The sequence below is a fragment of the Rhinatrema bivittatum genome, chromosome 3 (assembly GCF_901001135.1).
Source record: "Rhinatrema bivittatum chromosome 3, aRhiBiv1.1, whole genome shotgun sequence".
Classification (NCBI taxonomy): domain Eukaryota; kingdom Metazoa; phylum Chordata; class Amphibia; order Gymnophiona; family Rhinatrematidae; genus Rhinatrema; species Rhinatrema bivittatum.
In genome coordinates, this window is record NC_042617.1 from 280,057,138 (window position 1) to 280,118,085 (window position 60,948).

A 60,948-nucleotide genomic window follows, 5' to 3' on the forward strand; every position below is an offset into this window, starting at 1 on the left:
CACTGGGGGCTTCAGTCAAGAACTGGGCTGGATCTTGAAGCGAGGGAAATGTTCTTACTGAGCTCACAGCAAGTTCAAAGGCAACGAATTGCAGCAGTGGCACCACGAGTCAAGGCGAGGGTACCAGAGTTCAAAGGCAGAAATGAACAAGGCCTGGAGTGGGAGCTGGACAGGAACAGAAGCTGAATCCAGAGCCAAGGTTTTAAACAAAAGGATTCTCCAAGCGTGAGGGGCCTACGATGCGGCTTCTCAGGAAGAAAGCAGTGTGTGCACTAAGCAAAATTGGAAAAGGACAAGCTAGTGTTGTTGAAATGGAGGGGAGAGAAAGAGAAGGACAGAACCAGAGGGAAGGACTTGAGGAGCAGACAAAGAAGAAGTGAAGGTATGTCATATTCCCTGGAGGTGTTTTAGGAAAAAAAAAAAAAGAAAAGTTGTGGCTGCCAGAGTTATTAAGGAGCTGTGAGGAGCAGTGCACAGTGAGCAGCACTTCTGGAAGAGGGATGAGCAGGCTGGGGACTAGCAGGGTTTTCATTTTATCACCGGAATATAGGTTAACAAGCAAAAAAAAAAAATATATATATATAAGGTGATGTCTTTTTATCGGACTAACTTAATACATTTCTTGCCTACCTTTCAGGAGTTTACACTCCCTTCCTCAGGTCCAAACAGAATGAGCAAAAAAACAGAATGAGCAAAAAAACCCCAAAAAGGTCCATATTCAGACACAGTCCAGAAAGCAAAGTGAGCTGGATAAAGTTATCTGGGTAGCTTTGGAAGTATAGGCAATAGTGCAGCTATCTTAAAGTTAGTCGGTAACTAAAGCCAGCTCTTTGGCCAGGGCAGACTTAACTGGCTAAGATAGTTGGCTAACTCTGAATATCAGAGTTAGCCACATAACTTAGGCCTATATTTTCTAAAACACCGCAGCGGCGTGAATCGCGTGGTGCGGGGGGGCGAAGCAGGGGGGGTGGGACTGCAAAAGCCAGCAGCGATCGCACCCAATAGCGTTGTCATAAAAGGTGGTGCTACTGGGCACGAAATGGCTCCTTACCTTTTTGCTGTCTTCGCAGCGTTGTCCCCTGACTCCTCCTCTTCCGGGGCAGACGCCGCCCCAACTCTGCCCCTTTTTAGCATGCGCTAGCTTTAAAAAAAATGACCCCCTTAGCTGGCTGATTCAACTCTTCCCAGTTATGCCTCCGGAATGCCCCTAAATTAGCCAGCTAAATTCTAGCTCATTAATTTATTAGCCGGCTATAATTTAGCCAGCTAAGTGCCCAAATATTTAATTTAGCCTGCTAACTTCTGAGTTATCCAGCTAAATGCTTCTGAATACGAACCTCCTAATTGCAGGAAAACATAAGTGAACCATAAGACACATTATAGTGGTAGGGCGAAGGGAAATGGGGAAGGGGGTGGAGGGGAGGGAGTTGATGTGTTTGAGTGCTCAGAAGGTGACAGAGAGGCAGTAGAATTATTTCTGCTCGTGAGTTAAAGGCCCAAGTCTCTGTTAAGTCCTTTTTAAATCATCTCTGAAGTGTTTTGATCATTTTAACTTCAAAAGTCTTATGTTCCTGGGTTGCTCTGAATGTCCCTTTTTAGTATCATCCTGAACCTAAGATCACCGATGCAGTGGCCTGGTTGCAAGATGTTCCCTCACAGAGTTGTTCCTCATTCTCTGTGATGTATAATTTTGGGCCTGTGTAGATTTATTTTTGTCTCTAACTTCTGGCCTGTTTTGCTAATGTAGCCTCTCTCTTCACATTTTCTGTACTGAATAATATATAATACTACATTAGAAAAGAAGCGTCCCCTTGAGGAGCTGTTTTCATGACAATATGTAAGTGGGTTGGCCAGATCAGCAGGGAAATCATTGTACATTGTTGGCCCTCCCCGTTTTTCAGTGATGGCTCCACTGAATGCCATTTTTGTGAGGTTTACATAAAAAGATTCCCCCCCCAACCAGTATTTTCGTAAAGGAGATTGGAGATATGGGTTACGGATCTTATAGTTCAGTGGATGGTGTGATTAACAACTGGAATCAGAATCTCTTTTAGGGATATGAGAAGTTAAACCCTAGGTAAAGGCAAGATTCAGGTCAGATTAATTTCTCCTGATGGTTGAATCCTGAACTGTGAGAGTTGAAGGGTACTAGTAGATGTATTGCAAGATGGTGTCAGAAATCTAAGTTGGAGGCAGGCAAAACTTAGATAGCTGAAATTTACTAAAGCTTATGGAGCTGCCATGTTGGCATCATAATGCTCCTTCTTCCAATTTTAAAACTGACAACACAGAAAATGAAGCTCATCAGCTCTTTTTTTTTTTTTGCAACAAAGGATTTGGTTTCTCCATTTAATGTTGAAACTTTATCAAGCCAAGCCAGATCTACCTTTGCAGACTGCGTCATTGTGGAATCTCCAAACCCTTTAGGGTGCTGTCTAGAATTTAGGCCACTTAAGTGCCTATGAAGCCTTGGCATTATTAGGCAAAACATGGGCCTGTACATGCACACTGGATCCATGCTCATCATCTCTAATTAGAGCATCTGGGGATATTTTGGGTGCTTTTCTTTCTACCATAATTAATGTATCCTTAAATGAGGCCTTTCTTCCTGACTCTACCAAACATGCTTTAATTAAGCCTCTGTTGGAAAAAAGAACCCAACAACCTTGTTTAGATACTGTTGTAATAACTATAGGCTGGGTTTGTTGAATGGTTTATTTCTTTTAAGTTAATTGAAAGGTCTGTTCTGATACAACTAGAAGATTTTCTGAGTAAAAGTTATTGTATTGATTTGTGTCAATTTAGTTTCCATGCAGGCTATATAGAATGGATTTTGCCTGGGTTTCTATGGTAGATGAACTGAGGATATGCATAATCTCACGGAGACAGTCCCTAAAGGCTGTAAGATACGTGGATCTTTGTTGCTGTGGAAAGGTCAACCTATAGGGGATGCCCCTTAAGTCCTTACCAACAGCTGGCGGAACTACGCAGGGAAGAGATGAGTCTGGAGCTTCACCTATACCTACTCCTTTCCCCTTGGGTTGAACCCTTGGGTTCTGGGGGCCAGCAGGTTTTAGGTGAGAGTCTCTTAGAGAGCAGTGGGGAGTGTAGGTCCGGAGTTGGGCTAGGGTCAGAGGCAGACTGCAGGTAAAGAGGGTCAATGTCCAGGCTAAGGTCGAATCCAGAAGGCATTCCGAGGGCAGAAGTGAGGATCAAGGAGAATGACTTACATGGCAGGACAGAAAGGAAGGCCGGGGCTGGATATGACTCGACTGGAGAGATGAGGCAAGCTGAGCTGGAACACAGAAAATGCAGCAATTCACACTACAGGGAAGTATAGGTGACCCGTTGCTGAGGCATCTGTTCGTTGTGCAGCTGGGGTTTAAATACCCAGCTGCGTGATGTCATCTCTAGTGCCAGTAGGTTCCTGCCATGGGGTTTATAAGAGTAGTTGCACGCCATGTGTGCAAGCCTATGGGGAATCCTGGGGCATCGTGGCGGCGGTGGTCATGCTGCCATGAAGAGGAGTGCGATGTTGGCAGGTCCCGGGTGAGTGCACCGGCTTGGAAGGACAACATGCGAGCCGGCAAACTAAACAATGTCTGCCTTTGACACTGCTGGCCACAGAATCCTATTAGCTAGGCTTACATGGCTTTGGTGCCTGAAGTGATGTGATGCACTGGTTCGAGTCCTTCCTTATTGGCAGAGCACATTTAGTGTTCGGAAAAGGAAACCTTTCTTCTGCTGATAGGTTGGTATGCAGGGATCCTCAGGGGACACTTTTGTCACCTCCTTTGTTTAACATCTTCATGCACTTTCTGCTGGATGTTGATAGATCTTTTGGTCTTAACTTTCATTGCTTCTCAGACAATCTGCAAATCTGTTGGGCCCTTGATTCTGATCTGATGGACTCCGGCCAGAAAATTAATGCTTTGCTGCCATCTCCTGCTGGATGACATCTGACTGGTTAACTCTTAATGCCTCTAAAACAGAGATCCTTTGGATTAGTAAATCGGACTAAAATGCTGCAGATCTTCAGGTTAAGGTAGACGGAGTAATTGTCTGCTAAATCTCACCTTGTAAGCTTAAGTATGGTTTAGGACCCCCATTATGATTTGAAAAACCATATTCTATCGCAAGAAAGGTGTGGCTCAAACTCTGCTCCGTACACTTATTGAAACCTTCTCTAACAAGCTCACAACTTAAAACAGTGCTACATGCCTTAGTGCTATGATAGACTACTGTAGTTCTCCATTTGTCGGGCTGCCTCTGTCAACTACACATTCAGCTGCAATGATGGTCTTGGACAGCAGTAGGAGACATCATATCTAAGCTGTCTTTTCTAGTCTTCACTGGCTACTAGTTTAAAACTAATTGTGTGACCTTTAAGGCCTTACATGGTGTAGGCCCTCAGTATCAATCCAGCAAACTTGGAAGATATCCCAAGGCGCAATTTAAGGTCTGCTGCTGATTCTTTGCTCTGCAGCCCATCGATCAAGACTTGTAGGTTACTTTATACTAGAACACAAGCTTTCTCTTGCGTGACTATGGTCTCTGCAATTCCCTTCCAAAGGAATTCGCTGTGACAGGAAATACCTCAGATCCAGGTGCTTTTGAAAACTCATCAGTTTAAGGTGGCATTTAACTAAGGTCTTGCTGAAGGTAGTTTAGCTCCCTTGGTGTTCTCTGCTGGTTTTACACCTGCAATATTGTGCTTAGTGGACCATTTATTGGAATTTTGTATCGAAGGTATTTTGAGGCCAATATTCAGCTATCTGGCTGAGCAAGTAAGCTGGATAAACTTCTCTTGCTAACTTGGCTGAGATATCCAGCAGTCCAGCCCCATCCTGCCCCTCACTTACGGGCCGATAACAGTAAACATCGTGGGAGAGCGGGCAAGCGCCCGCTCTCCGAGTACACGCACAGGACACTCTCCTATGCACGCGATGCAGTAATTTAATTTATTTAAATTAGGGCCAGGGGTAAAAAGAGGCGCAAGGGACATTAGCGCGTCCCTAGCGCCTCTTTTCGGACAGGAGCGGTGGCTGTCAGCGGGTTTGACAGCCGACGCTCAATTTTGCCAGCGTCGGTTCTCGAGCCCGCTGACAGCCACGGGTTCGGAAACCGAACACCGGCAAAATTGAGCATCCGGTTTTCAACCCGTGAGCCGCAGGCCTATTTCAATTTTTTTTTCTTTAGTTTTTTTTAACTTTCAGGACCTCCGACTTAATATCGCCATGATAATAGCGCCATGATATTAAGTCGAGGGTGCACAGAAAAGCAGTTTTTACTGCTTTTCTGTGCATTTCACCAGCGCCGGCAGAAATTAATGCCTACCTTTGGGTAAGCGCTAATTTCTTAAAGTAAAATGTGCGGCTTGGCTGAGTTTGGTGGGGGTCCCCAACTTATTTCAGAAACTGTGAGCTCAAGGAATTTTAAATTGCTTGTTTTCTTTTATGACAGCCCCTTTTTATTAAGGTGAAGGGGTTTGATGGGAGCCATAAACCTGGAACTAAGCATAAACAACCTGTATCTGTTTGTAGCTGCTTCTCTATTATATTTTGAGTTCTTTGCATTGCACTGTTTTGATTTAATACGGTTTAAGAAGATTCAAAGGATTAAAGTGTCAGCTTGGGTATCATGCATTTCTGTTTGCATACTTTTGATAGCTGTGCACAGTAAATTCCTGTATTTTTATATTTATTTATTTATTTAAAAGACTGTTCAAGCCACACGTTTCAGCATCGTTCACGGCGGTTTACAGATTTGTTTTTTACATAACATACTTTAAAATAATAATAAGATGAAAAAATACAGAACATTTACAAGGACAAATTGCCTAGATGTTTACATTTGAAGCTGGATTTCCAGAATCTTTAAAGGCAAGTGTGTAGAGAGAATTTTTTTTGTGCCTTTTTAAAATATTTCATAGTAGGTGCAGATCTGAGGGTCTCGGGTACATTGCTCCACAGATGAGGACCAGCAACGAAGACCCTGTTTCTTGCAACATCAAGACTCACCAGTTTGGCCACTGGAAAGTCTAGTAGGTTTTTATTTGCTGACCTTAGTTGCCTTATTGGTTTGTATAAGCCATGTTGAAGACTGGTAGTTGAAAAGGTTGTCGATAAGGGATAGCACTTTGTACCAGACTCTCCAAGAAATTGGTAACCAATGTAAAAGGACTGGAGTAATGTGGTCACCACGTTTGGCTTCTCTTAAAATTCTTATAGCAGTGTTTTGGTTAACTTGGAGAGGACATAAAGTTACAGTTGGGATACTTAAATTCAATGAATCACGGTAATCAAGCTAGTTCAAAGTAAAGTATCGAAAAACTGTACAGAAGCCTTGAGAATGTAGCAAGGTGTTATGGTTTTGAGGTGTTGGAGTGGATTCTTGGGTACTGTGGCGATGGCCACTCCCATGGGGAGGAGCCCCGTGAGGAACCGCAGTACTAGGCTAGACTCTATACACGCAGACACAGAGGAATTGTATTTATTATACAGCTTGATGATACTGCCCAGGGGGTGGCAGCAGTGAGATAACCCAGTAGAAGTAGTCCAGGGGCCCTCAGCAGAGGAGACCAGTCCCACACTTGAATAGATGGTAGGCAGCGTGAGGTAGTAGAGGAAGTCCCAGATGCAGGCTCCCAGCGTTGAGCTGTAGGTGAGATAGACTGATAAGGTTAGATTACTCACTGAAGTAGTTAGCTGTATTGATGGAGATCCTGGCAGGCAGAAGTAGTTGAATTGTAGGCCCAAGGCAGGGAGCGCAGGCCCTCGACAAGCGAGTACCCGGTTTCCCAGATAGGTACCTGAAAGAAAGCATAGGGCCCCCAAGGAGCGGGTACCCAGGTTAGAGATAAATAGTCCCGGAGGGCAGAGAGAGAGCTTCCAGCGGCAATGAGAAGCGGCAGAGTAGAGATGTGCATTCGTAGTGGTTCGGGAGACCTAAACCACGAAACGGATTTTCCACGAACTTCGGGGAAAATTCGTTTTTCGGGTTAGTGTGGGGGGAGGGGCACATTTATTTAAAAAAAAAACAAAAAACCCCCCCACCCCAACCCTTCACATTTACTGTATTACAACCCCCCACCATCCTGATCCCTCCTCAAGACTTACTAAAAGCCCTGGTGGGCCCGACAGCCCTCCGTGCCGTCGGGCTGTCGGGCCTGCTATGAAACAAAATGGCGCCGATGGCCCTTTGCTCTTACGATGTCACAGGGGCTACCGGTGCCATTGGTCAGCCCCTGTCACATGGTAGGAGCAATGGACGGCCGGCGCCATCTTGTGCTCCTACCATGTGACAGGGGCCGACCATTGGCACCGGTAGCCCCTGTGACATAGTAAGAGCAAAGGGCCATCGGCGCCATTTTGAATACTGGCAGCGGATGGCCTGAGTGCAGGAGATCGCTCCCAGACCCCCGCTGGACCACCAGGTACTTTTGGCAAGTCTTGGGGGGGGGGGGACTCCTGACCTCCGGGTTCGGGTTCCAGCTTTGTTTTTTCCAGAAAACGATCCGTGGGAAAACGAGTTTTCCTACGAACCACCCGAACTGAAACCCGACCCGAGCCAGAAAAACAAAGCTCATCTCTACGGCAGAGCAGCTTAGACCGGAGGCATATCAATCTGTTCTCGATCCTTTCTAACTCAGTTTGTTAGCAAACGAAGAGCAGACAAAATATCCGGATGGCGTGACATCACTCGAGGGGTCGCCCCCGAGGTTCCCGCCATGACATGGATAAAGACGTGGGTGGCGTGCTCGTTTGCACCCTAGGAGGCCCTCAGGAGAAACATGGCGAACACTGTCGCCATTGCCGTTCCGGGGACGCCGGAGAGAGTGGCATGAAGACGCGGCAGCAGCCATCTTCCCAAGGCTTGAGGAGAGAAAAGGAAGAAAGGTGAGGCACAGAGGACGAAGCCATCTGAGACCGACGGATGCAACACAAGGGTCTGAAGTTTTTATGCTATTTGCATTTTATTGTACTGTCATTTTTCTACTTTCCTACTTCTTTTACTGATCGTATATATTGCTTGCACATCGCTTCAAACCCATCGGTTAGGCAATTAATTAAATATAGATAAATACATTTATACATACATTAGAAGTTAAAATGATCAAACACCTCGGAACTCACATGAAAGCTCTTAACAGAGACTTTAAAACAAAAAACATTTGCTACCAAAAATAATTGTGCTGCCTCTCTATCACCTTCTTATAACTCTACCAAATCACCTCCCCCCCACTTCCCTTTCCCTCTTCCCTCTACCATTGTAATGTATTGTATGGTTCACTTGTATTTTCTGGCACTGTCAGCTTTTGCTCATTTTGTCTGGATCTGAGGAAGAGAGGGTACACTCCCGAGAGCCAGTCGGTCGTCCAACAAAAAGGCATCAGCTGATATTACTTTTTCGTGTGTATTCCTGCACATTCAAGTGGACGAACAGGGCAACAGCACTGCTTCTTTGTCTTATCACAATCACTGGCTCACGTTTAGGAGGAACAGAGTGAGAGAAGAGGCAGAGTGGAGGGCACGGCTAGTGCCAAGGAGCGGGCAGGCAGGCCGGGCACCCAGGGTGCTAAGCTGGAAGGCTGCCAAGCTGCCACTTTTTTGAGTCAGCCTGTAAACATCCGAGCTCAAAAGGGGGTGCCAAACCCATTGCCCAGGGCACTGTTTGGTCCCAGATCATCTGCCCTGGGGGAGAGGAAAGCAGAGGTCCTGTTGTTCCTGCGCATGGGCTACTCACACTGCACCTCTCCCGCTGCAGGCTTTCTGGGCAGGATGGCGCAGGCTGGGAGGACACGGCAGGGCAGATGTATTCTATTAGAGACTTCCCTTCCCTGAAGCAGCAGGACCAGCTAGGGGCTTCCAAAGATTACCTTGGCTGCCCCTTGGCTCCGTTAGCATCCTCCTTCTTTATGTTTAAACAATTTTTATTGGATTTTCAACAGATACATTAACAAATACATTAACAAAGGGGAGGGTGAGGTCTGATCCCTCCCCCACAAAAGAGGAACCCAACACAATAACAACATTACCCCCAGTCACAAGAGCCCCTCCCCCCCCATATCCCTCCCCTCCCCCCTACCCTCATAGTCCTATACTGGTGGAACAGACGAATGGTGCCAGGCCTGGGAGACCCGGGCGCCGGGCAAGGTCATCAGAACACCGGCGGTCTCACTCACTCATTGAGCACGAGGCTACGCGCCCTGGGGGACAGCTGTTGAAGATACGGATTCCAGATATTGAAAAACCGCTGTCGTCGTCGCGGAGAACCTCGAGCCGCCATACCCTCCATAGTCAGCATCGCGTGCAGTTGATTCCTCCAGGCCCAGAAGGATGGGGGGTCCGTGGATCGCCAGACCTGCAAGATAGTTTTTTTTCCCACCAGGCTGGCTTTTTGTAACAACAGTCGCGCTCCAGGATCCCGAACTCTAATAGGGGAAATGCAACCAAATAAAAACCACATAGGTGAAACCGGCAACACAACAGCCAGCAGGTCGGCCAAGAAGTCCGCTATCTTGTGCCAAAAACGACGAACCACTGGGCACGTCCAAAAAACGTGGGACAGAGTGCCCACTGTCCCTGGACAGCGTGAGCACGACGGCGATGTGGCAATTTTCAAATTGTATGCCACCTGAGGGGAGACGTATGCCCTGCTTAAAAATTTAAATTGCATTTCCCTGAAATACATATGAGTAGAGATCCTGGAGATGCGGCGAAAACAGATACGCAAAATAAAACTTGTAACACAAAAGTCTCCGTCTCTGTTCCAACGCGCCACCAGGGAAGAACAGACGTCCACCATGGTCCGCCGCTGCAGAGACTTATAATAACCAGAGAGAGATGGGACTGTAGGTCTGTCAAAGTGAAATATACTGTCTAGAGTAGTAAACTGCTTAAGGTCCTTAGTTGTCGCCGGCAAAGCATTTACATAGTGGCGGGCTTGTAAATATGGGAAAGTATGGGAAGCCCCCAGGTTGTACATCTCCCGAAAGTCCGAGAACTGCATAAAGACCCCCTCCCGAGTCCACAAGTGTCCCAAATAGGTTACTCCCCTGGACTCCCATATCCGAAACATAGCCGACTGAGATCCCGAAGGAAACTCAGCGTTCCCCTTAAGCGGTAAGAAATAAGCATACATCGGAGGTATCAACAGGAGCCCTGTGAGACGCTTCCAAGTCAAACGAAGGGGCCGAGTAAGAGCTGTCTGGGACAAAAATACTGGAAGATTACTAGATCCGGCTTGCAACACGTAGGACGGGGCCAGGGGATGTAAAAGGGCCCGGTCCGTGGACCCTGGGGTGTAGTGAGAGGTCCCCATTAGCCAATTGCGCAATAGCCGCATATTACAGGCCATATTATAGCGTGCGAGGTCCGGTACGCCCAGCCCACCCATTCCCCAGGCGTTCTGCAGCCATTTTAAGGGAAGTCTAGATTTCCCGCCTCTCCACAGAAACTTACGCAGGGTGCTTTCCAGGACTACTAGGTCCCTTTTCCGCAGGAGCAAGGGCAAATTCTGGAAAAGATATAACCATTTCGGTAGCAAGGTCATCTTAAAAAAAGCCACCCGCCCCGTGATCGATAATGGCAGAGATCCCCACGTGGCCAAAGAGTCTTGGGTCTGTCAGAGCAACCGAGGTATATTGGCCTGGTAGACTCTCTCTGGATCCCTAGCATCCTCCTTCTTATGCTTCTTCCTAGTTTCCTTTCTTCCTTATACTTTCACACGTTGTTTTTGGAAGAAAAGATCAGAATCTTTTCTTGTGCTCACATATCCGGCTTTTTTCAGACTCCCTGTTCCCACCTCCTTCTTTCAGCTATCCATGCTGTATTTATTCATGCTTTACATGTATCGGTCATCAGGGATGACATCCCTCTTCAGCTGTCTGTGCTGTATTCATGCTCTGTGAGAGTGTGTGTGTGTCACTGCAATGGGATTCTGCGTAATAAAATCTATAAAACACTAAAGGTCTATAATCTCCGGAGAGGGTGCAGCATATCTCATTGTACGACTGCCTGCGTTGGAGCGTTCGAAGGCTGCTGCTTTGACCGGGGAGGCCATAAATAATTAATAAGAGGTGAGCCCAGGGGATCAGTCAGCGTAACAGGAAGCGGATAGAAATTTCACTTAGGTAGGTGCCTGGCACTTGTAAAATAATCCAGAAAGGTCCGGGCTGTTTTATCCTTTTGCTTTGCTTTAGAGCCCTGGTCACGGATGGAACCACTTGACTGGCTCAGAGTGACCTCACCCCCATCATCAGGAATATCCAGTCTTGGATGATGTCACACAGCTGAGAATCTTATTTGCATATGTAGGTAGCACTGGGTTCCAGATGTTCTGTGATGATGTCAGCAGTGACTGGAGGAAAACACACAGCCACATAGAAATACACAGACACAAATAAACACAATATATGCATGCACACTTACACTAAATATAGACAGCCATGCAGTACTCAGCACCTCCCTGTATCATGCCAGGAACAGCTATTAGCACCGCAAACCTTCCCCAAAGATTTTTTTTTAAATAAAAATTAGCTGAAATAAAACAACACAGTGTGAGGGAGAGCTCTTTTGATAGAGCAGCCCATAAATTTTAGTGACTGTAAGATGTGAAAAGTTATACAGTGAGCGGTTACTGCCATGCGGTATCATTTTAAGGGCATTTCAAGAGCTGGCTGGGTCTAAGAGGGAGGGGTAAGCACTAACCTCTGGCATGAGATACCCTCTTGTTTCCCAAGGCACGAGCTGCCAAGTGATTTGGCTCCTAGATCCGGGTTTCTGGTCAGTCCTGGTTTTTTTGTTTAACTTTCATGCACAAGGCCTTGTGGTTCTCCAAGTCTTGCTTCTTCCCTTTGTCAAAAACCCAGTCTCAGGGCTTTCCAAACCTATCCCAGTGATCCCACAGTTAGGTTTTCAGGAGATCCACAATGAAGGCAGGAGATAAATGTCCAGTGTATACAAATAACATCTCATGTCTATGCATTGTGAAGCTTCTGAACATCCAAACTGGCTGTGGGGGTCAGTGGGACGGGTTTAGGAAGTACTGCTCCAGAGGGTGCAGAATCAGACTCATTGACAGCTCAAGGCAACTACATTTAGGTACTGAAGGTAGTTCTCTGTCCCCAGAGGGTTTATAATCTAAGGGGCCGATGCAATTAAAATGCGCAGAAAGCAGGTGCTGATTATTCAGCGCCTGCTTTCCTAATGCGCCCCCAGGCACCTCTCCTGGGGGCGCCATGGAATATTCTAACTAGGGGTCGTGCTGAAAAGGAGGCGCTAGGGTCAATTGTGCGCCCCAGCGCCTCCTTGACAGCGTGCGCCCGGGAGAGGCCGGCTGTCCGCGGCCATCCGCCGGTTTAGAAGACGGACGCTGAATTTATCGGCGTCCTTTTTCTAAATCAGCGCACAGCCACGGGATTCGGAAAACGGACGCTTGTTAACTGAGCATCCATGTCCTGAACCTGACCACCAGCACTTTTTTTTTTTTTTTAATCTTTCGTTTCTCCTACTTAATATTGCAACAATATTAAGTCGGAGGATATACAGAAAAGCAGTATTTTCTGCTTTTCTGTACAACCTTTGGGAGTGCAAAAATGTGTGTTTTGGATGCACTTTTTTTTTTTCAAATTTCAGGTGAGTAACTAATAGCCTCATCAACATGCATTTGCATGTTGATGAGCGCTATTAGTTTCACCGCACGTTGGACACAGGTTGTGGAGGCCCTAATCCTCTATACGGGGATTAGGTTGCACCTACATAACCCGCGTCCAACCACGGGTTAAACGGTGCTGAGCGCACTGTATAGCATCGGCCCCTAAGTTTGTACCTGCGGACATGGAAGATGGAGTGACTTGCCCAAATCATTAAGAAGCATCAGCAGGATTGAATGTTGGCTTCTGTGGTTCGCAGCCTGCCGCTCCTCCACTCTGTTTCGTCAGGTTTTGTAATAAAGGGGGTTCTTATAATGAGGGCTTCCTGTACTATTATCACACAGGCAATTTCTTGGGGTGCTTTTAACGCGCAGACACCAGCGCGCAATTTCAAAAGTGTCTCCAGAGCGACATGCACAGGGATGGGGAAAATTCAGGGGGAAGTGGACCTGAAATGGAATCGCAAGATACGAGATGTCTTATCACCTGCTCATCAGAAATCAGAGAACGTCAATGTGGGGGCCTGCGGCCTTTCCCAAGCTCTCTCAGGAAGTGATTTGATCACGTATCAGGAAGATCTTGAAGAAGCAAAAATATTTTTGTTTTTTTACTACAGGAAAAGCCGCCAGAGTAATGAAGGGGGTGGGGGATGCAGGGCAAAGATAAACACTCTTTCTTCCATTCACTCAGGAACCTACCATGCAAATCCTTGCCCTGGCTTCTAACCGGTGTTCATTCTGACCTCACAGACTGCCCTCGCCCTCCGCAGTCCTCCAGCTGATGAGGCTATCTCTTACCTTCAGCAGGTGACACCTGGAATGCCGGATCCATCACATGCGGATTCAGTAATGAGATCAAATCTTATGCTCAGAAAAGCCCAGGGAGACTGCAAACAAGAAAATACAACTTTAAGAAGAAAGGTTGCACTAATATGTTCCACGGTTAAGAATTCTGAGGAGAAATAAGATGTTTAAAGACTTAGGAAGCTTTGTTCCAAAAAAAATTAAATCAGGGTGCTGCTGTGCTGCTGATCAGCATTCCTAATCTGAACCTCATAATGCTGCCAGCCTGCTTCATCAAAGCTTCTACAATGCTTGGTAAACTGTGAAAAAGGGAGCTTGGGGAAGACAAGTTTTGAAAAGCAGCTGGAGGGGAGAGGGGGAAGAGTAGCTAGAAAAACCAGCACAAAAATGTGCATGTGCAAAGGAAATAAAAGAATCTTTAAATGTAAAAGAAAGAAGACCTTTAAATGTAAAAGAAAGAAGACTGCAGGAAAACTACATCCGGGAAGAGGGCAGTTTGTCTTATTCCTAGGCCTCTTTTGTCATTTTATATTCAGAATTGGCCTGTACTGGGCTATGGCACCATAAAAGCCTTCATTCACAACCAGCCGGCATTCCCCCCCATTTCCTGACCCTCTCCTCTCTATCTAGCATAGCCACAGCACTGCACCTCTTTGACCAGGATCCTGCTCTTACAGAAATCTGGTGCATGTGCACAGAGTCAGATCCCTGGGTGTCACTCTTGTGGAATATGGTGACTGTCACTGCTTCTGCAGTTTCTCCAGCCCCAGCAGAGCAAAATCTAGGCCCAGGGATCAAACACAGGTGTCCCGCAGGGTCCTACTACTGAGTTGTCAAACCAGCCCAAATATTTTTTTGCCTTTTTTTTTTTTAATCTATCTCTCTCTCTCTCTCTCTTTTTTTTTTTTTTCTTAAATACAAGGTCTGCATTTGTTATTAGTGCGCTCTGTCCAGGAATCCCATGCTGTATTGGAGCAGGCAACGCAGCAGTATTCTGCTTTAATTCAAACACTGCAGGCGAACATTTTTCTCTGAGACAGGAATTTCTAGAAGGGGGTTCTAGTATGAGGCTCAGGAGAGACTCAGGAATAAGGTTAGAAAAGACGCCTTCACGGAGAGGGGGTGCTGATTACGCGGGGCAGCCTCGTTGGGGGGGGGGGGGGGGAGGGTTGGAGAGGCAGCGGAGGCAAAATGTTTAACAGCTTTGAAGAAAGCCTGAGGTAAGCACAGAACTACAACTCCCTGCATGCAGTGGGGACACAACCAGGCCTGGATCCGCCTGTGTGCAGTCGATCAGGGGTGAGGTGGCAACCCTAAGCCAGCAGCAGCTGTTGCCGTGGGCAACCCCCCCCCCCCCCCTCCTCTTCACTGTCACAGCAGGGACACTGGGGAGCTGCTTCCTCCTCTCAGCTTCTTTTTTTCTTAGAGAGGCTGGCAGACTAGTCTGATGAGTTCCTGGAAGTAAAAAAAAAAAAAAAAGTAAACAAATGAGACACAGATAAAATCTGAAGAGTGGCTGACCCAGAGGAGGGAAAATTCACAGGCTGGTGTTTCTATGACATCAGGGGAGTTTAAAAAGACAGCCTCCCTTCCCTTGTGCAGACACTTAGTCAGGAAAGCTGAAATCTCCCTGCAGTGACTCAGGGAGCTGAGCTGTGGAGAGGTGCAGGCAAGGGGCAGCCCCCAGAAAAAAGGATTTTACCCATGGCGGTGCCCTGCCCGCTAGGAGGAAGGATTCCATGGCACTTTCACTTTCTCATGGCCTGCCTACATTTTATTTTATTTGCAAGCATGTGACTTTCCACTTTATTGCCAGGGGGGATGGTCTCGAAGCCTACTGCACTCACTAATCAAAGGTTAACGAGTAACATGAATGAAAAGAACTAGTTAGCATTGCGTGTCATAATAATAATAATAACCTAGAGGTCCGTACTCAGAGGCATTTAGCACGATAATGCAGAAGTTATCCGGCTACTGGGGAACTTTTTTATCTGGCTAACATTTGGCCGGATTCGTTAGTGGCATTCCGGGGGCTTAAAGGGGAAGGAGCTGAGTTAGCCAGATAAGGCAACTCCGATGGTCAGCCCGTAGACCTATTCGAAAGTTAGCCGGGTAGATTTCTCCGGCTAACTGGCTGCGGATAAATCCCATAAGGTTTCCCCTTCCTACTAAGCTAAGTGAAAGGAGGCCTGGGTAGGGAGGAAAGAAGGACCTTGGGTGAGCTCTCAAGCCTAAACTGACTCTGCTGGAGTCTTTTTTTTTTTTTTAATTTAAGATTTATTGTAACCAAATCGTGTGTGTGTGTGTGTGTGTGTGTGTATATATACACACACACAAATATTGCTGTATTGGCCGCATTTGTAAATATTGCTGTATTGATATGGTTTAGTTCCGAATTCTTCTGCCGTCTCCTCTTATTCCCAGTTTGAGTACCCCTGTTTTATTGTAACTTTCGTTTATTCTTGGATATGTTAATGTTATTTCCCCATGTTCCATGTAAACCGATCTGATTTGATCCTTATCAAGAATGTCGGTAAAAAAAAAAAGCACTAAATAAATAAATAAATATATAGTACAAAACAATATCAAATATCATTTGATACAATATGTGTATGGGAGATACGCGCACAAGCTGGGCCGGTGAGTGCCAAGCAGGTTTTATAAGCTGCCCGTGGACGCGCATATCTCCTGCTGCGCGCCCAAGGAAAGGATCTGCAAAAAGGTGTGGTCTGGGCGGGGAGTGGGCGTGTCGGGGAAGGCCAAGAGACGTGCACCTAAATTTACTTCTGCTATGGACTTGTAAGTAGGAAAATAAAAAGATTTAGACCAGGTAGCGGGGTTTTAAGGGGTGGGGCTAACGGGGGGCGGGGAGGGTGACTATAAAATTAAGGGGGTTTGCAAGTCTTATACCTAAACTGAGAAAACTGGGAACAAACTGGGAAATTTACTTATGGCCTCGTAAAACTTCCCCGACTTGCGCACTAGGCACGGAATTTGCACGCACATGTGCACGTTCATTTAAAACCGTGTGCATACGTGTGCATGACCAGGCTGTTTTATAGGCGTGCGTACACGCGCGTATATTGTAACATGGACGCGTCTCTGCCCAGGAGCCGGCGTACACGTGTGCCCGCGCGGCTGTTTCAAAGTTATCCTGGCTTTCAGCTTTTTCTTCTGCCCCCATTATTTCCCCGTGCAGCTTTCCATTTCAGATAAGCATCCCACACACTGACTCAGATTTGCACATTGTGTTGTTTTACAGCCGTTAACGTGCTTAAACGGTATATTCGTTCCAAGCGCTGGGACTACAGCAGATAGCGGCAGGGCATTTGGTTGGGGTTTTTTTTTTCCAAAATGGTGCTATTTCACACCAAGCGGCTGGGATTATTTGTTGTACCAATTTCTGATTACGTTTAGCATAAACCCCATTTGGTGTATTCAACAAGCATGTTGGGGTAAGAATGTGCTTGACACCCCAGTAATATCTTTAATCAGAGAGGTGACTATCACTCCACATTCCCACCATATATGATAGAAAGTACCCACTCCCATGTATCCCCTCCAACAATTGTCATCTACCTGAGGATGGATCTTATGTAGCTTTTCTGGGGCGAGGTACCAGCGTAGCAATACTTTATTACCTATTTTCTGTAAGAGATGCAGAAATGGAGCATTTCCCTGAACACACAAACGATAGATCCCATTCCTTTTTCAGACAACTCATAAGCCAGATCCCTTTCCCAAGCCTGGGCATGTGAAGGAGGTTCTGCAAACTCCTGATGCAATGAAGCATAAATCTTGGAAATAGCACGCTTTAGCTCAGGGGTCGGGAACCTTTTTGGCTGACAGGTCGATACAGTAACATTGAGTTAAAGATTCCCGGTCTGTAACGTGCTGGGAGCGCACAATACAGACGAGTAAGGCCATTCAGCGATACAGTCTCCAGTTTCACGCGTCCTTAGCGCTTCCTAAACCCTTTCCTAAACCCTTTCCGCACCCAGCATGTAAATGAACGAAAAAGCTGTATAATGAAGGAATTAGCTATTCCCCTGCAATACTGTAACGGGCGCTGATATTATCTCCTCCGTAACCCGCTGTTCTGCCGCGGCCTTAACCTGCTAGTTTACCGCCTCCCCCTAGTAGGAGTTAGTGTAGTGTAGTGTAGTGTAAAAACATTGCTTACCCGCCCTGGTCCCGTCCGGTCTCCTGCAGCCCCGTCCGGTCCCCTCCTCCCGAAGCAAAAAAAAAACAAACGAAAAAGTAGCAAGGCTCGGGCCTGCTATGGTAAGTGTAAAAAGTGTAAAAAGTGTTAAAAACAAAAAACCTGTGTGTTATATAAAAAAATAAAACAATTTTAAATACCTGTCGGAGGGCCGTGGGTCCAGGCGGCCGGTGGGCGGCGGGCAGCCATCAGCGGCATCCGGTAGTCCCTTCTCCCTTCCTCCCTCCCTCCCCTGCCTGGATGAGCGCCAAAATCGCACGGGCGGGTCGGCAGCGGGGGGGGGGGCGGCAGCAGGATCCGGGAGCGGCGGGTAGGCAGCAGCGGGGTCCGGGGGGGCAGCGGCAGCAGGGTCCGGGGGGGCAGCGGCAGCAGGATCCAGGGGCGGCAGCGAGATCCGGGGAGCGAGTAGTGGCAGCGTGTTCGATCGGGCAGGCAGGTAGGTGGCAAAATAAAGATGGCCGCCTGCACGGGAAAATCGTGCAATTGGCCGCTGAAGACGTGACGTCACGACGTTTGGCGTCACGGGGTGTGACGTCACGTCTTCAGCGGCCAATTGCACGATTTTCCCGTGCAGGCGGCCATCTTTATTTTGCCACCTACCTGCCTGCCCGATCGAACACGCTGCCGCTACTCGCTCCCCGGATCTCGCTGCCACCCTTGGATCCTGCTGCCGCTGCCCCCCCCGGACCCCGCTGCGGCTGCCCCCCCGGACCCCGCTGCTGCCTACCCGCCGCTCCCGGATCCTGCTGCCGCCCCCCCGCTGCCGACCCGCCCGTGCGATTTTGGCGCTCATCCAGGCAGGGGAGGGAGGGAGGAAGGGAGAAGGGACTACCGGATGCGCTGATGGCTGCCCGCCGCCCACCGGCCGCCTGGACCCACGGCCCTCCGACAGGTATTTAAAATTGTTTTATTTTTTTATATAACACACAGGTTTTTTGTTTTTTACACTTTTTTACACTTCCTGGTGCCTGTCATTTCAAAAGTCATTTGAAATGACAGGTACCAGCGCACCCAGGTTACTGTATAGGCGCTGTTACAGCACCTATACAGTAAAATGGGTTGCGCGGGCATAACCCTTCCCTAACGCTTCACAGCCGCGGCATGCATTTGCATGCGATTAGAGGAGAGTATCGGGGAGTTAGTGAAGAGAACTGTGCGTGCGGGGAGGAAGGGTGCACCTGACACTGCCGCACTGTTTTTACCGCGGCCTTACTGTATCGAGCCGTGAGAGAGCTATGAACGCCACATATTTTAAAATGTAATTCCGTGAGAGCCATACTAACTACAACCCCCCACCCTCCTGACCCGCCCCCAAGACCTGCCAAATTAATTTACTACAACCCCCCCCCCCCCTGACCCCCCCCCCCCCCCAAGACCTGCCAAAAGTCCCTGGTGGTCCAGGGCTCGCAGACAAATCTTTAATAAAAAAAGTAAAAATCTAACAAACCCCCCCCCCCCACCCTCCTGATGCCCCCCAAGACCTCCAAAATAAATTTACTACAACCCCCCCCCCAAAGACCTGCCACAAGGCCCTGGTGGTCCAGCGGGGGTCCAGGAGCGATCTCCTGGACTTGGACTGTCGGCTGCCAGTAGTCAAAATGGCGCCGATGGCCCTTTGCCCTCACTATGACACTGGGGTCGATCAATGGCGGCGGTAGCCCCTGTGACATAGTAAGGGCAAAGGGCCGTTGGCGCCATTTTGACTACTGGCAGCCGACTGCCCAAGTCCAGGAGATCGCTCCTGGACCCCCGCTGGACCACCAGGGACTTGTGGCAGGTCTTGGGGGGGGTCAGGAGGGTGGGGGGTTGTAGTAAATTAATTTTGAAGGTCTTGGGGGGGCGTCAGGAGGGTGGGGGGTTTTGTTAGATTTTTACTTTTTTATTATTTTTTATTTGTCTGCGAGCCAGATGCAGCCATCAAAAGAGCCACATCTGGCTCGCGAGCCATAGGTTCCCGACCCCTGCTTTAGCTTATCAGTATTATGACATAAACATTCTAAATATGATTTCCCCGATGACAAGTGTTCATTAATCTTTACTAAAGCAAAATATTCTTCATTAGGTAGACTAAACTTTTTTTTTTTTACTAAGGAATCAAAACTTGTAAAATTTCTTGCATGCCCTATACGTTCCATTCGTAGCACTCCATGATCTTTCCAACATCGAAAAGAATTCACAGGTATATTCGGTGGGAATGCTTTTGGTATGAAATAAATCTGTATTATACAAAGATTCACTACCGCCCTCTAATTTGTTACGCCATGGAGCCCAAATGTGGAGAGTGTTTTCTGTACTTGGGGCAATATCTCTGATTGGTCTCCTGCTTTTCTGAGGTTGCCATGAAGGCGCTCTTAATGGCATATGTCCTACCCAATATTGTTCTGATTGCACCCATTGTTTCATCTCTCTGATTTTATGCCAGTCAACCACGGCGCACAGCTGGGACGCAACATAGTACCATGTAATATCTGGCACTCCCAGCCCTCCTCTAGTCTTTGTTTGATGCATCACTCCTCTTTTTACACTGGAGGGGGCCTACGTTTCCAGATATAATAAAAAAAAAAATTCCTTTGCCATAGTTTAAGCATATTATTCGGAACTCTAACCGGCGGATAGTTTGAAATGAATATTTTACCTAGATCGGGATATTTATTTTATCTGTAGCTGTCTTTCCCCAGCCATGAAAGTTGGTATCTCGCCCACGTTTCCATATCCCTAAAGATATTAGAAATCAGAGATGGATAATTAAGATTCAATGTCTTCCAGGTGTTTGCCTAGGTAGACCCCCAGATATTTTCTCTTATGCCAGCTAGGTTGGAACCAGAAATAAGGACCCCCTTTTTGTCAAAGGCACTACTAAGCATGAGGCAAATTGTTTTTTAAAATTTGGCTGTAAAGCCATCCATCCAATCCTGAAGAGTTCCCAGGTTTGAGATTTTTTTAATGGCATTAACAACTTCTATAGAAATGATTTCTCTATCCAGCAAAGAACTGGTTTCCCTGGCCAACATAGGCAGTACTGTATCATTCAGATATTTTCCAATATCATCACCCGCTATTGAACATTCTGTAGTATTCAGTTCCTCATAAAACTGTAGGATTCGTGTTCTTATATCGATATTAGATATCGATATCTCTCCTACTTTATTTTTTAAATTAATCACATTATTCTGGGTGTTAACCCTGTTTTAATTTCTATACAAGAATCCTGCCTGCCTTATTGCCTCCCTCAAAATATGTTTGGTGTGTCAATTCCATATGGTACGCTGTGTCTTCTATTTCTAACAAATTAAGGGCTTCTCTAGCTTTTATTAGCTCTTGCTAAATAGTTCTAGATATGCTTTTTTTTTTTTTTTTAATGTAATTGCTCTAGTTCCACTGTTATTTCCCTAAGCAATAATTTTGTTTTCCCTTTTTCTTTTTTTCAAGTAAGCTGCTCTAGAAATCAATTTACCACAAATGACCGCTTTCAAGCAGTCCCAAATCAGGGCCAGAGAAGTCTCCCCTTTGGTCATTTGCTGCAGTCCTTCTGACCGGACGGTGATGCGGGAGCAAAGGCAGGGACAACATGAGGTCTAATCCCTGCATGGCCACTGATTCTGACCGTAATTATTCTGAATTGATCTCCAGGCCTTCACTGTCTTGGCCCCTTCAGCTAGCTGGGCTTGAGTTGCAATTACCATCTCTGCCATGGGCTCTGAGCAACCTTCGTCCCCACCTTGAAGGCAGACCTGCTGGTTCTAATAACCGATCACAGGGAGTCTTGTCATCTCTTGTTATCACCGTAATCTGCAAAGAATCCAACTTTCCTCAGGATCTACGTGGATACAGGAATTTAAATAAAGACAATGGTTACTAAAACTGAGTGTCAGTGGTATTTGATTTTTGCTCTGTTCCGCTCAGGACCGCTTGCTATAACCACGTCGAGGGGCCCTCCCTGTTATTTCTTCCATATCGAGCGGCACCCTCCCTCGTCTCCCTGACCCTCCTTAGTCTGACTCTTGCAGCTTTCCTTTTCTGCGTTGGCTGACGTGAGGGGAGCCGCAGGCCGCTTCCTCTTTCTGCTGCATGCGGGCCAGCTTGAGAGCATCTTTACCTTCTGTCAGCCTAAGCACGCCTCTACCTTCTTCAGGCCCATAGGCCCCTTCTGGAGATTTTGATAATTAAACTCAGCAATTATTATGACCCCACTATTCACCCTTCCTAGAACTATCCTGCAAAATAAGCTTTGTTTGGCAGATATATATATATATGTATGTATGACTATAAGACAGTTATGTCTGAATGTGTCATTTGAGATTGGTTGGGGTAGATTGCAAAAAAAACAAATTATCAAGAAATCCCTAAATTTATAAATGAATAGAAATGAATTTAGAAATGAATAGACAATCTCTGAAATGGTTGGCTGGGCTGAATCTGGGTGTTTCCCCTGACTACTGACCACAGAAAAAAAACCTTCAAATTCTGTTGTCAGTGTAATAACAGTGATACAAACTCTCTGCATTATCAGGCCAAGCACTTTTTGAAGTAACACAAAACAGCAGAAATGTCACTCAGAATATAGCATACTTGCCATATCAAAACAGCACTAACAACTACCAGCACTCATATAGCAACAGCCCCCATATGAAAAAGCAACACTGCAAATATTCCACTGGGCCCTAAAACACCAATACACCTCCTATTAGGAAACCAGAACAAGCTGGACTGCTACAGATTCCTACACAGAAAAACTACACGCTGGGGGAGCGAGAGAGAGGCAAGAGGAACGCTAGACGCCTACCTGCTGTGCTGGCTTGGTGAGAGGGGAGAACAGCTGCGACGAGCGCCACCGAATCAGCTGACGTCATCTTTGCAGGACCGCGGGAACATTCAAAACCCACGGCTGAGCGTTGTGTTTTGGGGAGCGAGAGAGAGGCAAGAGGAACGCTAGACGCCTACCTGCTGTGCTGGCTTGGTGAGAGGGGAGAACAGCTGCGACGAGCGCCACCGAATCAGCTGACCTCATCTTTGCAGGACTGCAGGAACATTCAAAACCCGCGGCTGAGCGTTGTGTTTTGGGGAGCGGAGAGAGGCAAGAGGAACGCTAGACGCCTACCTGCTGTGCTGGCTTGGTGAGAGGGGAGAACAGCTGCGACGAGCGCCACCGAATCAGCTGACGTCATCTTTGCAGGACCGCGGGAACATTCAAAACCCGCGGCTGAGCGTTGTGTTTTGGGGAGCGAGAGAGAGGCAAGAGGAACGCTAGACGCCTACCTGCTGTGCTGGCTTGGTGAGAGGGGAGAACAGCTGCGACGAGCGCCACCGAATCAGCTGACGTCATCTTTGCAGGACCGCGGGAACATTCAAAACCCGCAGCTGAGCGGCGCGCAGCAGACGCCGGTGCGCAGCCTAAGCCACGCGCGCCGAAGGGGCGCGCACGGCTTTGACCGGCTTCGACCGCCTTCGACTGCCTCCGACTGCCCCGGATGGTCTTTGACTGTCGTGGATTGCCTCTCGATACACTCTCTTTGACTCTGCTGAAGCAGGTAATTCCTGGTTTGTTTTCTTTATGGGTAAAAAGCGCAAAGCAAGAGTCTACACCTCCTCTCCAGCCCCAAATACAGGGCCTATGGATGCCCATGTCAATAGGATAATGCCACAAATGGACTGCGAAAATGACACTCTTGAAGTGTCCTTGAGTCCAGGCAATGGACCTACTACACCTCCGCAACCTCAAGGAACTACAAAGGTGGAGGGGACTATTGAGGACAGTCAAATAAATGCAAGTAGGGAGGAAAGTAACATATTTCTTCCCGAAAGCCCTCTGGAAGGACCATCCCAGAGAGCTGGAGATAGACCTACACAGGTAGTTCCAAGTAAAGATCTGCTGAGCCCCAGGGAGCCAACAGATATTACTTTGAGAGACTTGTGGAGGATGTTAGTCAGACTAGACTCTAATGTCTCAAATGTGAAGGAATCTCTTACTTCTTTGGTTAATGTAAATAAATCCTCAATTGAGGAACAGGGAAAGAAATTGTCTGAACTAGAATCTACTATGAAATCTATAACTGGTAATGTGCAAAATATCCAAAATGCTGAAAGTATGCATATTGTAGACAGTTTGTCATTACATTCAGAAATTGAAAACATAGAAAATATGTTACGTATTAAAAACTTACGTCTAGTTAACTTCCCAATAACGAGGTTACTGTCACCTTTTGAAATGTTTAAGAAATTCATAATAGAAAATCTTGGTTATGACATAGATAAAATCCCAATTATATCTAAGATTTTTTATTTCCCTGTTTCATCTAGAACTCCGTTATTAGGAGAGCAAGAGAAAAGTCCAGGGATTTCTTCTTTTCTAGAAGAATCTCTGGATATTATTAATAAACGAGCGACTTTATTTGTTTCTTTCTCTCTAGAGAGAGAGAAAGATCAGGTGTTAGAAAGTTTTTCAGGAACAAGGACTGCTCCTTTTGTGGGCAAAGAGTATATATATTCCCGGATGTCTCGAGGCCTACTCAGGTGCGTCGAAGACAATTCCTTTCCCTGAAAAGTAAAGTCCTAGAAATAGGGGCAACTTTTTATTTAAAATTTCCTGCGAAATGTTATGTTACTTATCAGGGAAATAAATTTATGTTCTCGGACCCCACGCATTTGGAGACATTCCTCGTAGACAAATCTGAGACAAATAGAGAATAGTAATATCTAAAATAAGGTCTAAGTAAAACCATTGACATCCTCTTTCCCTTAATTATTGTGAAGATATGATTTATTGTTAGCTCCCCCATTTATAATTTCTTGTGCAACATTTGATTTTCAGAATTTATATTGGATATTATGTTTATGGATGCTGTATAACAAGATTTCCTCCTTTTATTTAAAAATGTATGGATGATATATAAAAAATTTCAATAAAGTATAAATTGAAAAAAAAAGAAAAAAAAAAGAAAAACTACACGCCAGCAGAATATCTCACCTCAGACACAATGCAGAACACAGACAGACTCTCACCAAATACAGACTAAGTGATTACAAGTTAGAAATAAAAAAATATGTAGACAAAACGGAATTCTTATTTGCTTTACTGTCCTATCCAGCCTCAGCCCCATCCCTCCTGCTCCCTGCAGACAGGGAGTAGGAGATTTAGAAAGAACAAAATGAGAGGAGGGGCTGGATTAGGGAGCAGAGCAGCTCTTCTTTGCTCTGCATTGTCCGGTCCATGCTCACCCTCTCCCTCCCTTCCTGTCCCTGAATGACTGGAGAGGAGGGGCTGGATTAGGGAGCAGAGCGACTCTTCTTTGTCGTGCTTTTGCTATGTTTGCTCCGGGCTTAAACTCTCCCCTTCTGATCCCCGCATTGTACCTGGAAGGTGAGGTGCTGGAGCACGAAGCAGAAGGCTTTTTCCTGCTGCCTGAGATTCTGGGCCCTGGCCAGTGGTGTCAGTGGGGTTCATTCAGTGGAGCCCCCTGCTATGCAGGGCTTGGGGCAGCAAACCATCCTCAGTACAGGACATTCTGCTCCCTTCCCCCCCCCCCCCTGTGATAAAATTAAATATTGACAGGAGGTAGTCACTGCGCTTAGGGCTCTTTTAAGGTTCACATGTTGGTTTGAGACTGGTTGTAAGACTGAAGTAATTATTTTTGGTTAAATCCAGCAGTCATCTCAGAACTAGGGCTTCCAGCTGCTTTCACGTCCTCAGAGATAGCCTGCCCTCATCTTGTTTTTGTCTCCCCATTGCCTTTTAGGGATTTTACAGATCCTTTTTTTTTTTTTTTTTAAGAAACAGTGGGACAATCATTCAATAGATGCACCAGAGCAAAACTCAGACAGGCTCAGCCGAGGGATGGGGGATAAGTGCTTATTTAATGCTCATCGCCACCACCACCGTCAATCCCTCACAGTCAAGGATAATCATCTCCCATGATGATCCCAGGTATTGGGCTGAAAATGGCTGATCTGGGACTGACAGACTCCATTGCGACTTGGGCACATGTTTTTGAGTGGGATGGGGGGTTGGATCCGGTCTGCAGCACCAGGGCCGACCTTAGGAGGGTGCAGGGCCAGGGGATGAATCCAATCACAGAGGGGACCTGGAACGTTGATATGCGACTGACAGGAAGCGTATAGCCCAAAGCCTCGGTTCGCCCTCCACCCCTAAGGACAGCCTTGTGCGGCACGCTGTTTCTGCTGCTGCTGCAGCCATCGTAGGGCTCTGTAGTGCTGGGGTCCTTGTAGCAGACTCTTCCTCCATCTGGGGTGGTCCTGGGCAATAGGCTCCCATGAGCTGGTGGTGTTGGGTGTTACACTTCTGCGCGTTCTCCTTGAACTGTTTTCTCTGCCCTCCTTTTGAGCCTTGACCGAGCCGGGAGAATACAACTAAAGCTTTCAGAAGTATGGGGGAGGGGGGAGGGGCGGCAGTGGCATCCCCTCCAGGATCAAGCCCACGGAGATACTTACTCTCCCCCTCCACAGCCCATGCAGCATGGCTCCCTGATGAGAACCAGGAGGGAAAGTGGGCGCTACAAATCATTTAAAGGTGGGTGGAAGCTGATTGTGATTACTGGGCTGTTTTATCAAAATCTTGGAGGACTTTTAAGTACACAGCAATGCCTCTGCCCGAGCATCCCTTTCCCCGGGAGCATACACGCCGCAGGAGTGTTCTCCCGATCATTTGTTTTCTATCATGGGACAGGAAGGCGATCGCGCTATAATTTCCTCCGTCAGATTTGCCTTTCTCGAACACCCTCACGATCACCGCCCGAGTCATGAAGAAGCAGCCTGAGAAACGTCAGCAATGCATGTCATATTTTCCAGCTGCCACTGGGGGGCGTCTAGGACTCTGAGGCTCACCGTCATAAGGAAGGCTCCGTAGGTTTTGATACTTGTGTCCGAACCTAGGTTACTATCAGGCCGATAAAGAACGGTGTGCTCACCGTTTAGCCCCCGTTTGGCCGCGCGTTTTTGACACTCTATTATTACCCCTTATACTGGGGTGGATTAGCACTTATTTAACCCACTGTCGGACACGGGTTAAATAAGTGCTAATCCACCCCCTAATGCAATAGGGGGATTAGAGCCTATTTAACGCACGTCTGACGCGGAATGAATGAGTTAGCGCTCATCACATGCAAATGCATGTGAATGAGGCTATTACGCATTCACTCCAAATGCAAAAAAATAAATGTGCATCTCAGGCACACATTTATCGCTCAGCTATTAACGCCTGCCTGGAGCAGGCGTTAATAGCTGAGTGCACTGAAAAAAAGTACATAAAAGCAGAAAAAACTGTTTTTCTGTACTTTAAAAAAAAAAAAAAGAAATGTCTGCCGGCCGCTTTGCGGACCGACGCCAATATGCTCAGTGTCGATTTTCATAACCGGCTGACTGCAATTATGAAAATCGACGCCAGGTTTATCGGCATCGGTGTTCATAACCGGCAGACCGCCGGTAACTGCGGGTTCGCATTAGCAAGGAGGCCCCCAAAAAGGAAATCTGCTTGCGGGTTGGAAAACGGACACTCAACTTTGCCGGCGTCTGTTTTCCGAACCCGTGGCGGTTAGTGGGTGTGGTATATAAAAATGCCCAAATGTCCAAAAATAACCAACGCCGATAAAATTAAGCGTCGGCTGTCAGACCTGCTGACAGCCGCCGCTTCTGCCAATAAGGAGGCGCTAGGGACGCGCTAATGTCCCTAGTGCCTCATTATTAGCGTGGGCCCGGATTTATTTATTTATTTAAACTCTTTTCTATACCGTTGTTTAGTAGTGCACCATCACAACGGTTTACAGGGCGGCACGCATATATATATATTTGATTAAATTCTTACTAACAAAGTGCCAAAACATTTAACGGTAACAATTTTCATAATCTAAGGTATATAATGTGAGATCTGGAACTTGTCTTTTATATGATTAATAGGAAATCATACACTAATTGAACTTTAAACTGCATGTTTCTTAAATTATTCTATAATGATGATGGATATACAATTATGCTACTAAGGTGACTTTAGCTTTGTGTAGCTGTTCATTCGCTTAGTCCTTTAAACTTCTTGTTCCCCATTCATATTGTAGAATGCTTTTTTGAAAAGCCATGTTTTTAAAACTTTTTTTTAAAGCTTTTTAAATCACTTTGTAATCTTGTTTCGAGTGGCAATGAGTTCCATACTGCTGGTCCGGCTAAGGAAAGGGCTCGTTCTCTAACTTGGGTAAGTTTGGCCGTCTTGACTGAGGGGATTTAAATAAAGAATCGCGCACCCAGGAGAGGTGCCTGGGCGTGCGTCGGGACAGTGGGCGCTTCCCTCGAAGCACCAGCTCTCCCGTGGACTTTATTGAATGGACCTAATAATTACGACAAAGACCAAAAACGATATTCCTGGTTTTTTTCTCCATGACCAATACAGCCACTAGAATTTGGAAGGCAGTCAAAAGAGCAGGCGAGACAAAATAGGACTGTGGGTCTTCATTAGAGGCAAGGCAGGGAAGGTTTAGCTACCTGCATTGCTGCTATGATGTATGAGATTTAAGTCTCCCTTTCTCACATCACTCAATTACATAGTACTTTAAAACACACATACACATATTGTACTATGTAATTAAGTGATATTTATATTTATATATCTCTATAAGTCTCTGTATATATGTATGTATATGCATATATATGTATGTGTGTGTGTATTTATGTATATATGTATATATATATATATATCATTCCTGCATGAGGAATTAAGATTCGGCAGCTTGGGTTGTGTTCTCCCTATTTGGGATAGCACTGGACAGTGACCAGACAATTTGATGATCTCATGAGTATATGGAGCCTAAGTCTGTGATTATTTTTAACGGAAAAAAAAGTTTTATTAATAGGAAAAAGTGATTAGTGGCCATGATACTGAACGAAACAACACAAACTGTAAAGATATTAGTGTAGTGATAAAAAATGATTCACAGTAAAAAAAAAAAAACGTCATCCAAAGAAAAAGAAAATATGCAAAACTCAGAAACTACCCCTACCCCCCCTAAAAAAAAATTAAGCTCTGATATCCAATATAAAATAGAAAACAAGAGTGATCAGAACTCGAATCTTCAAGTAAAAAAAAAAATCATTCAGAAGCCAAGTCATCAGCACACGAACAATCTACAGAGAACTGTGATTAAAATCAAGCAGATTCTTTTCAGGATTGTTTTTACAGAATCTAGACACTGACACATTTAAAGTTTCATACAGTCCGCCATACAAACTCCTGCCGTCTTCGGAGATGCTGCGGATCAATGGAAAAGAGCTGGGACGCCAAAGGGTTTTCCGATTTCCTCTTTATATTTCATCCCCAAGTTTTGCCTCTTCTATAGTTCCCAAATTCTTGTCTCCTTATAGCGCCTTCCCTTTCCCCCAGGATGCACTTAATACGGGGAGAGGAGGGAGGGGTCTGTGTAAGTGTTTTTCACTACACACCTTCACAATGTATATGTACATACGTTTGGTCCAAGAATCCAGTTAATGTATAAATGGTTATTTTGAAAACCAGATTCGGTTTGGAGCCCTATAAACCCCTCCCTCCCTGCTGCCCTGCTCCCTTTATTCCCGTCCCAGCTCACAGCTATGGGTGGGCTTCAGGACAGACATAGCCCAGAGCATAAACGAATACACTAGCTAAAACGCAGAAAAAATGCCAACAACGAAAGTTTAAAATATGGGAGAAACGACAGTTCTGTCGTTCAGAGAAGTTCGAAACTAAAGGAATGTGGAACATTTCTTTGCTGGGATCGTCGCGCAGAGTCATAAACAGCAGCCCCGAGGGTCCCAGGGGCTCGAGCTCTTCGTTCAACCCGACAGGCAGAAAGAGACACTTTCAAGGAGTGGGAGAGAAGAGAGAGGGGCCCCGTCTGGGTGTTCCTGAAAAGCCAGCAGCCAGCCAGCGGGCCCGCGCAGGCTGTTCCTTCAGGAAGTATTGCTCAATGTGGCATCCTTCCGTGGGAAGAGAGAGATGACACGAGACAGAGGTTTTTTGGAGACCGTCGACAGAAATGCAAAGCACTCAGCGGCCGGTGCCTACCTGGGATCCCAGGGGGAATGCCCAGCGACAGACTGAGTCATACCTGCTGACATAAATACAGCCCGCGTCCAGCTACGATCCAGTCCTCACACCGTCGCTCATCTCTCTAACGAAGTCCCAGGCAGCCAGAGGAGCAGGCATCGGCCGTTCCGCAGGAGCAGAGACGAAAGAAAGGAGGCCATGGAGGCAAGTGGCTGGCCTGGGAGAGTCGCCCTTCTGCTGATCGCCTTCTGTGCCCTGCGGGGGGCGGCCGGGGCCACTGTGCAGCAGCTCAGCTGGGAAGGCTGCAGAAACGAGTCCAAGCACCTGAACCAGCTTGCAAGAGACTTCCACAACCAGACTTATGTGAGTTTCTGCCTCCTATTCTCGGCATTTTGCTTTTACTCCTCCGTGGCGGGGTTTTGTCATATTACCAACAAACGGGAGAACATCTGGGAATGGGGAAAGGGACAACTAATATTTTCGTTTTCTGTCTCCGGCCATCAAGTTTAGAGATTCCCTGTAGTTTGTGTCATTAAACTGAATTCTTGGGGCTTGTAGTTTTAATGGGACTAAAAGTGAAGCCCCCAAATCAGTGAGACTTTGAGGTGGCAGGCAGTGAGGCAGCAGGGTCTCTGTAAACCTAGGGCCATGAGTTTGAATCCCTCTTAGAGAGGGAGGTTGAAAGTGGGTACTAGTCAAGCCCCAAATCAGTGTCTGGGTGAACGGGAGGTGATTCCTGACCTGGCAGCCTGCCACCGTTTAAGGACAAAGCCAAAATCCACTGAGAAAGTAAAGGATCCGGTCTAAACGATCTTCAAAAGATTGTTCCCGGCCGCCGGTCCTTCTGATTTAGAAAGATCGCAGAAGCATCAATTAGTGCAGGGTTTTGCCACCCAGAAGCCCGAAGCCGGTTTTGAAAGCGGGAGAGAGAAGCTGAGCTGGAGGCTGGCTGAGGATTCCGATTGGCTGGCGAGCGTTCCAATGAATTCGATTGGCTGTGAAAGTTTTGTAGGGGGTGGAGGCGCGCTAGAAATTCCTGTGATATTTTGCATCAGGTTGACCTCCTCTCTTCCTCTCCCAACCCCTTCCCCCATCCAAACCCCGCACAAAAACAAACAGGTTGTAGGCGGTGAGTGCATGATCTTTCGATGCTCAATTTTTTTTTCTCTAAAAGCATTGCACAGTATCCTCTTTGGATAATAATTCTTATCCAAAGAGGTCAGCCCGCAAAGAATGCAGCAGAGTAGAAAGTGACTCAGTGGAGCCCAGCGGCCAGCAGGTGGCAGGCCCGTCTCAAGCACTGGATTAGAACCTGAGCAGGCGAGAGAGTTTAAGAACCCATGCCCGATCAGACCAAGGCCCATCGAGCCCACTGTCTCCCGCAGTGGCTAGTGTGGGTCACAAGTATCCAGCAAATCCCCAATGGTTGATATATTTCGTTTAAGTGCCTGCTTTCCCAAGTTTATCTGGTTAACAACTGTTTATGGACTTTTCTTTCAGAAACTCTGTAAAACCCCATTCGGCCGCGTTAGTCCAACCCGCGATACACTATCCCCTTTAACCTACTCCTACCGCGTCCTAAAATCCCCAGGCAACCCCTTCTGCACGCGGCATGTATATTGCATGTAAACGATCGAATTAGCTATTCCCTACCATCCAGTAACGCGCGCCCCGACTATCGCTATTTTACCCTACCGTTTTGCCGCGCGTTTAACCTGCTAACTTACCGCCTACCCAGCAGCCCCCCTCCGGACATCGGAGAGGATGACCGCGGCTCCCCTCCCCTGCCTCCAGCTGCCCGCGATGATGGACACCAAAAAGAGAGAGAGGGGAGAGGACGGGCAATCCTACGCTCGGGACTGCCAGTCCCCTCTCCCCTCCTCCCGAGGCAGGCGCAAAAAGCAGCCTTGCTTTTCGGGAGGAGGGGAGAGGGGACTGGCAGTGTAAAGCGACAAAGCGACTTACTTTTTGCAGCCCCCCTCCGGACATCGGCGAGGACGACCCCCTCTCCTGCATCCAGCTGCCCGCGAAGATGGACGCCTGCACGGGCGAAAGCGGCCCCTGTTCGTGCAATTGGGCCGCTCAAGGCGTGACGTCACGACTTTTGGCGTCACGGCATGTGACGTCACGTCTTGAGCGGCCCAATTGCAGGAACAGGGACCGCTTTCGCCCGTGCAGGCGTCCATCTTCGTGGGCAGCTGGAGGCAGGAGAGGGGAGCCGCGGTCATCCTCGCCGATGTCCGGAGGATGGCTGCAAAAAGTAAGTCGCTTTGTCGCTTTACACTGCCAGTCCCCCCTCCCCTCCTCCCAGAGCAAGGCTGCTTTTCGTGCCCTGCTTCGGGAGGAGGGGAGGGGGGACTGGCAATCCCGAGCGTAGTATTGCCCGTCCTCTCTCCCCTCGCTCTTGCTACTTTTTTTTTCGCTTTACACTGCCAGTCCCGTCTCCCCTCCTCCCGGAGCAAGGCTGCTTTTCGCGCCTTGCTTCGGGAGGAGGGGAGAGGGCTGACAATCCCGAGCGTCGGAAAACTGGCCACTTCCTGGTACCTGTCATTTCAAATGACATTTGAAATGACAGGTACCAGCGTGTTCGTGAAGCGTTAGTTCAGCGCACCCAGGATACCGTATAGCGCTCTATACAGTAAAATGGGTTGCGCGGGCCTAACGCTTCACGAATGCTTCTTAGACGCAGCTTGCATTTGCAAGCTATTTACATACAGGATCGAGCGGTAGGTGAGCTGCACTGTGCGTGCGGCAACTACGGGTGCGCCGGGCACTAATGCAGCTCTTCCTACCGCTCGGTACTGGATTGACCTGTATGTGAGTTGCCTCCAGCAAGAGACTCCATAGCTTGTTTGCTGAGTGAAAAAATGCTTCTTACAATGTGTTTTAAATCTGCTTCTGGTTTAATGGAGTTGTTGTTTGAAAGGTCTAGAGAGGTTTGAGAGGTCTAGAACGGGTAGATGTGAATCGGTTTTTTACTCTTTCGGATAATAGAAAGACTAGGGGGCACTTCATGAAGTTAGCATGGGGCACATTTAAAACTAATCAGAGAAAGTTCTTTTTTACTCAACGCACATTTAAACTCTGGAATTTGTTGCCAGAGGATGTGGTTAGTGCAGTTAGTATAGCTGTGTTTAAAAAAGGATTGGATAAGTTCTTGGAGGAGAAGTCCATTACCTGCTATTAATTAAGTTGACTTAGAGGTAGATCTTAAATAAGTACGCCGGATTTTATAAGATACGCACGTATCTTATAAAATCTGGGGTCGGCACGCACAAGGCTGCACAAAATCGGCAGCCTGCGCGCGCCGAGCCGCGCAGCCTGCCTCCGAGGCCGCTCCGAAATTGGAGCGGCCTCGGAGGGAACTTTCCTTCCGCGTCCCCCCACCTTCCCCTCCCTTCCCTACCTAACCCACCCCCCAGCCCTACCTAAACCCCCCCCCCCTACCTTTGTTGTGCAAGTTACGCCTGCTTGAAGCAGGCGTAACTTGCGCGCGCCACCTCAGCATCCCCCGGCATAGGCCGCAGTGCCGGGGGACTCGGGACTGCCCTCCCGGCCCGCCCCCGGCCCACCCCCTGACCCCGGCCACGCCCCCTCCCGCCCCTTTTACGAAGCCCTGGGACTTATGTGCGTCCCGGGGCTTTGCGCGCGCCGGCGGCCTATGCAAAATAGGCGCGCCGGCGTGCGCAGGGCTTTTAAAATCTAGCCCTTAGATAATAACCACTGCTATTATTAGCAACGGTAACATGGAATAGACTTAGTTTTTGGGTACTTGCCAGGTTCTTATGGCCTGGATTGGCCACTGTTGGAAACAGGATGCTGGGCTTGATGGACCCTTGGTCTGACCCAGTATGGCATGTTCTTATGTTCTTAAAGGATAAATAATCTTTATTGCCCATTCCACCTACTCATGATTTTATACATTTCAGCCATACTCCCTCTCAGTCTTCTCTCTTCCAAGCTAAAGAGCCCTAATCGGTTTAACCTTTCTCCATAAGGGACCTCCTCCCTTCCTTTTATCTTTTTTGTTGCCCTTCTCTGTAGCCTTTATAAGTCTATGTTTTTTTGTTTTTTTTTTATGGGATGACCAGAACTGGAGACAGAGAAAAAAGTAAGATCTTTCAAAGTAGGCAAAATTGAAAAAGAGTGACATTTATGGACAGATTAGAGGGAGGTTGGGCCTTCTCTTTTACTCCTTTCTTCATGATTTTGGAATTCCGTTGTTTCCTAATCCTCTCAAGAAGTTGCATATTAGTGTAAATGCTTTGCTGCACAGGGGTCAATGGCTGGGGAAGTTCTCTGGACTGGGAAGCTGAGATACTGACGATGTGCTGTGGCAATCACACAGCCGCATGCAGAGAGCAGTCTGGCTGCCAGAGCCCAGCAGCATTAATCAAGCAGAGTAGGGCATGGTAATATTTTGGGGGGCTACTAAAGGGAAGTGTCTCTAGTCCTGTCGAAGAGAGTCACAAAGGAAGCCTGGATTAGAAACCAGGTCTCTAGAGCGCTTTGCTGGGAGACCCAAGGCGGCACCAAAGGAAGATGTCGTGCTAGAAGAATCAGTAGATTTGTTGATAAAGGGAAGGTCCCATAGCTGCGTTCTGACAGTAGGAAAACATTTTGTGAGCCTAAACGGGTGAGTTTCTCGGGGGAGGAGGAGGCCTCCTGTGGCTGCTCGTTGGAGGGTTCTGCAGCAGGGGCTGGAAAACTCCACAGCAAAGTTTTAGGGATTCTGCAGCATTTCTGCATTAAATTGACATAGATTTTACATTTTGCACTGTGCATTAAAGACCATCATTTAAAAATCCCTTCCTGTCCTTGGCAGTGTGCTGAATTCTCTCTTTTGTTCTTTTTCCAGTTTAGTATTTTTACCTTTTTGTTCCAGGTTCTTTCTCCCATTTCCTTTCTTGTTTTCCTTCCTTCTGACCTTACCCCACCTTTTCACAACAGCCTCTCTCTCTCTCCCAGGCTCCCCCACCCCTAGGCACTGCCTCCCCTGCCTTTCCTCCTCATTTTCTCTTCTTCCGTTTCTCATGCCTCCGTTTCCGTCTTCTCTCCTTCCCCTTCTGTCTCTTCTTCCTTGCTTCATTGCTCCCAGTCCTCTCTTCCTCCCCTCCAGTATCTTTGCTTTTCTCGTTCCCTCTCCTCTCACTGCCAGTGAGCCAATTCCGGTGAGCCCAGCAGTGCCAGGGATGGTGGAGGGAGCAGACTGGCAGTGACACGCGGAGGATACCGAGGGTCCTAGCAGCCTGAAAGAGATGGGGGCAGCCCGGTGTGCATCCCATAGCATCGGGAGGGAGGCATGGTGCCTGGACCCGGGGCTGGCTGCAGCATGAACCCAGTGGTGATCATTGGGGGAGGGGTCTCTGTCTGGAAAAGAAAACATTGCTCCTCTCCCTTCCCCTCCCCTCAGCTTGATCTGTAGCCTCCCTCCCTCCCAGTGCTTTCTCCATCTCTCCCTCCTGCTGAAGCACCGGTTCTCTCCCCCCGACAACTCAATCCTTGTGTCAGTCCTTCCTCTGGTCCAACTTGATCATCCACACTTCATGAGCCTGATCCCTTTCCTCCTTCTTCCCCCTTCAGACCCCGCATCTTGTCCCCCTCTCCCACCCTTACACATGCTTCTTACCCCCTCCACAGCTGAGCTCATGTTCTCTTTCTTTCTTGCCCTTCCTTCAACCCCTTTCTCTCCACCTTCCCCCAATCCCAGATCCCCCACTGCCTGACAGGAGGAAAGCAGCACTTTGTCCCGTGTCCTCACCTTGCTTTGCACCGTTCCAGTTTCACAGTGTGAACTGTGCGGTACCAGCAAGTCCTGCATAATCTACAGGGCAGCTCATACTTCACACTGCGAAAGGGGACTTGCGCAAGACAGGATATTAACATGGGTAGGAAGGCTCCCGCCAGCCAGGGAGAAACCAGGACCAAGGACGGTGGGAAGGGGGTGGGGTGGGGGGGAGGGAGGTTCCAGGATTGGAAAGAGAGGGAGTGAGAGAGGCCCCAGGCACCTGACGCTTCCTGGGAGGCAACTGGAGGGAAGACAATGCCCTGCTTGGCCCACATCCAGATTATCAGGAGGGAGGAAGGGAGGGAGGGAGCCTGTGGCAGTAGCAGGTTACTGGGGATTTTCCTGAGATTGTGCTTCAGGGCTCAAGTTTCTGGCATGAAAAGAAAGTCTGTGGCACTTGCCCAGGCTGCAGAGTCGCAAGAAACCAGGGTCCCCCGATTCCAAGGCGAAGGGTCCTTTCGTGAAGGGTGCCAGGTGCAGGACATGCTCCTCTTACCTCTGCCTGTTTTCTCGGCAGGAAGTAATGGTCGACCCCGAGAATCCCGACCGAGAGGATCCCAGCTTTCCCCGCGTCAACTGCAGCCACAGCTGTGACCCCTGCAGCCTCAGAGGGGGCAGCCAGGTGGGTGTACATCGTCCATCTCCCCTCGCCCCTGCTTCCCTTCTCACTGTCGCCCCCTCCTCGATCACTGCCCAGCGCTAGGGGTGTCAGAACTCCCTGAGCCCGAAGATTCCAAAATGCACCTTTGGGTCCCGGCGACGGAGTCAAATGAAGCATCAGACCACGTCTCCCGTCTCCCTCCTGCTCCTTCAAATCCCAGAACGCGCTCTCCAGTCCATTTTTCATTTAGTGACATTTTTTTTTTTTTTTTTTTTGCTGTCACCTTTACAAACAGCTGGAGGCGATTCCCGGCCTGGGAAATAAACAAGCACATTATCTCGTGCAATGAAAATAAAATCCAGAACAACCAAAGAAGATGGTAACTTTTGAGCGGGCGCACATGTGCGCGCATTTGCCGACTTGCATCCCGAGACGTGCCCGTCTTATAACAGACGCACGTACATGTGCGCTCGGTTTGAAATGGACGCGCCGTGTTCGCGCAAATCCCACACCCACTGCACAAGTGGAGGAATTTTGCAAGGGTCGCGCGCCGACGCTGTAGCTGGTTTTCCCAATTCGCTCCCAGTCCGCCCAGTTAAGGGATAGGACTTCCAAACCCCCCCCCCCCCCACCCCCTCCCAGTTTAATAGCCTCCCTTCCTCCATTAGCCCTGACCCTTCAAATGCCGCTGCCGGATCTAGGTTATTTTTTTTGTTTTAATACTTACTCACCACCCGCAACAGACATGCCCACACCCCACCCAGACCATGCCCACGCTCCACGCCCTTTTTAAAAACTTTATTTGTGCATGCAACGGGAGACCCGCGCATTCATGGGAGGCGTTTTGAAATCTACTTGGTGTGGGCCGGCCCAGCTTGTGCGCATAATCTCCAGCTGTTGGCGCACGCAGGGCTTTTAAAATTCACCTTTAAAAGCATAAAAGCACACCCAGCCACCATCCCAACCCTCTGAGGAAAATGTTAAAGAAGGCAGTAAGCTGAGCTGGGCCGCTGCCAGGCTCCCCCTGCCTGTTAATGACTTCGTCCGTGCCCTCTCTGCAGAGCTGCCTCCAGCAGATTGTACAGATCCTGCACTGGTATCGCGACTTATTTGCCTGGATGACTAAGGCGATAGAGAGAAAAGAGAAATTTCAAAACCTGGTTGGTGTGGCCCGGGGCATACTGCAGACAATGGAAGCCCTCCAGCAGAATCTGACGGTGAGCGGACTGGCCTCGCGGGGGGGGGGGGGGGGAGGGGGTGCGGGCTGGGGAGGGGGAGGAGGTGGACAGCTCCTACCACATTCCCAGTATTGAGCCACTGAAATCTTTTCAGTAAAGTCTTTGCACCTTTCAGTAAAGATAAGCCTGGAGACGCTGCTGCACCCCACCACGGAAGCAGAGGGTCAGACCTCTAAAGCAGTGGCTGGACACGGCTCAGTGACAAATCTCCTACAGGGAGAGAAAAGCTTAGGCCCCAGCAGTAGAGGGAGCTGAAGTTCCAGGTGTCTCAGAGAGCTGAGGAGCCAGCAGTAGACAAGTGGTGGTGGTGGGGTGGGGGTGGGGGTTAAATTCATTTACCTCAGCCTGAAATGCTTTTAAATGTTACCCTGGATAAGTGGAAGGGGAACAGGAAGAGAAAGGAAGTTCTGTGCTAAGAGATTACTCTACTACTATTAAACATGCATAGTGCTGCAAGGTACAGGCAGTGCTGTACAGACACATAGAAGAGACAGTGCCTGTTCTGTGGAGTTTACAATCTGGTCAAGACAGCCAGGCAAGACAAGGGATATTTGGATTAAAGTCACGATTAAAGAAAACAGGGTTGAAAACCCAAAAGAAGTCCCTAAGGGATGTAATCTACAATTTATCTAAAGCTAGAAGAAAGCAGGTCTCCACCCCTGTGAGATCTATTGAAAGAAAGGAGGTGGGTGGGAATAGGGGGGGAGAGGGTGGAATCCTAACACAAGAATGCACTTCTAAAGCCAAACACTTGATTGTATGCACATTTAAATCAGCTCCTCTCTAGTCTCTACACACTAACCATCAAATAAAAACTTAGGCACAACAGAAGGCCAGCATTTAACGCAGTGAGTTAGAGAAAACGAGAAAAGCAGGAAACAACTTAGCTTAAAAATCTTTGGTCAAGCCCAACTTGTCTTCCAAGAGGGATATGCAGAGAGAGAGAGAGAGAGGATTAATCTTTCTTTTTAACTGTTAATGTCCAAACAGCCAGATGGATTTGTACTCTTTTGGCATCAAAGGAAGAGCAGGAATTTAAATCCCGGTATGCTCCAGAAATGGAGGTTAAAGAAAAAAGGTGGCTGGCATGGGAGGGGAAATGGCCATAAGATCCACGGTGCCACGAGGAGACCCACACCCTGCAACTCCCCAACCTCATGCCAAGCTCTCAGTCCGTCTCTTTTTTGGCATTTCAGAAGCACGGCTACGCCAGCAGCGGCAGCGACTTCGAGTCTCAGTCCGTTCACGACTGGGGATGGGGCATCATGCTGGAGAAAGCTGCCTGGAACCTGATCTCCTTCTCCTCCATCGTGGCCAGAGTCTTCAACCCGGGGAACCCTCACAACCACCACCCAGGGGCGGAATCAAATGGCCTGCCGTGTGCTCAGTAAGGGAGCTGGGGTTCTGGCGCGGGGGGGGGGGGCAATGGGGAGGGAAGGGGGGAACGGCAACAGCAACACCATCCCCTCCCCCCCGCCGAACTCCTTCAGCCGATTACAAGGAACCGCACCATTTCTTCTCTGTATTAACATTGGATTTCTGTAAGACGTGGCAGGAATGCCATGGAAGCTAACTGAACCATGGCACGTTCTTATTTATTTATGGGTATTTTTTAAACCTCTCTCAATGTTTTTAGCAGATGATTTATTTTCAGACAAGGTCATATTTATAAAGGTCATATTTATAAACAAGCAGGATCAGTTTTATTGTATGAACGTTTATGGACCTAAACAATGTGTTTATTATCGCTTCCATATTTATAATAACTGTTTATCCATGTCTTTAACATTATCTATTTTTATATTATTTAATATATTATAAAGTAATGTATTTGACCATGTAATTTTATACCGTGAGAATTATTATTTTTATAAAACTTTTTTTTTAATTGTAAAAATCTGGCGGGCCAGAACATCAGCCACCAAAGGTGGTTAAAACGTATTATAAGGCAGACTCAGTAAGAACACAGTGGCGTAAGTCCATTCCGATGCCGATGTTATATTTTTTCCCTCCCCAAACTAACCTTAACCTCGTCCTCCCAAACTGTTAAACCAGTTCTGAAGATACAGGGAGAAATCCTCCGTCAATCAGAGACGTTACCTCACTGATTATTATTTTGTTTCTTGTGGTGCTGAATAAAAAGGTCCCAAACTTAACAGAGCGTGTTTGTCTTTTTTTTTTTTTTTTTTTTTTTATTAAACTCGGACATTGGCACATTCATTTCCGTAATCTCCCAGGCTTTTATAAACCAGTCAAAGTTAGGAAGAGGAACTGGGCCTTTCCATTTCTAGTCCCAAGAACAGATAAAATGAAACATCGGAAGGTGTCTCCTGGCTCCCTCTTACTCCTACAAATCCCAGAATGCTCTGGGGGCAAATGTTAAAGAAACCAGGATGTGAGCCAGGGCTCTTAGAGCTGCTTCCCTGCTGACATTCCTCCTGAAGTTTCTGCAGAGTTTCATGTGCCCACCATGAGAACTCCAACAGGTAAGTGCCCCAAAAAGTAATTAATCTGGGGCTAAGGGGCATCACAGATTTGGTTATATCCTGGATAAAGTTCCAACTCATATGCCAGAAATCGTAAATCTTTTGGCATATAAACCAAATGAGGGGAAGCGTACTGTTCCCTGCACACCCACTGCCAGCAGTCCACAGGAGTTAAAAGCTTCAATCTCCTTCTATCAAGACGGGCCAAACCGTGTTCTGAAGAGACTCTCATGTCGTCGGTCACAGAAATAGAATAGCAGGTCCAGTCCCCAGCTTACTATCCAACTTTTTCATAAAAATAGGTGAAATGTTAATTCCCTCCTTGTTTGTAGCCTCTCTAGCATCATGGTATAATCCATGAGACCCCTAAATCTGAGGCCTCTATTGGCATAGCCCTGTGTTGGTCTGGGCATGCTCTGGAACCAGTGAGTGAGAGAGAGTTCTGAGCCATAGAAACATCCAAACAGAGAACATGACAACAGAAAAAGAACAAACGGCTTATCCAGTCTGCTCATCAGTTTTATAGTCCCTTCCTCTCCCTCAGAGATCTTCTTTGCTTGCCCCATGTTTCTTGAATTCTAATACAGTCCTTGGTCTTCATCACCTCCAGTGGGAGGCTGTTCCATGTATCTACCTACCCTCTCTATAAAGAAATATTTCCTTAGATAACTCCTGAGGTAACCCCCTTTCACCTCTTCTCAGGCCCCCTTGTTCCAGAGCCTCCTTTGCATTTATTCCTCTGAGGTATTTAAATATCTCTGTCATATGCCCCCTTTCCCTCCTTTTCTCCAGGCTAATACATGTTTAGATCTTTAACAAAGTTCTGGAATTTGTTGCCAGAGGATGTGGTTAGTGCAGTTAGTGTAGCTGGGTTCAAAAAAGGTTTGGATAAGTTCCTGGAGGAGAAGTCTATAAACTGCTATTAATCAAGTTTACTTAGGGAATAGCCACTGCTATTAATTGCATCAGTAGCATGGGATCTTCTTAGTGTTTGGATAATTGCCTGTTTCTTGTGGCCTGGTTTTTGGCCTCTGTTGGAAACAGGATGCTGGGCTTGATGGACCCTTGGTCTGACCCAGCATGGCAATTTCTTATGTTCTTAAGGTAAGAAATGCAAAAGGCTGTAACAGACACAGAAAGGGAGTTCCCACCCTGGACCATGTTTTGAAAAATCATATAAGTCTCAAAATATAATTTCAGATGTGCAGATGAAAGAGGCAGGGGAGGGAGGACAGCAGAGGGACAGATAGAGAGAGATAATCCTCACAGACAGAAGCAACTCAGCTGCCCAAATGTAAGAGAAGTGTTTCTACCACATTATTATCATTGCAACTATTAGGGCCGATGAAAAAAAAAAAAGCGCTGAAAGCGAGCGCTGAGTGTTCATCGCCCGCTTTAATAACGTGCCCCCAGGCACCTCTCCTTGGGGGGGCCGTGCAATATTTTAATGAGGGGTTGCGCTGCCAAGGAGGTGCTAGGGTCGACTGCGCACCCCTAGTGCCTCCTTGGCAGCGTGCGCCCAGGAGAGGTCGGCTGTCCGTAGGGTAAGAAAACGGATGCTGAATTTATCGGCGTCCGTTTTCCTAACCGGCGCATAGCCACGGGTTAGGGAAACGGACGCTGGTTAACCAAGTGTCTGTTTCCCTAACCTGACCGCCGGCACTTTTAAAAAAAAATTTTTTTTTAAATCTTTTAAACTTTTCCTTCCTCCGACTTAATATCGTTACAATTATGTCAGCAGTGCTCTCTGAAACTGCTTCTGAATTGCCTTGCTAGTAAGAACATAAGAAATTGCCATGTTGGGTCGGACCAAGGGTCCATCAAGGCCAGCATCCTGTTTCCAACAGAGGCCAAACCAGGCCACAAGAACCTGGCAATTACCCAAACACTAAGAAGACCCCAGGCTACTGATGCAATTAATAGCAGTGGTTATTCCCTAAGTAAACTTAATTAATAGCAGTTAATGGACTTCTCCAAGAACTTATCCAAACCTTTTTTGAACCCAGATAAACTAACTGCATTAACCACATCCTCTGGCAACAAATTCCAGAGCTTTATTGTGCATTGAGTGAAAAAGAATTTTCTCTGATTAGTCTTAAATGTGCTACTTGCTAACTTCATGGAGTGCCTCCTAGTCCTTCTATCTGAAAGTGTAAAGAACCGATTCACATCTACTCGTTCAAGACCTCTCATAATTTTAAAGACCTCTATCATATCCCCCTCAGCCGTCACTTCTCCAAGCTGAACAGCCTTAACCTCTTCAACCTTTCCTCATAGGGGAGCTGTTCCATCCCCTTTATCATTTTGGTTGCCCTTCTCTGTACCTTCTCCATCGCACTATATCTTTTTTGAGATGCGGCGACCAGAATTGTATACAGTATTCAAGGTGTGGTCTCACCATGGAGCGATACAGAGGCATTATGACATTTTCTGTTTTGTTAACCATTCCCTTCCTAATAATACCTAACATTCTGTTTGCTTTTTTGACTGCTGCAGCACACTGAGCCGACGATTTCAAAGTATTATCCACTATGATGCCTAGATCTTTTTCCTAGGTGGTAGCTCCTAATATAGAACCTAACATCGTGTAACTACAGCAAGGGTTATTTTTCCCTATATGCAACACCTTGCACTTGTTCACATTAAATTTCATCTGCCATGTGGATGCCCAATTTTCCAGTCTCACAAGGTCCTCCTGTAATGTATCACAATCCGCTTGTGATTTAACTACTCTGAATAATTTTGTATCATCCAGAAATTTGATAACCTCCCTGAGGCACTCCACTGTTTACCCTTTTCCACTGGGAAAATTGACCATTTAATCCTACTCGCTGTTTCCTGTCCTTGAACCAGTTTGTAATCCATGAAAGGACATTGTCTCCTATCCCATGACTTTTTAGTTTTCTTAGACGCCTCTCATGAGGGACTTTGTCAAATGTCTTTTGGAAATCCAAATACACTACATCTACCAGTTCACCTTTATCCACGTTTATTAACCCCTTCAAAAAAATGAAGCAGATTTGTTAGGCAGGACTTCCCTTGGGTAAATCCATGTTGACTGTGTTCTATTAAACCATGTCTTTCTATATGCTCTACGATTTTGATCTTTAGAATAGTTTCCATTATTTTTCCTGGCAATGAAGTCAGGCTCACTGGTCTATAGTTTCCCGGATCGCCCCTAGAGCCCTTTTTAAATATTGGGGATACATTGGCCACCCTCCAGTCTTCAGGTACAATGGATTATTTTAATGATAAGTTACAAATTTTAAAAAATAAATCAGAAATTTCATTTTATTAGTTCCTTCAGTACACTAGGATGCATACCATCCAGTCCAGGTGATTTGCTACTGCCATAGTAAAGAAATATTGGGGCCATCTGTTCAATACAGATGCACAATCTGAGGTCCAGGGGGCACTGCTGACTTGTAAATTACGATATTCTGCTTTTCTGTCTCTCTTTCTCTAAATTAATAAAAGAAAGGATGTATCTTTTGAAGTTGCATGCTCCCAGGAAAAAAGCTATAAAATGTAGGTTTTATATAAAATGTAGGTTTTATATAAAATGTAGGTGGGAAACCAACTAACCTCAAGGTTAGTTGGTTTCCCAGGGCTCTGTGAAATGTTAGAAGTATCAAATGTCTAAACAAATGTTTCTCTGTAACCTCGTGACTCTAATTCAAAGGAGTGTTGTCTTAATTACTGGGGAGAAAGATATTTAAGAATGACCAAACTCGATCACAAATTAAGTCGGGCTCTCAGGCCTACGAGACCCGACTTCCTTATGCATAAGAGATATATATATTTATTTATTTATTTATAACTATTAAATAAGAAGTAAGAAATAAAGGCTATTATTCATAAGAAATACACTGTCTATGTTGTCCTCTGTGTCCTTGGTAAACTTTTTTATTGCACTACTCTTTAGTTTGTCAATTTGGCCTACTACATCTTCTAGGTTCACAGTGATTTGGTTCAATTCGTCTGTCTCATCTCTCTTAAAAACCATCTCAGGAATTGGTATCTCCTCAACATCCTCATTAGTAAACACGGAAGCAAAGAATTCATTTAGTCTTTTTGCAATGGCCTTATCTTCCCTAAGAGCCCCTTTAACCCCTCGGACATCTAAAGGTCCAACTGACTCCCTCACAGGTTTCTTGCTTTGGATATATTTTTAAAAGTTTTTATTATGAGCTTTTGCCTCTAAGGCCAACTTCATTTCAAATTCTCTCTTTGCCTGTCTTATCAATGTTTTACACTTAACTTGATGTTGCTTATGCTTTATCCTATTTTCTTCAGATGGATCCTTCTTCCAAATTTTGAAGGATGTTTTTTTGGCTAAAATAGCCTCTTTCACCTCACCTTTTAACCATGCCGGTAATCGTTTTGCCTTCCTTCCACCTTTCTTAATGCGTGGAATACATCTGGACTGCACGTCTAGGATTGTACTTTTAAACAATGTCCATGCCTGTTAAACACTTTTAACCTTTGCAGCTGCACCTCTCAGTTATTTTCTATTTTCCTCATTTTATCAAAGTTTCCCTTTTGAAAATTTAGTGTTAGATCTGTAGATTTACTTATTGTCCCCCTTCCAGTTATTAGTTTAAATTAGATCATGTTATGATCACTATTGCCAAGTGGCCCCACTAACGTTACCCTCTCTCACCAAATCCTGCATTCCACTAAGAAGTAAATCTAAAATAGCTCCCTCTCTTGGTTCCTGAACCAGTTGCTCCATGAAGTAGTCATTTATTATATCCAGGAATTTTATGTTTCTAGCAAGTCCTGATGTTACATTTACCCAGTCAATATTGGGGTTTAAATCTCTCATTATTATTGCACTGCCAAATTGGTTAGCTTCCCTGACTTCTCTTAACATTTCATCATCTGTCTGACCATTTTGTCCAGGTGGATGGTAGTATACTCCTATCACTATACTCTTACCCAACACACATGGGATTTCTACCCATATAGATTCTACTGAGCATTTAGTCTCTTGTATGATCTTTATCCTGTTGGACTCTATACCCTCCCAGACAAAAAGTGCCACACCCCCACCAAGTTGATCCTCCCTATCATTGCGATATAATTTGTACCCTGATATAGCACTGTCCCATTGGTTATCCTCCTTCCACCAGGTCTCTGTGATGCCAATTATGTCAATTTCAGCATTTACTGCTATAGACTCTAACTCTCCCATCTTACTTCTTAAGAATTCTAGTATTGGCATACAGACATTTCAAAGTGTGTTTTTTTGTTTGTATTAACAACCTGCTTTTCAGTTGTTAGGGATAATTTGGAAATCTTTAGCTCAGATGATTTTATACCTATAGGCACATGGACTTAGTTTGCTTTTATTGAAACCTCTCTGTTGGGATGCCCTAACTCTCCTGTTTCATTAGTATCCTTCAAGGATACATTTCTCCAAACCATGCACTGCTGAGTGACTGCTGGCCTTCCCCTTTGTTCTAGTTTAAAAGCTGCTCTATCTCCTTTTTAAAAGTTAGTGCCAGTAGCTTGGTTCCACTCTGGTTAAGGTGGAGCCTATCCTTTCGGAAAAGTCTCCCCCTTCCACAAAGGTTTCTCCAGTTCCTTACAAATCTAAATCCCTCTTCCCTGCACCATCGTCTCATCCACGCATTGAAACTCTGGAGCTCTGCCTGCCTCTGGGGACTTGCACGTGGAACAGGAAGCATTTCAGAGAATGCCACCCGGGAGGTTCTGGATTTCAGCTTTCTACCTAAAATCCTACATTTGGCTTCCAGAACTTCTCTCTCACATTTTCCTATGTTGTTGGTGCCCACATGTACCATGACATCCGGCTCCTCTCCAGCACTGTCTATAATCCTATCTAGGTGACGTGTAAGGTCTGCCACCTTCGCAGCAGGCAGGCAAGTTACCAGGCAGTCTTCACGTCCACCAGCCACCCTGTTATCTACATTTCCAATAATTGAATCACCAACTATGATGGCCGGCCTAACCCTTCCCTCCTGGGCAGTAGCCCTGGGAGACTTGTCCTCAGTGCGAGAGGACCATACATTACCTGGAGCGCAGGTGCTTGCTAGAGGATCACTTCCTGCTACACCAAGGTGATGTTCTCCAACTGGGAAACCTTTCTGATCCAAGGCAGCACTGGGGGTTGCTTGACTGGATTTGGGACTTGGCTAATATGTCCCTGAAGGCCTCATCAATGTACCTCTCTGTCTGCCTCAGCTCCTCCAAGTCTGCTACTCTAGCCTCCAGAGATCAGACTCATTCCCTGAGAGCCAGGAGCTCTTTGCACCGAGTGCACACATATAATCTCTCACCAGCGGGTAAAAAATCATACATGTGACACTCAATGCAAAAGACTGAAAGCTCCCCTCTTGCTGCTGGACTTCTGCCTTCATCTTAATTTTATTGAATTCCTAGTTAAGTTTAGGATACTAAGGGAATTGGAATTAGAGTACTTTACATTTACAGATGAATTTACTAATTAATCAGCTAGTGTCCTACAAGGGGATGATTAAACTTTCAATAAGGGTTGGTACAGTAGTATGATTAAGATAAGAGCCTGATTGATTTTTAATGAGAAAATGTCTCTTGCCTAAAAATCAAGGGTTGAGTGGGTGGGAAAGACAGACACTAGATTTAACTATCTCAGGCTTGCTTATTACCTCAGACACACACAAATTCTAAAGAATATATCCCACTATTTCACCTTTCTCCAAACTTTTATAAGTCCAAAGATTTCCCAAAGCTGTACTTACCAATCCTCTTTAACCACCATTAAATTGATCTTCAGTCAAAGAATTGAAGGGGTTGAGATTTGCGCGCCTAACGACGCGTGCTTCCAGTCCTCTTCTACTGCAAAAGGTGCAGGACCTTTGGAAGCTGGGGCTGTGGAATTCAACCCCTGGATCGCTTGTGGTGACCTCTGGACTCCTCTCCCGGGGGATGCTGGGAGCAGTATGCAGATGAGCCTTCCGCTCTTCTTTTTTTTTTTTTTTTTTTTTTTTTTTTAATTCTTTATTTCTCGTTTTCAATAATACAAACAAATCAAAAACATTTGCAGTAGAAATACATGAACAGAATATATATTTATAATACATCCAGAAATTCCTTATTTTCTTCAGATATCTGAAGTAAATGAAACAAACCATAAGAAAAAGAAATCATACTCCATTTCATTCAGCATTAATCATTATTAAGGGCATATGCTAGTAAAGAAAAACATGGGGAGTTTTTTATAACATAACATACCATATAATAAAACATCATATTGCTGCTATTTCCCTATTCTCCCCTAACTCGTAATTGGGGATGATGCCGGGATTTTTTTCTGTTGTAGAAATTCTTTAAGTTGTTCAGGTAGGAAAAAAATATATACATCGTTTTGTTTTCTTAGTACACATTTGCACGGAAACCTTAAAGTAAATGTATAAGCCAAATCTATAGCCTCCTGGCGCAAGGCTAGGAAGGCTTTTCTCCTTATTTGTGTTGAGTATGCAAGATCGGGAAATATCTTGATTGGCTTTTCCATAAATTGGACAGGATACTTTTGGAAGTAATTCTTCATTATTTGGTTTATGTCATTTTGTAAAAGAAAATTAACCAAGAGAGTTCCCCAATCTATAATTTGAGCACTTGTCTCGAGAAAGTTTGTAAGGTCTCCCTGAAATGGTTGCTCTAATCTATCATTTTCATCACTCTTTTTAGGTATAAAATAGCAATTGATTATATTTATTTTGTCTCCGAGTTCAGTGCCAAGAATTTCTCTTAGGAAATTTTTTAAGGTGGTCAGGGATAATTCCCCAATCACCCTTGGAAAATTTAAAAATCTCAAATTATGTTTCTTGGCCTTGTTCTCTAAAGACTCTAATCTTTTTGAAATTACTTCTCTGTCTTTAGCAACTGCTGCATGAAACTCTAGATTTTTTCTTTTGCTGTTTTTCTAAATCTTTAGTCCTGTCTGTTAAGTCTTTTATCTGTTTCTGTGTGTGTAATGTGTCTTGCTGGTAAACATTTATTAAGGTATCAACTTTCTTTTCCAACCCTTTTATATTTCCACACATACCCTCCATCATTCCCCAAAGTGCCTCGAGTGTTACCACTGCCGGACGGGTGGGTAAGCCAGGGCTACTAATCTGAGTTATAGATTCTTTATTCCCATTCAAGGGATTTGTTATTTCCAAAACCTCTCTCCTTACTCCACTTTTTGGAATAGCACCCAGAATATTAGAAGCACCTTCACTGATAGTCTCTGCTTCAGCTCCTTCAGAGCTTATTTCCACCGGTCTTTGTGCAGGAGGCCTATCGACATTGGGGCTTAAAGACGCCTCGTCTAGGAGCACACTCATCCCTCCCTGGATGGGTGGTTCATCAGAGTCTTTAGCTTTTCTTTCATTTGTAGCTGGAGAGAGTAAGAATCTGCTAATTTCTTGCTGAATTGGAGAAGGCAAGGGTAGTGTGGGAAACACCCGCACTTTACCCTTGCGCTTTGGAGGCATAATAAGTCAATTGGAAACAACAGCAGATTCCCTCTACGATATGATGAAAACAATTACTAGCAAGATGGTCAGCAGAGACTAGATTAAAGTTATAAGGAAAAACTATAACAGTACCTGGAAGTCCACCATTCGATATTCCGGTCGACTCTCGACGATTCCGGGCGAAGCCGGGCAAAGCCGGTACTGCGCGCGCCCCTTGAGCGCACGCGGCTTTAGCGGCGCGCCGGCTCTGCTGCGCGCCGCTAGGCGCCCCGTTTAAATGGGGCACTTCCGGGTTCCGCCCCTGGGACCGCCCCTCACGTCTCGGCGTCGGCAAGCACGGCTGGAGCACCTCCGCGGGTAGGCAGACTTCCACCCCGGTTCCTCCACAGCGGCAGGATGGTGGTTAGTGTCTCCTCTCTGCGCCCTCAGATTGCAGACTCGAACGCCCCGGTTAAATGGGGCACTTCCGGGTTCCGCCCCTGGGACCGCCCCTCACGTCTCGGCGTCGGCAAGCACGGCTGGAGCACCTCCGCGGGTAGGCAGACTTCCACCCCGGTTCCTCCACAGCGGCAGGATGGTGGTTAGTGTCTCCTCTCTGCGCCCTCAGATTGCAGACTCGAACGCCCCGGTTAAATGGGGCACTTCCGGGTTCCGCCCCTGGGACCGCCCCTCACGTCTCGGCGTCGGCAAGCACGGCTGGAGCACCTCCGCGGGTAGGCAGACTTCCACCCCGGTTCCTCCACAGCGGCAGGATGGTGGTTAGTGTCTCCTCTCTGCGCCCTCAGATTGCAGACTCGAACGCCCCGGTTAAATGGGGCACTTCCGGGTTCCGCCCCTGGGACCGCCCCTCACGTCTCGGCGTCGGCAAGCACGGCTGGAGCACCTCCGCGGGTAGGCAGACTTCCACCCCGGTTCCTCCACAGCGGCAGGATGGTGGTTAGTGTCTCCTCTCTGCGCCCTCAGATTGCAGACTCGAACGCCCCGGTTAAATGGGGCACTTCCGGGTTCCGCCCCTGGGACCGCCCCTCACGTCTCGGCGTCGGCAAGCACGGCTGGAGCACCTCCGCGGGTAGGCAGACTTCCACCCCGGTTCCTCCACAGCGGCAGGATGGTGGTTAGTGTCTCCTCTCTGCGCCCTCAGATTGCAGACTCGAACGCCCCGGTTTAAATGGGGCACTTCCGGGTTCCGCCCCTGGGACCGCCCCTCACGTCTCGGCGTCGGCAAGCACGGCTGGAGCACCTCCGCGGGTAGGCAGACTTCCACCCCGGTTCCTCCACAGCGGCAGGATGGTGGTTAGTGTCTCCTCTCTGCGCCCTCCCCGCTCTTCTACTGCAAAGGGTGTGGGGCCTTTGGAAGCTGGGGCTGTGGAATTCAATCAGTGCTCTCTGAAATTGCTTCTGAATTGCCTTGCTAGTAATCCCACACTTTATCTAATTAAAGATCTTTCTTTTTAGCTGCTGGTATTTGTCTTTATGTATAGCTCACAACATGGTTCTGTTTGACATTTTTGTTAATGATATTGGGAAAGTTTGCCTTTTTGCTGATGATACCAAAATCTGCAACAGGGTAGATACCCTAGAAAGTGTGGAAAACATGAGAAGGCATCTAGTGAATCTTGAGATGCCTAGAGTCTGGCAGCTAAGATTTAATGATAAAAAAAATGCAGGGTTATGCATTTGGCTTGCAAAAACCAATGAAGCAGTTGTGACAGATTTTGTGTGTATGTGTGGTAAAACACAAAGTCACAAAAGGTCAGTAGCCCCAGGCAACTACCCTGGCAAGATCCGCCACTTCAAGACATAAAGGGGCCGATGCAATACAGTGCGCTCAGTCGAGTGCACCGTATAACCTGCAGTTGGTTGCGGGTTGTAGAGGCGCTAACTAATCCCCTTATGCAATATTAAGTAGGAGGAAAAACTAAAGTAAATTAACAAAAAAAAAATGTAATAAAAAAGCGCCTGCAGTCAGGTGCAGGAAACGGACACTGAATTGACAAGCATCTGTTTCCTGAACCCCTGACTATGCAGTGGTTAGGAAAACCGATGCCAATAAACTCGGCATCGGTTTTCCTAACCAGTGGATGGCCGATGCGGATCAGGCTCTCGTTAGCAAGGAGGCATTAGGGGCACGCAAGCTACCCTAGCGCCTCCTCGCTAATGTGACCCCCCTAATTTAAATATTGCACGGTGCCCCCAGGAGGGGCGCCTGGGGACGCATTAAGAAAGCAGGCACTGACTATTCAGTGCCTGCTTTCTGTGCATAATTATTGCATTGGCCCCAAAGTGGTATCCTGCAGGGTTCCTTCCTGACAGGATCTGCTACTTAAGAAAACACAAAGCTATACTCACATATTCACTCTCGGGCAGATTTTAAAAGCCCTGCTCGCGTAAATCCGCCCGGATTTACGCGAGCAGGGCCCTCGCGCGCCTATTTTGCATAGGCCACCGGCGCGCGCAGAGCCCCGGGACGCGCGTAAGTCCCAGGGTTTCTTGAAGGGGGCGTGTCGGGGGCGGGCCCGAATGATGCGGTGTTTCGGGGGCGGGACGCGGCGTTTCGGGGGCAGGACCGTGGGCGTGGTTGAGGCCTCCAGACCAGGCCCCGGGTCGGATGACGGCGCGCCAGCAGTCTGCTGGCGCGCGTAGATTTACGTCTGCTTCTAGCAGGCGTAAACCTAGGGACAAAGGTAAGGGGGGGTTTAGATAGGGCCGGGGGGGGGGGGGGGGGTGGGTTAGGTAGGGGAAGGTGAGGGGAGGGCGAAAGAAAGTTCCCTCCGAGGCTGCTCCGATTTCGGAGCAGCCTCGGAGGGAACAGAGGCAGGCTGTGCGGCTCGTTGCACGCAGGCTGCCCAAAATCGGCAGCCTTGCGAGCGCCGATCCAGGATTTTATAAGATATGCGCGTATCTTATAAAATCCAGCATACTTTTGTTTGCACCTGCTGCGCGAACAAAGTACGCGATCATGCTTTTTAAAAAAATCTACCCCTCTGAGTCAGCACACAATAGATACTGGGATAAGAAGTGTTTATTAATGCTAGGTTACATTTCTAAAACCAGTACAAAATACACAGATATAGCAAAGACATGAGCACACTGTTTTACCCGCAGCTGGATGCTCATTGTGTAGGCACGGCCACAGTGCCTTATGCTATAAGGGGATTAGCACCTCCACAACGCGCATCCAACGTGCAGCGAAACTAATAGCACTCTTTACATGAAAAAGCATGTCGAGGCTATTAGTTATTCACCCCAAATGCAAAAAAAAAAATGTGCGTCAGATCAGCATGTTTTTGTGCTCAGAAATTAATGCCTGCCAAGAGCAGGAGCAGACCTTGCCTTAAATACCCAATTTACAGGAAAAAGTCCAAGGGGGAACCACGACAACTTCACTGATCCTCTTGTCTTGGTCGCAACTGCTATATTGGAGCAGTTTCCGATTTGCTTTTTTGGACCTAACCCAGTAGACTAGTCCAGGGGTCCTCAACAGAGGAGACCTGTCCCACACTCAATGATGGTAGGCTGTGCTGGGTAGAGAGAGTCCCGGATGTAGACTCGCAGCACTGAAGGTGAAGGTGAGACAAGTTGACAAGGTTAGTTTACTCACTGAATAGATAACTGTATTAGATGACGATCCTGGCAGGCAGAAGTATTTGGAGTTGCAGGCACCAAGGCAGGGAGAGCAGGCCCTAGAGGAGCGAGTACCTGATATCCCAGATAGGCACCTGAAAGAAAGCATAGGGCCCCCGAGGAGTGGGTACCCAGGTTAGAGGTGAATGGCCCCGGAGGGCAGAGAGAACGTCCAGCGGCAGAGCAGCTTAGACCGAGGCATTCCAATCCTTGCTAACTCAGTTTGTTAGCAAACGAAGGGCAGGCTAAATACCCGGAGGGGACGCCCCCGAGGTTCCCGCCATGATGTGGATAAACACGTGGGTGGCGTGCGCGCACGCACCCTAGGAGGCCCTCAGGAGAAACATAGCAAATACCGTCACTGTAGCCGTTCCGGGGACGCCGGAGAGAGCGGCATGATGACGCGGCAGCAGCCATCTTCCCAAAGCTTGTGGAGAGAGAAAGAAGAAAGGTGAGGCACAGAGGTCGAAGCCATCTGAGACCAATGGACGCAACAAACTTGGAGCACCTCCACCAAGCCCAATGGCTTGACATCTGAGAGGCCGCTGGTCCCTATTTTTTGCCTGCTTCCAGTTTGAGCTCAGATACAGACCCGCAGCTAAAAATGCTCATGAGGATACTCTTTCCCACTCGTTTCTGACTCAACCACTGCGACACATCATCGACCTGGCCCAAGTCCTCTTCGTATCCACCAGGACCATCCCTCCAGTGAAGACAGTCGTTCCCCGCAAACTCTGTGAAAAGGTGTTAAAATGGTCCAATGATTCCTGCATCGCAGGTCACCATGGATGAGCCTGGACTCTTATTTATTTATTTATTTGAAACATTTATATACTGGCATTAGTAAGCATACATCATACCGGTTCACATTGTAACTGAAAGGCTGAAATTACAATCAACGGGGAGGGGAAACAGGGAGGAATATACATAGAGCAGAGGGCAAGGAAATTAAAGCAATCAAACAACTGTAACAGGCTATTTACAGGTATATATATTTACAGGTCTATAAATAAAGGCTTATAGTTCTACTGGCAGGCCCAAATGCAGAAGGACTTTTGGGCCTATGTGGACTCTTGCCCCACCTGCGTGCAGCAAAAACCATTGGCGGGGCAACCCTGGGGGCTGTTACAGCCGTTGCTGGCCTCCAAGGAACCCTGAACCCATTTGTTCACTGAATTCTTCATGGATCCTCCCCTCTCTAATGGCAATATGTTCATCTGGGTCATAGTTGACCGTTTCTCTAAGATGGCCCATTTCACACCATTACCTAGTCTCCCCATGGTTCCAGAGCTAGCTCTGCTCCTCATTCAGCATGTTTTTTGACTCCATGGGTGTCATAAATCTGCTGTTAGTTAGACTGCGGAGTTGGCAATCTGTTATGAATGAGCTTAGTTGTCAAGCTAGGAGTAGCAATCTGTTATTATTGGCTCCTAAAGAAGGAGGAGTCAGCAATCTTGTAGTGTCTCAGATATCGTCTTGCTAAGGAGTAGCAATCTGTAATGAATCTGATATAGTTGTGGGTGGATCCCTGGGCCGGTGGCAGATGACCACGCCCCCGAGAGGATATCCCGAGAGGGACCACCGGCTAGGCTTGAGTATGGAGACAGACACACATTAGTTCTTTTATTAAACAGGTTTTTGAAACTAAAAGAGGTGGCAGTATTGAGCTGATATGCCCGGCAAGGCTGTAGTCCCTCAGGTACTGGAACAGCGATCCAGGACGGCTGAGCTGTTGAGAAACTGTAGAAAGTGAGTAGGCAGAGTTCATGAACAGAACTAGATGACAAAACTCACATAAGGTCTCAAGGAAGCTCAGGAGCTGGAAAGGTTTAGGCCCTCGAGGAGCGAGTACCTGTTCCAGGGAAAGCTCTGAGAGAGCGATGGTAACTCACAAATGTTTGTAGCAGCGATAGCTTCCAAGCAGTAGAGAATCTTCAGAATGTCCAGGAACATGGGCCCTCGAGGAGCGAGTACCGGTTCCTATCTGTAATCTGAAGGTAAAGAAAAAGAGCGAGGCCCCCAGAAGCGGGTACCCGTGGTAAGTCCGAGGAGGCAGAGTAGCTTGGGGGGAGTAGTCCGTAGGAGAGCACCCCCCCCCCCCCCGAGAATCCTGTAATAATAAGAGCTGAACCAATTAAGGACACTCTGTTGCCTCTTGGAAAAAGTGGAGAACAGGAAGGTGGACTGGGAACAACTGTGGTTCCATATGCAGGAATTACTAGCACATCTAGTGTACCAGAGGGGAAGGTTATAGAGGGATCGTTGTTGGCCCAAGAAGTTAGTTTAAGCTGGGATGACTCTGCTGTAATACCAATTGTGAGACCACCTGTATTTTCTCTGGAAGTTATTTGAGAAACCTTGGTTGTTTTAAATAAAAATGTTTCCTTGCAATTGAAACCCATAGTTAAAAATATAGAAAAATTTGAATTTAAAGTTAATAAGGTATTTCTTAATGACAAATTGAGAGATCAGGCTATTGAGAATAACTTTTTGTTTTCCAATGAATGTTATGCCTTTTGAAATATTTCCTATCATATTCCCCCTTTCTTTGAGGACTTAGAAACATATGGTGCATGAAATGGTTTTTTTTCTCAAAAATTAATATTTTATGTCTATGTTTATGAAATGAATGGCTATATATCTGTATCAAGGTATTCTTGATTGTAATTTTGAAAATTTGAGAAATAAAAAAAAAATTCTGCTCTCCATACCTGGGATCCGATTTCCAGTCACCCTGAGATTGTCGTGGATTAGAGGAGGTAAGGCCACAAAAATTTTATCTTCTCTCTCACATACATGCACAATAACACATTCATTCTCTCACAAACTCCCTCTCTCTAACATACACAGGCTGCCTCTCCCCCACCCTCACAGATACATTATGCGTGTGTGTATGCATGCCTCTGAGAGCCTATATGTGACATATAGGCTCTCATAGGCACACAAACATACACAAATACACCAGCTCTTACACAGACACATTCACAGGCACACAGGTTCTCACACAGACACACACAGAAGTTCTCATGCAGACATACACAGAAACTCTCACACAGATACATACACACACACACAGGCTCTCACATTCACACACATAGGATCTCACACAGACACACACACAAACAGGCTCTCAGACACACACAGGCTCTCACTCATTCACACATACATACAAGCTCACACACACACACGTTCTCCTGTTATCATCGGGCTATGGTGGGGATGAGCTGGCCTCCTGCTGTCTCTGGGCCGTGGTGGGATGAGCTCCACCATGGCGCTGCAGGCCTCCTGCAATCTTCAGGCTGTACAGCCCACCAATCTTCCTGCTTGAGGGGGCATGCCCATACCCAGAAGTTGGGACTCTCATTTTATTGCCAGCGCTCTCTCTTTCTTTGGCCACCGGCTGGTTAGGCTCTGGCGGTGGCCCACAGCCTCTCCTGCTGCCGCCAGCTCGTCACCTCCCCGGGTGTGCCACTCCATGCAAATGCACAGTATGCACACCCTGTCGCACTAGGCCTGTCTCGCACATCTCTCACCCATGTGCGACCACAGTTCGTCACCCTTTCAAATTTATATGGTAGAGAGCCATTACCCTCCTCTACCTCGTCCCCCAACAGTCCCTGTCACCAGCTATCTGCACAAGAACTCCAAAAACTCTGGAGTCATACTCAGCAAATGCTCTGAAACACACGCCACAGAGCCAAAGGGTTCACAGACCTTCATCGGAGGCCCGAACTGCAGTTTAAACTAGGGGGGAGAAGATATTTATTTATTTAAAAATTGTTTGTATACCGCCTTTACAAAATAGTATTTGATCAAAACGGTTTACAGCAAAACAAACATAGTTGTAGAATAAATAATATAAAAATTAAAAAACAATAAAATAGTAAACCTTAAAATAATATCATATACTAACAAAACTTAAGGCTTCGAGTTCCTTCCATGCGACTGGTCCTCCGGTACATTGGGCCATTTACAGTGCTGCGACAGCTCAGGCCAGTAACATATCAATTTCTGTTACCTGCATCTTTGGGAATTTACAACTCCTTCCATGTCTCACTCCTGAAATTCTCATGGGCCTTCCAGGAAGACGCCACACAGCCGCAAGAGATCACCTTGGAAGATAATATCACTTATCGAGTAAGAATGATCTTGGATGTTAGAAAGCGCGGCAGGAGATAGGAGAATGCCTCCTTGCCTGGGAGGGATACGGACCAGAGCAGAACATGTGGGAATTAGCCCCTAACATCCTGGATAAACACTTCCTATGTGAATTTCATGCCACACACCCCAGGAAACTCAAATCTTAAAGGGAGCGGTTTAGAGGAGGGGGTACTGATTTTTTTTCTTTCACTCTGCCATGTGTCTCTGTTTGCTATAAAGTATAATAATTCCAATATGTTATTTTAAATGTGCATGCACTGATTTTATATGCATTACTTGCAATAATAATACATTGTGGATTTTGTTATTGTATGCTGTTTTATTTTCTATTCCAGCTTCTCCTCCCCGCTATCTGGGAGAACCTTTAATAATCTGGGTGTTACACGTGCCCATTCTATATCACACAGCTGAAAGGTGGCGTTATTTATGTGGCCTTCCCATATAGGGCGGGGGTTTACACAGTACTAAAGGTTTATTATGATTTGATGATGTTCTGTGTTCTTTGCCATGCTTGTTTCTGTTTCAAGCGGCATTTGCTTGAATTATTCTTTTTTGAAATTATACATTTAAAAAACAAAATCAGATCTTGGTAAATGGGAGGTTAATGCTTAAGAACCCTACTGGTCTGGCTTATTGAGGGTGGGGAGGAGGGGCTATTGTGGGACAGCAGGCAGACCCCCATTGTTATCAAGTTACTTCTGTAACATTACTGCACTGAATGTCAGAAGCACCTGGAAAACTTGTGCCATCCAGGAAAGGGAAGTGAAGAAAGCTGGCACCACGGAAATCGCTGAAATCTTTTGGAAGAAGGCAGGAGAGTTCTCCACAGCAATACTGCTAGTTCATTTTAAATTGTTGTTTTAACTCACTGGCACTGCAATCTTAACTTTATAATCAGGCCTATTAATTATTGTAGCTATTGGCTGATAGTTCCTTTTATTTACATTGGTATTGACTTTACATTTGCATACTGTAATTTTAGACTTGAAATGCTAATTGCTTTATTGTTCAGCACTTTCAGGTCGATACAGTAAAGTGTGCTCCGTCGGAGCGCACTGTCAGCCTGCTCTGGACGCGTGTTTTCCCTTACCCCTTATTCAGTAAGGGGAGGAAAACACGCGGCCCACCCGCAGCACCTAATAGCGCCCTCAACATGCAAATGCATGTTGATGGCCCTATTAGGTATGCGCGCGGGATCCAGAAAAGCAGTAAAAACTGCTTTTCTGTGCACCCTCCGACTTAATATCATAGCGATATTAAGTCGGAGGTCCCCAAAAGTAAAAAAAAGTAAAAAAAAAAAAAAAAATTGAATTCGGCCCGCGGCTGTCGGGCCGAAAACCGACGCTCAATTTTGCCGGCATCCGGTTTCCGAGCCCGTGGCTGTCAGCGGGCTCGAGAACCGACGCCGGCAAAATTGAGCGTCGGCTGTCAAACCCGCTGACAGCCGCCGCTCCTGACAAAAAGGAGGCGCTAGGGACGCGCTAGTGTCCCTAGCGCCTCCTTTTCCCTGTTTTTCCCGTGTCACCTCATTTAAATACTGAATCGCCCTCACCGGCGAAGGGCTGGTGCGCGCGCCGGGAGAGCGGGCGTTCGTCCGCTCTCCCGCGGTCTTACAGTATCGACCTGAAAGTAAGTAAGAAGGAATTGTGGTTTATGTAATAAAACAAGTAACTAACTAGGTTCCAGAGGCATTTGCTGTAGCTAGTGGAGGTTTTTTTTTTTCTTTTGTAAATAAAGATTTTTATTAAACAGACAGTGAATCCAACGTGATACATACAGACCAAAATGGAAGGTACATAAGCATTAATAATAAATTGTACCAATCGTGTCCGTGTCGATAAGTAATGAATCCCCCAGGCAATATGGGGAATAGATAAGAGTAGATTCACGTTCAAACCATGAAAAGGAAAATTGATTTTATATCTTTATACCTCCCCCCCACCCCCTCCCCCCAATGCCTCATACATATAGAGCAATTCGAGCAAGTAATCAAAAGTGAACATTTAAGGATACCTTGTTGGGAGCAGGGCAGGACCACAAGGCAGGAGCTGGTTCTGTCTTCTGCCTCGTGGTATAACACTCCAATGGTTTATTTCCTATCTACGGAACTGATCTTTTCAAGTGAGAACTGGTAATTCCATATCAGAGAAATTCAATATGGCTTCAGGAGTACCACAAGGATCCTCCTCATCTGCTACCCTTTTTAATATTTATATGTTACCTCTCTGCCAATTATTAGCCAGACTAGGCATTACCCATTATTTATATGCTGACGACGTTCAATTTCTGGTGCCCAACAAAGATTCAATAGAAAATGCTTTGAAATTAGTCAGTGTTCATACTTCAGCAATCCAACAACTATTAGTTCATATGAAATTGGTCCTGAACCTAAAAAAAACCCCTGAAATTATATTATTAAATAGAAAATTGACATTAAATAACCTTCCCCTTTTTCAAATGGACTCCACCGAAATTGAATTAGCCAGTCATGCACGCGATCTAGGAATAACAATCGATAGTGACTTGAACATGAAATAACATATTAGTTTGAAAATTAGAGATGGATATAACAAACTTCATACATTAAAACCTTTAAAACTTTTCCTCACTCATGAAGACGTTCATACAGTGCTTCAGATGCTAAGACCTTAGCAGCTTCTCCAGAATGCTACAGCTAGGGTCTTAACTGGGTGTAGAAAGTTTGATCTCATTACACCAATGTTAATTTCTTTGCATTGGTTGCCAGTAAAATACAGAACTGATTATAAAGTTCTTTGTCTGTGTTACACAAATTTATTAACAGGGATAAAACAGAATGGCTCAATGCGGCCTTACAACTTTACACCCCAGAGAGAAACTTAAGATCGGCAAATAAAGGCCTCCTGGTCGTCCCCTCTATATGAACTGCACATTTGAATGAGGTGAGGGAGAGAGCCATTTCAATAGCAGGACTTAAATTATGGAACTCTTTACCTGTCTATTTAAGGCTGCAAACAGATTTTATGATTTAAAAAAAAAATCTAAAAATGTGCCTTTTTAAAAAAGCTTTTGAGGGATCTGATTAATTTGATATTATTGTGGCAAGGAAGTTAATATTTTTCTGAAGAATAAGGCACACTTTCTTTTATTCCTTATATGTCATTCATGATTTATACTTTTATCATTTTATCTTAATTCCTGTAATTTATTTGTTTTTTTTAACTAAGATATTTATTGTCATTTTAATTTAATTTGATGATTTATTGATTTTATTATTTTATTTCTTGTAAACCGTTATGATTTAATACGGAGTGATGGTATACAAAAGCAATAAATAAATAAACAAACACATACGGGTCTATCCTGTAAAGTGCGGCCGCGTTTACCCTGCTCCTAAGCCGCTTTTTACTCACTTTCTGGCCGCGTTAGCCCTTCCTGCGATCCCGAATCCCCTTTAACCTACTCCTACCGCGTCCTAAATTCCCCGGGCAACCCCTTCCGCACGCGGCATGCATATTGCATGCAAACGAGTGAATTAGCTATTCCCTAGCATCCCGTAACCCGCGCCCCGACTATCGCTAGTTTTCCCTGCCGTTTTGTCGCGCGTTTAACCTACAAACTTACCGCCTACCCTGACCCCTGCGGTAGAGGCAGGGGTAAGGGTAGGTGGCAAGCTTTCCCCCAGCCCCCGCTCACCTGCCCCAGCCGCGATCATGGGTGCCGGTCTCCGTGGCAGCCCCAGTCCTCTCCCCTGCTCCCAAAGCCAAAAAAAAAGCGAAAAAAACGTTGCAGCCCCCCTCCGATGTCCGGACTGGGGCTGCCACGGAGACTGCAACGGCGAAGCAACGACGAAGCAAAAAAAACGGCGAAGCAACGGCGAAGCAAAAAAAAAACCAAAAGCAAAAAGTAAGTCACTTCGCCGCTTCACTCTTCCCTCCTCTCAGAGCAGGGCGCGAAAAGCAGCCTTGCTCCGGGAGGAGGGAAGCGGTGAAGCGACTTACTTCTTGCTTTTGGTTTTTTTTTTTTGCTTCGCCGCTGTCAGTGTCTCCCCTCCTCCCGGAGCAGGGCGCGAAAAGCAGCCTTGCTCCGGGAGGAGGAGAGACATCGGGAGGAGGAGAGACACTGCGGGGAAGCAAAAAAAAACCAAAAGCAATTTTGGGTTTTTTTCCCCAAAAGCGACAATTTTGGTTTTTTTCCAAAAGCGACTTACTTTTGGGATCTGTCAAGATCCCAAAGTAAGTCGCTTTTGGACGCCTGCACAACTTACTTTTTTGAAGCCATCAGCAGGAACACGATCGTAGCTCCTCCCGACGAAGACAAAGATGGCCGCCTGCACGGGGGGAAGCGTGCAATTGGCCACTGAAGACGTGACGTCATGACGTTTGGCGTCACGGGATGTGACGCCACGTCTTGAGCGGCCAATTGTACGCTTTCCCCCGTGCAGGCGGCCATCTTTGTCTTCGTCGGGAGGAGCTACGATCGTGTTCCTGCTGATGGCTGCAAAAAAAAGTAAGTTGTGCAGGCGTCCAAAAGCGACTTACTTTTGGGATCTTCGCCGCAGTGTCTCTCCTCCTCCCGGAGCAAGGCTGCTTTTTGCGCGTAGGGGGGTTACGTGTGCCAAGCCTATTTTGCATAGGCCCGGCGACGTGCGCGTATGTCCCGGGGCTTGAAAAACGGGACGGTCCGGGGGCAGGACCGATGCTTCTGGCAGAGCAGCAAAGCCGGGGGATCGCGTGCCGGCAGCTGGCAGGCGTAACTTACAAAATAAAGGTGGGGGGATTTAGGTAGGGCTGGGGGGCAGGTTAGATAGGGGAAGGGAGGGGAAGGTGATGGGGGGAGCCGAAGGAAAGTTCCCTCCAAGGCCGTTCTGATTTCGGAATGGCCTCGGCGGAAACAGGGAAAGC

General features: G+C 46.7%; 1 protein-coding gene across 1 annotated transcript; it reads left to right on the plus strand.

The window, feature by feature from the left end:
- Positions 1-29,683: 29,683 nt before the first annotated feature.
- Positions 29,684-38,717, plus strand: IL23A (interleukin 23 subunit alpha). The gene is made up of 4 exons (XM_029596820.1): positions 29,684-30,062; positions 36,005-36,109; positions 37,150-37,305; positions 38,523-38,717. Exons 1-4 carry the CDS (start codon positions 29,898-29,900, stop codon positions 38,715-38,717), a joined length of 621 nt encoding a protein of 206 aa, XP_029452680.1. The 5' UTR covers positions 29,684-29,897.
- The last annotated feature ends 22,231 nt before the right edge of the window (positions 38,718-60,948 follow it).

Excerpts from the sequence above, each read along its gene's own strand:
- IL23A (XM_029596820.1), top strand. The coding sequence starts at position 29,898 with ATGGAGGCAAGTGGCTGGCCTGGGAGAGTCGCCCTTCTGCTGATCGCC. Across the intron at positions 36,110-37,149 it reads GCCTCAGAGGGGGCAGCCAG|AGCTGCCTCCAGCAGATTGT; the intron begins GTGGGTGTACAT and ends CCCTCTCTGCAG. Across the intron at positions 37,306-38,522 it reads CCCTCCAGCAGAATCTGACG|AAGCACGGCTACGCCAGCAG; the intron begins GTGAGCGGACTG and ends TTGGCATTTCAG.